This window comes from Periplaneta americana, chromosome 14 (genome assembly GCF_040183065.1).
Source record: "Periplaneta americana isolate PAMFEO1 chromosome 14, P.americana_PAMFEO1_priV1, whole genome shotgun sequence".
Classification (NCBI taxonomy): domain Eukaryota; kingdom Metazoa; phylum Arthropoda; class Insecta; order Blattodea; family Blattidae; genus Periplaneta; species Periplaneta americana.
Window position 1 is genome coordinate 133,014,904 of NC_091130.1, and position 72,089 is coordinate 133,086,992.

Here is a 72,089-nt window from a genome sequence, read left to right on the forward strand (position 1 = left end):
AAAATATCCCTTTGCCACTAAAATTTTAGATACTTTAGCTTACACTGGATGAACTTAACTCATGTTATTACAAATGTCACTAGCATTCCTTTGCTTCTAGCCACCTCAATTCAAAATAAGCTAATCTGAATTTTTAAACAAGTTGCTGAAAATGGTTGCCATTCATTACAATGCAGGCTTCAATTCTTTACGCATATTATTAAAAACATTTTGAAGCATATTCTCTGAAATTGAATTTATCGTTTCTTCAATATAATTTTTTAGTACGATGTTATTAATATAGGTTCTTTCTTCTGTAGAAAACGCAACCATATTTCTGAAACACACTATACACTGCAGTGTTTACTTCACTGCTTGAAGACTTCGAATGCAACAGCGGCCGTAAGTTTGTGTGTCTGACGGGAGCAAGGACATTAGTGAAGGGGTGAGAATGAAGTACATTCAGAAATGCAGGTACAATAAAAATGCAAGTAAAAATAAAATGATGTCCCTGTATAATAGGATATATGATATATCATGATCTGTAATATAGACTACTAAACTATGATATATCATAATACTTGTATAATTTAAAATTATATATTATTAAATGTATAATAACCTATAATGCAATGTAAATATCAAATAGATACTCTAATATAATGTACCTGAGAAACATTTTCTTTAAGTTGTATTAATTTATGGCGTTCATTACCAACATATTTGTCATATTCAGTAGCATGTTGTAAAGAATAATGTCGTTGGATATTGAACCTCTTAATCAGTTGGAGTGTTTTATGCCAAATTAAACACTTTGCTAATCCACTGCTCTCTACCAAAAAGAACTCCTCCTCCCATGATACATTAAACGCATTGGGAATAGCGGGACGGTTTAGTGTATGAGCGGAAGCTCCGTCTTCAAAGTTCGTATCATACTGCAGAGTCACCACTGCACCGATACTGAATGACGTACAATATGCATACGTCAGAGCGCTCGCAAGACTCGCTCTTTAAAGCACACAGCGCTCATTTCTCAAAATCACGTAATGTGCCCAGCCCTGGCTTAAACATGCTTACGTATCTAATTAACCTGACGGTCGGTTAATTAAACTAGTCCACATCTGTAAATAACATTGTTGTAATATCATCACACTTGATAAATTAGGAGACGGAAAAATCATTCTATTAAATTGTTTGTAGTAAAATCTGTGCCCGGAAATGTCCACCCTTCTTGTTACATGGTGTCGAAGTCTGTGCTGCAGTGCTCTCTAAATATTCAACCACTTCACATCGTAGGCTACTATGACGCTATCTATGGTTACAAACCACTTTACGAGTTTAACTGTGGAGTGCTGATGTACCAGAGTAGTGTTTCAAACGGATAGGCCGCTTGTGTTCGATTCAAGTGGTTGCAATGGTTCAAATCCCAGGAAGAGGTTAACCCATCATAACACCTGCGCGGGAATAGAGAGTCTGGATTTGGTGGCAAAGATTGTCGCTGTTGTAAATGTAGGGGTGTTTGAGCAAGTTCGCCAGTCCATGCTGCTTCGGTGTACAGCAAGCATTCAGACTGCTGCGTTCCAGTTTGAAGAATTTACTGAATTCTGGAATGTTTCGTGGGAAACTTTTTACGTTTTCATTATTTTTAAGTATGATTTTTATCGTTTTTCTTTTAAAGGTTTATTGCAAGCAACTAAAATCCTCCAATGCTTGATTCCTTGCTAAGAATACCTACCTAGCACTGTCATTACCAGACAGCGGATCTTCGGTCCCGATACTGAACGTTAGGTGTAAGCAGGGGCGGCTCGTCCGTAAGAGCTGCGGAGCTGCAGCACTCCCTGCTTTGACAGGAAAATAAAAATAATATTTACTTTAATCTGTAGAAGAATTGTTACAGCTTTTATTGGTAAATTGCTTTATATTTCATCTGGCCAGGAATATGTACTATTATCTTATGCATAATCTTTTTGCGCGTCCACTGTATTGGAATTGACACTGCATTCAAAGTCGTCCTGGGATCTGCAGGGTGGTCAGCTCATAGAGAGTGTGTCTTGCTAGGTCAGGGGGTAGAGAGGTGAAGGGAAGCAGAGGGAAACTGCCGCTGTTTAAAACCCGTATCTCGCTGCAGTGGCTTGCAGAGCTAGGCCACAAGGGATCTTTCCTCTCCTTCCACACCGCTCTTCTAATGCTGCGTCAAATGGATTCTCTATTCCCTTGAAACTTAATGACAAAATTTTTCTTTTCTTTTCACATACTTATTGTTGTAGAATCTTATCGAGTTAATAAAACGAAATTAATATTCCCTTTTGTCTTATTATTACATATATATCCAGCCTCCAGCAGAACCTAATATTTTCCTTAACTCAAAATGATTGCACGAGTAGAATCCTTTTGATATAGCACGTAAAATACGAAAGAGACTTCTTTTCCAGTTTTAGAAAATTGTTGACCATCAGTATATTTGAGTGTTGCTTTGGTGTGACGTCTTAATACCGTAACTTAACCATTGCAAATTTGCAAGCAGAGTGTGTGTGAATTACAGAATATTAATTTTATTTTTCTCAACTTTCCCTTGCGGAGAATATTGATGTAATGAAGTGAAATTAAAGGGTCGCCCGTTACCCGACTTAAATCTTACTTAAGCTTCATCCAGCCGAAATAGTGCATATATGTAAGGAAGTATAACAATGACATTTACGCTAAGCATTTGTGGTTACGTGGATGTGAACAAAAAAAAAAATCTGTATTTTGTTTTCCTTGCCTCCTCTTCGGTGGTGATGCTGCATGGACTAGGAGTGGTGTGACACATTTAGGACATTTGCCCCTAAAAAGCAAAATGCACGAAATTTCGCAGTCTCACCTGAAAAATATTGTTTCATTGGCTATGTTACGCAACTCATACTGCTATGCAATTAAGTGAAACGAACAGAACAAACATTCTCAAACACAATCAAGATGTGAAAAAAAAAATCGTGAAATTATTTTTAAAAAGATATTGATTGTATCAAATTTTGTGGCCAATATGAACTTCCCCTTAGGGGACATGATGAAAAAACGATTCGAAGAACCCTGATGTGTTTCGTGGGTTGCTACAGTTCGTGAGTAAGCTAAACGAGCCTCTCAAAAATCATTTGGAACATGCCACTGTTTAAGGTTATTCTAAAACATTTCAGAATGAACTGGTAGATTGTAAGTTGAGTGTCTGCCGATCTGAAATTCAGACTGAAATCGATGGTGTTAGTTTTTCTTAGGGATTAGCAAATGGTCCCACAGACATCTCCCAACTAAGTCAGGAAGTTTTGGTTTTTCGATATGTAGTGCATTTATTTTTGCCCTATACTTATTAGTAATGGTATCAAGAAGTGAAATTTGTATGTACCGAAATCTACTGCAGCTCTACCAATCCACAAGTTCACGAGCCGCCACTGGATGTAAGTCAGATGCAGGGAGGTTGCTGAACTCATTGCTACGCTCCTCAGTACTCCAAGGAACGACGCGACATGCACTTTATGTCTGTTTGAGACAAATCACATAGTGTTATGCAAACTATTACTGATGTATATTATTATTATGATGTACCGAAGTACATATAATATTTCAGTGCAGAAATTCTGCGTCATCATATGATGAAAGATGAGTGGAACAGAGAAAAATTCTTTCCGGCATCGGGATTTGAACCCAGTGCCGGAGAGAATTTTTCTCTGTTCCACTCGTTTTTTTATCATATTACTGATGTAGTTTGCGTAACACTAACTTATGTGATTTGTCTCAAATGGACATGCAGTACATATTTTCTATATTTTACATTTTATCTCACCAATTTTAACAATTTTAACAATTTCATTTATACAATAAGTGACATCTAACAAAAATGTAACACGAGTTATATGTATTAATATTCAAATTTCATAATTACATTTTCATTTTTCGGCAAATGTACAAATTAGACAAACTATTCAAAATTGAACTGTTTTCCATTATAGGTTTTCATTACATAAAACTCATGGTTAGTCATTCAACCTGCCATGCATATTACTGTGTACAACTTATTGGACTTATGTTTAAATTTCGTTAAATTTTGAATATCTGATGATGCCGTACAGGCGAAAACGTTCATGAATATCTTTTCCAATATGTATTAGCAACTAATAAAATTTTCAAATTGGTAAATCATATGATTGAGCATTTGAATAAATTTATTATCTTGAATAGATTTATCTGAAAATCAAAATCAATTGTAATAACCTGGAACAGTTTGGAATACCCTCATAGCAAGCTTATGGGGTTGAATATTTACAATTTTGTTCGATTCATATATGCAGATAAGTACATGTAACCCATTGAAGCATAAATCTCCTTTCTCTAGAAAGTCCGACGTAGAATAGTCCGGTTCTCAGCTATCGATGTGTGTGCGGTGACATTTCTTAAAAAAATCCTTACGCAACCTTATCACTCCGTTATAAAACAAAGTAAATGCCAAGCGAATATAATCCGAATATTATGTAAGCTTATTGGATGAGTCCGGGCTGAGGTCAAGTTTTGAATCGCTCTTATATTTAGAAAGTTCATACATCCAATTGTTCTTCTAATAATTGAGCCGTGAAGAGCAGAAATGGTAAGTCAAAATTGGGTAATGAGGTTTCAAGTAACAATTCTGTAAAATACAGCGCAAAGTAGCAATTAATATGTCCTTCGTGCTATTCCACTGACTACTAATAGTTTAAATTTACTGGAAAAATTATCAATGAACTAGATATCGGAAACAAATGTCTGGGTATTTTCTTGGATCTACGGAAAGCTTTTGACACTATCAATCATAATTTACTTTTGGACAAACTACATACTATTGGAGTTAGAGGTATAGTTTTAAAATTATTCCAATCATATTTTAGTAACAGAAGGCAAATGACCAAAATTGAAGATCAATTTAGTGAATACAAATATATTGATATAGGTGTACCGCAAGGAACAATTTTTGGACCTATTTTATTTCTAATATATGTTAATGATCTGCTAAATATAAATTTAGAAAAATTTAATGGATCTATATATTCATATGCGGATGATACAGTAGTTATTTTCAGTGGTTTTTCTTGGCAGGAAGCATATAGAAATGCTAATATAGGTGCTAACATTGTTAAAAAATGGCTTAATTCCAACTTCCTTTCTTTAAATATATCTAAATCAACTTTAGTTCCTTTTTCGTTAACAGCTGCCAGTGTTCAAAATTTAAAATTTAGCGATTAATATAGACTAATAATACACAGTGAAAATTGTTTAGATCCCAAAAGTTGTAAATGTCCACCTTTGAAAGAAGCCACGTATGTCAAATATCTGGGTATCATTATTGATCAGAATTTAAAATGGCCTCATCACATTACTTATCTTTGAAAGAGGCTTCGTAAAACAATTTATAAATTCGTTAATGTTCGATGCTACTTACCTATTAGAGTTCTACGAAATGTTTATTTGGCCATTATTCTGTCTATCATTCAATATGGTATAATTGTTTGGGGTGGAAGTACAAAAATTAATCTTAGTCCGTTAAATTTACTACAAAAACGAATAATTAAAATTTGTTTGAAGAAACGTTTCGATTATCCAACTAAATTAATTTATTCTGAATTTAATGTATTTAATATTGAACAAATGTATAAGTATACTCTGTTAAAATTTTATCATAAAAATCGTAATAAGTTTGTATTACAGACACACAATTATGACACAAGACGAAATATTAATTCAACATTAGTAGAACCTAAATGTCTCACATCTGCTGGTCTAAAGCATAGCATAAATTTTGGCCCTCGGTTGTACAATGCTTTAACTAAATTACACCCAGAACTTCTAATATGTAACCCACTAACATATAACAAGAAAATTAGAAACGTGTTAATATCTTCAATTTGATTAAATAAATTTATAGCCTATGTTATGAATTAATCAACCTATATTATATTTGTATTCTATAATTTTGAAATATATATTAGTCTTACTTTTCACGTGCGATATTATTCTTCTCTAGTGTTAATATTATATTATATAATTTCATTGCCGCTGTAATTATATTTTAGTTCCTATTTTATTTTACTTATTTATTTATATTATTATTTTTTTATTTTAATATTATATCTGAACTGCGACCGAGCACGAGGGCTGCTCATTCGGTCTCAAATTTTGTTAATACTACTGTATCTTCTTTTTATATTGCTTGTATTATTTTATTTGTATTTCTCTTTGTTTGTTTTGTAATTATATTTCTTTATTCTGTATATTTGAAATAAATAAAATAAAAAAAATAAATTGAATATTAATTGCTACTTTGCGCTGCATTTTACAGAATGTTTACTTTAACCCTCATTACCCATTTTTTAGTTACACCACCTCTGCTCTGAACGACTCAATTGTAACTGCCCTATTCTAAATGAATCTCCTCAAGTTAAATATCTCGAAATAATAATCGACCAACACTTAAGTTGCGGTAAACATGAACTTTCTCTTTACATTAGATTAAGAAAAAGTATTCACTATTTTGTTATCCTACGAAATTACATTTAACTATCCATACTTTGCGACTGATTTACTTTGCATTAGTACATGCTATAATATTACATTATGGTATTATAGAATGTTGTTGTGCTTTTATTACCTCCCTCATGCAAATAACACTGCTACAAAAATAATAATAAAAATGTCTTAATAAGCCTCTTGATTATCCCTCAGAACTGTTGTATTCTAAATTTAAAGTATTTTGATATCCATCAGATTTATAACAATGTCTTATCGAATTTCATACACAAAAACCGAAACGTATTTAACTTCTATTCACATAAATACAAAACAAAAAAATCAGACAACATATGCTTGACAGATCCTGAATGTACCATAACTGTAGCTAATAATCACAGTAGCAATTTCAGTCCAAGGCTGTATACGAGGAGGATCCAGGAAATAACGACCATTTTGTTGTAATAATTTTAAAAAATATTTATTTATTTGAAAAAACAAAGTCTGTTACATAAATGAAGCTTCCTTTACTTCTCTACATAATCACCACCTACATTTAAACATTTGTCGTATCTGTTCACTAGCTTTAGAAGTCCCGTGTTATACTCTTCCAACAAACTGTAAGCAGCATTCACATTTTAGAATTGTGAATATCGATTCGAGCCGGCTGGACTAAATCACTAATACCTTCCTGAGAACTAAATACACTAACTTCCACTTGTGAGTAATTAAATACTAGTACTGTAAATACATGAGAACCAAATATAAGCTGAAAATATACACTGATTCCTGAGTTTAATTCAACCTTCTATATTAAAACTATATATGGACTAGCTTTAGAAGTCCCGTATTATACTCCTATGCCGCCAGTTCATTAAGCCAGGTGTTCACTATCTTCTTCGACTCTTCACCGCTTCCAAAACGCGTACCACCCAGAAAGTCTTTCAGCTTAGTGAAAAGGTGAAAATCGCTAGGAGCAAGGTCTGGACTATAGGACGGATGATCAAAGATTTCCCAACCGAATTGATCCAGCAATTCTCGAGTTGAAGCAGCAGTGTGCGGGCTGGCGTTGTCGTGAAGAAGCACAACTCCTCTCGAAAGCATTCCTCGCCTCTTGTTTTGGATGGCTCGCCGTAGTTTTCGTAAAGTCTCACAATAACGATTTGCATTGATCGTAGTGCCTTTTGGCATGAAATCCAGCAAAAGAACACCTTTGCGATCCCAAAAGACAGTAGCCATGACTTTTTGTGTTGAGAGAGTCTGTTTGAATTTTCTCGGTTTCTTGGGTGATGAGGGATGATGCCACTGACGTGATTGGCGCTTGGTCTCTGGGGTGTTGTGAGACACCCAGGTCTCATCACCAGTCACAATTTGATCAAGAAAGGCGTCTCCATCTGTGTGATATCGCATCAAGAATGTCAATGCTGAGGCCATTCTCTGAGTTTTGTGTTGGTCACTCAGTTGCCGTGGAACCCAGATTTTGTGGTAGCCAAGATGTTGCGACACAATTTCACCAAGCAAAGAACGAGAAATGTCAGGAAAGGCAATATGCAATTCGTCGAGTGATGTGCGCCTGTCTTGCAAGATTCTGTCGTTCACTTTAGTCATCAGGTCTTCTGTGATGAGTGATGGGCGTCCGGGTGGACATTTGTTCGCCCATTGTTGAACATTTCGCACCATTTTCTCACATTTCTTTCATTCATTACAGTATCACCATACACTTCTTTCAATTGCCGGTAAATTTCTGCAGGTTTCAAATGTCGGGCATTCAAAAATCGAATCACACTCCTCACCTCACAGTCGGCGGGATTGTCATCACGTCGTTCATTTTGAAGTAACACAAAATGCACAATGGCGATTTGTTGCAACCAGTACTCACAACATTATGAGAACACATGTTAAGGAAGCCAGTTGACCTTCAAACAAGGAAGGAGAGTCAGCTGCGCGGCGGGTATGCGCGAACGGTCGTTATTTCCTGGATCTCCCTCGTAACAAGATAACAGCTAAATTTCCAAGCGTACAATTTGCTAATGCTCCTTATTTTAAAAAAATCTATTAAAATTATTGTTTAGAGAGAAAATAAAAAGTTCCAGTTATTGTGATATCTGAGTTTTTTCTTCTTTTTTCACGTTTTATTTTGCTGATTAATAAAATATTTGTCAAAATTTTATGGATTTCCCCCCCCCCTAAGCACGCGTATGTACTCTTTCTGGGGATGCTAGAGATATTTTTTTATAAAATAAAACAATATGTATTTTGTTCTTGCAATAAATACATTATTATTATTATTATTATTATTATTATTATTATTATTATTATTATTATTATTATTATTATTATTATTTGGAAGAGAATGCAAGTTGCGAGGTCTGTAAGACACGTAAATAACCCTGTCAAGTGAGAGGGCTCCAGGAAAATTTAGCCAATCATTTCTCGCCCACTTCAAAACTCATTTTTCAAGAAGTTTCATAGGTTCCCGCCGGTTTTTGCGTAACCTATCTGTAATTCATCTCTACATCCATCCATATATAGTTTTAATATAGAAGGTTGAATTAATCTCAGGAATCAGTGTATATTTTCAGCTTATATTTGGTTCTCATGTATTTACAGTACTAGTATTTAATTACTCACAAGTGGAAGTTAGTGTATTTAGTTCTCAGGAAAGTATTAGTGATTTAGTCCAGCCGGCTCGAATCGATATTCACAATTCTAAAATGTGAATGCTGCCTAGAGTTTGTTGGAAGATATCCATTGTTCCTTCAGTGTTCTGTAAGAGATAGATGTGTTTGTGTGCCTGGCTGTCATGTCTGTCCGTCCGTCTGTCGTTTGCGATGCTGAGTTTTCTGGCGACGAACGCTCCCGATTCCAATCCATCAAGACTCAAGATAATTATTTACCTTTCTCGTGCAGATGACTCCGGCTCAAGTACGGGAAGTTTGTCTGCGTCAATTCACGCCATATAACGCTATCATCGCGTGATCATTCATGTTCAGTTACATCCCAAGATTCGACAAATATCCTTCAGCTTCTGAGAGAAGCAGTTGAGTCTGGATTTAGAGGGTCCGTCGATCGATTCTTTATACGCCCTACTTCTTTCTTCCTTTCCCTTTGTGTTCGTGTAGAAACCAGTTGCATCCGGTGTAAAATACACCAATCTAGAAGTTCTGTTGACTTTCAGTTGCGATCGCGTATATGTGAATTAGACAAGCGGGGCCAGTTTTGAACTTCAGTTAAGAACATACCATTTGGGTTTAGTAGTTCATGAAATGAAAAGTCTTATACAAATGTAAACAAATGTAGGTCCCGAAACATGTATAGTTACCACACATTAAATTTAACCAGTTATAAGAATTTTGAGGCCCGATTGTATAAACCATTTAATCTTTTTTTTTAGTAGGTTATTTTACGACGCTTTATCAACAGCTTAGGTTATTTAGCGTCTGAATGAGATGAAGGTGATAATGCCGGTGAAATGAGTCCGGGGTCCAACACCGAAAGTTACCCAGCATTTGCTCATATGGGGTTGAGGGAAAACCCCGGAAAAAACCTCAACCAGGTAACTTGCCCCGACCGGTAATCGAACCCGGGCCACCTGGTTTCGCGGCTAGACGTGCTAACCGTTACTCCACAGGTGTGGACCCCATTTAATCTTAGATCAGAGGTTAAATTGATCCTTGTTTCAGCTGAACTTGGAATTTTGTGTTGTATAAAGTCTAATCTGAGATTAATTTGTCTCAAACTAAAGTCAACTTTGACTGAAGAAATTTCTCCGATTAAGTTAGATGATCCAAGTTCAGTTATTTCTTTTCTGTTTGAAATATACGAGTGACATATTGTGCAAATAAAATATCCATTATTATTATTAATATTAATATATGTGTTAGGTACATTTATATATATTTCTTTCAATTTCTTGCCTTAATACACAAATATTCTTATATTTTATAAGGCTCCATCGTGTTCAGCAGTATCAAATAACATAACCTATAATTATATTATGTTTATAACCATTAATTATTAATGGATATGATAGGTACATTCATAAATGTTCAATTAACTGTATTACTAAACGAAAATTGTCGTTTTATAAAGCTTTATTATGTTTAGAAGTATCAAACACCATAACGTGATAACAACTTGGAGAACAGTCAACCTTCTTCTTATTGTCCGCCATTATTTGCATTGCACAAAAAAACCAGTGTCTCCAACAGAGTGTAATACGGAAAGTCGCCAAAAAGTAGTTGTAAAGTCGCTAGATTTCTCATTATCAACAAAGAAAGATTAAATTTTGTCACTATAGGGTGCTAAAAAGGTCACTAAATCCCTATTTAAGCAATATAAAAGTTAAAAGAAATTGTTGTTGAAAAAGAGTTAAAGTTGCTATATTGGCAACACTGAACAAACCTGTGTAACATTTTCCGCGCATCACGTATTTCACCTGTTTATGCGATGTTGCCAAATCCTTTTCACGTGAACTTAGATTGCATTTGAACCAAGGTAATTTGATCGTAGAAAAGTTTTGTACAATAGAAGAAGTGTCTGAACTCGGTTCACTTTTCGATCTTCGATCAAAGTTGATCTTTAGTCAGGGAGTTTTATACAATTGGGCCTGAGAGTTTTAAAATTGTTTGATCATATTTATATAAATATTTTACATTTTATGTATGAAAACACTGCAGTATTGTACGACTTTATACCTTTCATCTGTTTCAATAATAAAATAATACAAAGAATAAATACTTTCACTTACCTTGGCTATACACTATCACCTTATGATGAAGTAGATATTGCTGAAAAAATATGTAAATATAATAAAACAATTGGGATCATTAATAAAATCATGAAGTCTTCACTAGTACAAAGACACACAAGAATAGGATTCTATAAAACCTTAGCACAGCCAGTATTAAGCTATGGTAGTGAAGCGTGGACTGTGAAGAATAAAGGTGTCAGTAGAATAACCGCTAGTGAGATGAGGTTCATGAGAACAACAGCTGGATATACTCGCTGGGATCATAAAAATTGAGGACATAATGCAAGAACTTCAAGTAAAACCCATTATGCAGTTCATCAGCAAGTATCAACTTCAGTGGAAGGGTCATCTCGAACGAATGGATCGATGCAGAATTCCGAAAGCACTGTTCCATTACCATCCGCATGGCAAAAGATCTCTAGGTCGTCCGAAGAAGAGATGGACTGAAAATTCTAGTTTGAGACCGTAACAGGCCACTCGGCCTAATACTTGTTAGGAAGACGACGACGACTTACCTACAAATGGCTTTTAGAAAATCCGGAGGTTCATTGCCGCCCTCATATAAGCCCGTCATCGGTCCCTATCATGAGCAAAATGAATTCAGTCCTTAGCATCATATCCCATCTTCCTCAAATCCATTTTTATATTATCTTCCCATCTACTTCTCGGCCTCTCAAAGATCTTTTACTTTTAGGTCTTCCAACTAACACTCTATATGCATTTTCGGATTCACTCGTATATTCTACATGCCTTGCCCACCTCTAATGTCTGGATTTAATGTTCCCAATTATGTCGGGTGAAGAATACAATGCGTGGATTTCTGAGTTGTGTAACTTTCTCCATTCACCTATAACTTCATCCGTCTTAGCCCCAAATATTTTCCTAAGTACTTTATTTTCGAACACCCCTAATCTCTGTTCCTCTCTCAAAGTGAGAGTCCAAGTTTCACAACGATACAGTATTTAATGAGTTTTTTTAATGATTGTGTTTCACTATTGTCGACGTCGCCCAGCAGAAACTCCACTAATGGATAGAGCTAATATCAAAACAGTAAACTGTAAATCCAACAATACAGCCTATATTGGAAAGCAAACGCTACATTGTAGTTGCGGAATCAGTGTTGTAATTACGGCTCCAATATAAATCTGTAAGATAGATCAGTATATCTCGGTCATTGAATAGCAACATGTAGCTATATATGTTATTGTTTATACTAAATTAAATAGTCTATATAAGACAAAAAATCTCGTGTTCGAGTGTAGTTCCATCTAATGCAAGAAACAGAAAAGTTAATACATATAAGTATCATAAAAACAAAAGAAAAAATCATCATCATCAACCTTCAAATGTTACATCCCAGTGGATCTGTTACGGTCTCTTGTCAGCGTTTACTATTTCTTCCTAAATTTTCCACCTGGCTTTTGTTTAGAGACTTGAATGTAATTGTGAAATTCCTGTGGACAAGTTACAAGCATGTCGCACAGTAGTGGTAGGGCTGCTACCTAAGCCTTCTGGACAGGCTTCATATGCATTTCCTCCATATGTGATGGAACAGTTATAGCGCTGTGACTCGGTGCTCAGAACCCCGTTAGTGTAATCAGATTGCACCGCGAGAGTAGGATAGGAGAGGTTATAGAGTGCACATCACTGTCCCTTGCAATCCCAAAAGAAAAAATAAGAACATAAAATACTTTATACATAAAGTCAATTTAAGTATAATTTATAAACAGATGTTTAAATTTTTTATTGAACTTATTAATAGATGTGCATATCAGCCGGAACCTCGATCAGAGGATATATATGATATGATATGATACATGATATATGATAGGATATATATGATATGATATATATGATATATGATATGATATATGATATGATATGATATGATATGATATGATATGATATGATATATGATATGATATATGATAGGATATATATATATATGATATATGATATATGTGATATATGATATGATATGATACATGATATATGATATGATATATGATAGGATATATATGATATGATATGTGATATATGATATATGTGATATATGATATGATACATGATATATATGATATATGATAGGATATATATGATATGATATGTGATATATAATATATGTGATATATTATATATGTGATATATGATATGATATATGATATGATATGATATATGATAGGATATATATGATATATGTGATATGATATGTGATATATGATATGTGATATATGTGATATGATATGTGATATATGATATGATATATGATATGATATGATATAATACATGGTATGATATGATATATGATAGGATATATAGGCCTATGATATGATATGTGATATGATATGATATATGATAGGATATATATGATATATGTTATATGATGATATATAATATGTGATACGATATGATATGATATATGATATGATATGATATATGATGTGATATGATATATGATATGATATATGAAATGATATGATATATGATATGAAATGATATGATATATGATATGTTATGATATGATATATGATATGTTATGATATGATATGTGATATGATATATGATATGATATGATATATGATATGTTATGATATGATATATGATATATGTGATATGATATATGATATGTGATATGATATGATATATGATATGTTATGATATGATATATGATATATGATGTGATATGATATGATATGATATGATATGATATAATATGATATGATATGTGATACGATATGATTTATGATATGATATGATACATGATATGTGATATAATACATGATATATGATATATGATATATGATAGGATATATAGGCCTATTATATGATATGTGATATGATATATATGATATATGATATGTTATGATATGATATATGATATGATATGTGATATGATATATGATATCATATGATATATGATATGTTATGATATGATATATGATATGATATATGATATGATATGTGATATGATATATGTTATGATATGATATATGATATGATATGATATGATATGATATGATATGATATGATATGATTTGATATGATATGATATGATATGATATGATATGATATGATATGATATGATATGATATGATATGATATGATATGATATGATATGATATGATATGATATGATATATAAACAAACATGGCGAGACTGCCTTGACGTGGGGTTAATGCATCTTCGGGTCGGTCTGCACGAAATCTACACATAGACTATTGATAATTGACAAACGTCGGCGTGTTAAATGGTACTGGAATCCACGATCGTGGTTTGAAATGCGAAGCATTCCGCATACTAAATAACTTTAACTAATGCGGCATTTTATGCTTCGCGCTGACGTTTATGTCGTCATGCTGTGGAGTCGGCTTTGGTCTGTTATGTTTTGTGGATTGCAGGATAGCTGCATGAGCTCCCCTACGATTTTTAAAAGTAAAAATGGTTTTACATCCTCCTATCTGGGGTCTTAGTTGAATTATTGAGGACTCAGCTACGGTCTCCAATTAAGTTATCCGATTATGTGGATTAGACGCTACCTGGTTGTAAAGACTTAAAATCAATGAGGGTAAAGTTACGGGGAAGTTGTCCCTACTCTGCACCACGCCCAGGCAAGGCGCAGGAGAGTAAAATACGGACGTTCTTTGTAGCTTGTGACCCCAACGTGGGGGATCGTCTGTAAACTACGTTTCTGACTACCAGAACAATGCTCTAATGGCTTTCATTCTTTTAATCTTCATACACCTCAGTGATGTATGATGTATTTGTATGCGTAGGCCTACGAAGAAATGGATGGAAGTCACTTTACATGTAGACCGGACGGGAGGGTCTATTATGCGTACAGCATCCAGAAGGTAGGGATGATTACGAATAAATAAGAAGCTCCTTTCCTGGAGATACCGCAGAGACTCTTGAGAAATTCCTTACGGTTACCAGGTAACACATAGGTCCTAATTCCCCCGAACAGCAACGAGACGCCACTAATACGGCCCCAACTGGCATGAAAATCCGTCGGATGCTTACGAGTGTCGCCTCAAGGCATCTGCTGTCACCGAGAATATAACCCCGACATATCGTTCATTCAGTGCCCCTGGGCAGTCCCAATGCACAATCGTTTAACATGGAAGCAATAAACTGGCTGGTCATATCCATTCGGCATCACTGAAACTCGTACACAGTACCCTGAAACTATATACTTTTGGTGTGAATTGATATGAAAAGTAGAGTAGAATCGTATCAGTATAAAATCGTCTGGCATAAATGCGCCCAATGCCGAAAAATGGGGGAAAAAGCGCTCAGTGTAGAGCCGGATCAAGACAAAATCGCCCATTTCCGTTGGTCCTTTATCATAATAGAGGTACAAATTTCTTTTTTATTTTCTACTCCAGGTTTTTGCATGTGACCTAGGTTCCTCAAGCATTTTCGAATGTCCTTATCCTGACGGTATGTGCCGATTAATTTGTTGATGGTTTTATCAACACGTATGGACATTCGCCTTCTTATGGTGCCATCCAATCCTAAAATCTCACGGTCGTATCTTAGTCAACTTTCTTCAGCCTCCTGTCCCAGGTGTTCAGGAACTTATAAAAGTTAGGATTCGCACGAACTGAAGAACTCAGCTTGTTGGTTCACCCCTCGACTGAGTTGTTGGTCCTGTAGTTCAGGCCGTAACAGTTCCAAAGTCTGATCGGGATACAGTAAAATCCCTCGTAACCGGCACCCAAATAACCGGCAATACCAAAACAACGGCACTTTTGGCTCGACCAAAAAAATGTTTAAATCTGCCACACTGCCACAGTCTGGGCCTTCAGTTTTGGCACATTAGGAGGTTCGCACGAACTTACATTTTCAGTGAATATTCTAACCTAAAATTAGTGTATTATTTGTGTTGTGTGAAGTGTTTTAATAAGGAAAATCCACACAATTTTTATGTTTATTCAGTTATGAGCAAGTGATAGAGAAATAAGCTTCACATGGCTGCAGTTGGCACCATGAAATACGAACTTTTTTTTGTATACACCGGTATTTAATCAATTATCAGGCAAAATCTCGTATCCGGAACTAGTCTGGTCCCTTTGGTGCCGGATAAGAGGGATTCTACTGTATTTGGATTCTGGAGCCATTGATCTACGGGTACAAACTAATTGCAGACATTAGTTAGTTTTTCTTCTGTAGGTATGGAACTTTGAATTTCCACGTCGACGTTACATGTTTCAGTTGTGAAAGTTATATTCCCATAACCACCATTTTAAAGGTCACATAATCCATGCTGGGTGCATTTTTCCTTCTGGTCAGTAGATAGGGGGGCATTTTTCCACGTTTTAACACTGTGAAACAAGGTGGGCGCTTTTTTCTCGGGCACTAATGTCCCAGATTCGATAGAATGGAGGAAAATTCAGGCAAAACCTTCATCCTTTCATTCCTACCACAAGTACATGTATCACTTCAAATTGTTTGTTATTTAACGGCTCTGTATCATCTATATGGTTATTTAGTGTCTATGGCAATGGTGAAAGTGACATGGTATTTGGCTAAATGAATTAATTTAAAATATTCATTTTCAACTCCAAATAAAATTAAAACAAAAAAATGAAGTAAAAACTTAAATCTAATGTTGACACTTTTAATTAAGCAGTAGTTCTACGTACAGAAGTCTAACATGTAACTACAGCTTCATTTTTTTTCTTTATTTTCCTTCTTCCTCCTCCAAGCTAAGATTACTGTGTATGACAGTCATGTCAATTGATGCCCCTAGGAGCAAGCGCGCTCTTTAGAGCTCAGGAGAGCCTGAGCGCTTTACAGCGGAAAGGAAAGAGACAGACGAAAGAGGTAGTATATGCTGCTTGGTCGAGCTTTGTTCAAGGATGGCCAGCACTGATTCAATAGATAAAGGGAAGAGAACTTATTAAAACTGTCTCCATGTTAATTTTTAGATTTGTCTGAGAAGTATAAGTGCATTATAAGAATGTAAGTTTTAATTTTAATGCTCATTTTTCACAAGTTTGATTTTTTTATTCAAAAGAAATATTTTCTCACCTTTTTTTTATAGAAACGTGAAATTTTCAGATATAGGGCTATTTATTTGGTAGCCTTACAGAATGTTTTCGTAAATCTAATATACCGTAAATACGTATTACTGAAGATAGTTTATTGAAAATTTAGAAAATATTCGCATGGAAATTGTTTGTAAGGAAATGAATTAACAAAATAAGTACTGCTACATCATAAGCAAAAGATACGTGCCCATGTGTTGGAAAAATGTCAGCTCTATAGCTTCAGCAGATTTCGAGAAAATAATTTAATATTCTGATGATAGGAAGTTGCTCACAAATATCACCTTAAAAGCATAATGCAATAAGAGTTTTGTTATGGAATATTAGTTACACTTAAAACATATACAGCACCTAGGTAACTTTGCTTTGTACTGTCATATTGTTTTGATTAGTTCATTGATTACTTTTATAAGGCTAAAGATATCAATATCAATTCCAACTTATCAAGTCATACGCAATCTCTCTCTTTCTCTCTCTCTTTTTTTTGGTATATCACTTTCTTTATGAATAATGTGTTTCATCCATTTGGTACAGTATAGTTGTACCACTATGGAATTTATGTGAATATTCCTTCTTAACTCTTTATTATGCTATTAATATTTAAAACACAACTGCAATATTAAGAAATTGGTATTAGTACTTTTGTTTTACAGACAATATAGATAATATGAAACAGAAAGAAGCCATATAAAAATAACGAAATCAAATTTCACGTTCCGTTTGAAGTTTGTGCACCACTGTTTTCTTAATCCAACAGGCTGCTTAATCATATACACAACTCTTCCTCTTTCCATACTTAACGCTTGATGCCAGCGCACGATGTCAAGATCAGAAAAAAGCGCTTGCTTTGACATCACTGGTGTACGATCTTCCTCCACATTTCCCCTACTCAGTTGTTTTCGCATCGAAGCTGGAAGCTAAAAAAATACACCTATAGTTATTTCATTTTTGCCCTTCCAGCCCAGTACTGTTCAGTCTGCATCCCGCGCAGGTTACAGAGCTCGAATGCGAACAGTACTTGCTATTTTGTCAAATACAGATAAGGTATATAAATGAGGATCGATCCATTTAGCGGGTATCCTCGTTCAGAAGCCAGCCTGAAAGTTCAGATCTGGACTGCTTGTTTTAATCTATCGACATTGTGTTAAATGTGAAATATAATTTGTGTCACAGGAAACTAGATATGTTTTCCATATTTCCATAATAAAATCAAGGCTCTCTAAGTTGGAAAATCTGTTACAGGCTTTATGTGCATAGCACAAACCCTACATTTCAATAGCCGTTACATATTGGAGTCAAATAAATATGATCGCAGTCATGACTGCATTTGTACGCGCAGCGACACATTTGATACTGATTAGCGTGCAATTCTGCCGATACTCTCGTAAAATTCCATCGTCTATATGCGGGAGGATAAACTGCATAAAATCCTGCAAATGAACAAAGAGCGTTTAAATAAACGAGGGTTTGTTATGAAAGCCATTCATATTAGAGTGTGAGAACGCTTTGCGTTGTAGTTGAATTAAAAAAAAAATGTTAATATGAAAGTCGAAATTAATTACTAATTATTAAATTTACTGATTTTTAACCTTATTAATTTGCTTTTTAATTTAATGACGGCATGCATATAAAACCGCAATTGGCACATGATTTTATATCTGAGTAAATAAAAGGTTGAAATGTTAGCATACCTTTAATTCCGCTCTGTTGGATATTATGCATTGACACATGTTTAGTGGGGATTATAAATACTCGGTCTTACTAATAAAAACTCTATATACAGACGTTTAACTGTCTTATACTTATACAATGAGTAGCTCGTTTATAAGTTGTGTGTAAATTCCTTACTAATAATCACTACATACGTCGTATATAACAGTATAACTGTTACACAGCTACGTCATAGTTTCGTCATTACTTCGTTACGAAAGGTAATAGAATATCAGAGGTTCTCTACTGGATCCGGTAGAGCGCTCTAGTGTGGCGTGTTGAAATATCGATAGTACAACTAGCTCTAATCGATTACCACACTACATTTTGGTCAAAGAGTACAAGCTACAGCAATATTATTCTAATAATTCTATAATATTTGGTTTGTTCTTCTGTGGTTACAAGGTAAACATCATCATAAAATGACAGTCGATACGAACAGCTGTTAAAGGGGCGGCCTTTTTTTCACTATATACAACGCTTAAACAAGGGGTTTCGTGTATATAACTACCGCAAAGCAATTCCCATTGTATAGTTACAGACTGTTTATACGTCCATAGCTTATTCACGGTTTATTAGTAACGTTTTCTGTCTCAACTCTGCATAAGTCTCGTATAAAAACTATACACGGTTTATTAGTAAGACTGACTATGTTTATCTGAGAAAGATTTCTACTTTGAAGATACTGATGCCATTATATATTCTAAATCTGTATAAATGTTTGTTAGATCTGTCCGTGTGTTCGTGTTTTTTTTTTTACGTCTTAAAGATGTTACTTTTCAAATTTTTTTTAGTATCGGAAGAATAATTATTTTAATTGCTTCATCTTACTTTCTTATGTACAATGTACGTACAGGGACATCATTTTATTTTTACTAACATTTTTAATATTAACTTGGCTATACTTCTGAATCAACGCCGTTTGCTACCCCCTTCTCCGACTGGAGTTCGATGATACTGGCGTAATATACAAACAAATCACTTTACTAAGTATAGGAGGGAAGAAAAGTAGTGTGTTATGTGTGTAATAGCACAGTCTACTATATACAGTCGTGAAGCTCAATACGTAGTAAATATGCAAACATTAGATAGTTGCTCACCACTAGGATCGCTAATATCGCCTCATTACAGGCAATACAAAATAGAACCGTCACAGTCTATTGTTTCTAGCACCCTCAAAACTCAAGCTTCGTGACTGTATATAGTAGACTGTGGTAATAGTATTAAACCGGTAGGTCTACTATGTAGAACACAGGCTGCAGAAGACACCGTAAAATTGTCATGTAAATTGATTCAGTAGTTTCAGAGAAAAATGCACTTAAGTTTGAAAATGTCAACTTATGGAAAACTGCATTAAAAAAAGAAGGATGCATGCACCGCCAAATTTAAAGAGGCCATTTAAAGGGCGTATTTGTAGAAATACCCTCACAATATTTATATTGTTTTAAAGCGCAAGTTCTGCACTTTTTTAAAACACAAAATAAAAAATGTAATTTTTGACCTATAATCACTACCTGGTTCCCTTAAATAATCGGCACCTTTCATTCCACAAGGGACTGTATGTTAGAGCGTTTACTGTTCAAACAAGCCCTTGTGGAATTTCTTCATTATGAACGGATTTCAATCGGAATTCACTTCCTCGCCGTTTGTTTTCCGTATAGAAGCAGTTACTCCCTCGAAGGATTTCCTTGTGATTACGGTGGGTGCGAGTTGCTCTGCAAGTTATAAACCATTTATCTGGCTGTAGGCTTAATCTCTATAATAATAATAACGCCAGCTGTAAGACGCTGATAAAGAAATTGGAACTTCGTGCTGTGTAGCAAAGGAGTGGTGTTAAGTGAAACATCTTTTTCAAACTAACTTCGTAGCTGTGAATTAGGCATGTCTGGATTTTATTGGAGTATCTGCTTTAACTCCGTTGAACATACAACTGGGGAATATTGTTTCCCATTGCCTTTACTATATTTTGAGAGACATACATACCCTCGTCCATTTTTGTTTGTTTTTTATTATTTTTAGTAATTGGAGTTGTGTATAAACAACATACAGGCTTTCGAAATGGGAGGTAAATGTACGGTCCGAGACTACACTCAGACGTACAGTAGGTTCGAATCCCGTGCTGGCCTTCTATGCCCAAGGTTGCGGGTTCGATTCCGGGCCAGGTCGATGGCATTTAAGTGTGCTTAAATGCGACAGGCTCATGTCAGTAGATTTACTGGCATGTAAAATAACTCCTGCGGGACAAAATTCCGGCACATCCGGCGACGCTGATATAACCTCTGCAGTTGCGAGCGTCGTTAAATAAAACATAACATCGAATCCCGTTTGGATTGATTATGATTACGTAGTTTGGTCTTTTCCGTTTTCCCCAAGTGCAAGGCGACTATCAAATGAACGGATTTACGCAATAATAGACCAAGCGCCAAAAACCAGTTTTTTTATAAAACATTTTATGCAAGAAGCATTATAACATTCATACTATTACAAAAACTAGCACAAATAATACCAAAAAAGACTAACCGATTTTTATTCAGAGACAAACAGTTGATTTAATATTTCGAAGCAAAATAAATTAATTAATTTTATGCAATAAACGAATTTTTGCTTATAAATAGCAACATAATTCAGATATCGCATTCTTGATTTTTTCCGAGTTAACAGATTTGTGTAAATATCTCATTTTTGTCAAATTGTCGGTTGGTCTATTATTGCGTAACTCCGTTCAAATAATCCCTGGCGAATTTTCTGACTCATTTTGCTATCACAAATCCCATTGGCCATAAATTACCGCTTATTTCATATAATGTATAATATCCGAAAAAGCACGTTGCTGACGAATTTCATTTTCTTCTCAAAAAGACAAGATTTTCTTTTATAACAAAAATAGATTGATAAACGAATTATGCAGACTATTTCGCGCATGTATCAATTGACCAGTGTAGTATAAGAATACATTGGCTTGTAACTAATAACTAAGCGAATCTATCACTGTAATACACTACTCCGCCGATTTAGTAGATTGCGTTTGAATCTGAAAAAAAGCAGCAAAACAGTACAACATAGTCTATTGTGACAAGAATCCAAGCTGCCGCATATCGGTAAGCCATCATGCCACAAACATGTTCACGTCTGAGTATTTCGGACAAAATAAATATTACTCAACGCTTTGAAAAGGGCACAAATATTAAGGACATTGTCGGAGATTTTAAGGTAACATTTATTTGTGTATTTAACCATTTATTTACTCATTTATTCATTTACTTTATATCCTTGTTTATTTGCATGTTTATTTATTTACATATTATTCTTTTATGGATGAAGGAAATAAAATTAATTTGTATTAACGTTGTATTTGATTCACTTTTTAATAATCAATTAACAACTCTTAAATACCCATTACGGTATGATCGATTTTTTTACTGTTCGTAATATTTCTTGACATTCATGCTGTACCTAAACATGATGCTTGCCGATTGCAGGAGACTAGCTCCGTGTGTTATACCTAAGTAGGTAAACGTGGCTTTTGTCTATATCGACGGAGCAATGTTCTATCTATCAGTATCGAAACATCTGGTATCACCATGTATTGAGAATGTCTCACAACAGGCTACCTCGCCATATTCTGGAATACCAACCAACTGGAAATAGGGACCAGGTCGACCTTGTAGTAGACGAAGATGGAGAGAACAAATTCAAGCTTGTTTATCTTGAAATGAAAACAGGCCAAATGGTCTAAATTGTATGTATGTATTTATTTACACTGCAAGTGGGCAAGCACCCGGTGGCAGTGGTATACACAATATAAGCAATACACAATAAAATCATAAACAATACACAATACAATTATACAATACACAGTACAATAAGAATACACAATACAATTTAACACAATAATTACAATTAATAATAAAATACCTAATTTTACAATACAACCTACATATGTATAGGCCCTACATAAGTTTCAGTAGTCTTTCACTTTACTCTCATCTCACTCACTGTAGTGGCACTATGACGCATTTCACTGACACTTTAGGACACATTTCACTGACACTCTATAACACATTTCACTGACACTCTATAACATATTTCACTGACACTATAGAACACATTTCATTGACGCTATAAATTATCACTGATCGGAACTATTCACTGCACTGTAAAACCATAACTCCACTGACTCACCTCGCTTCACTGATACAACAGTTCAAATAAGTCAAATAATTACACCCTTATGCATACTTATAAACAGAACTACATTTAAACTAAACATTTGTAGTCTAAGGCCCTCTTACACGCTATTTTTATATAATTTACAATTCAAGAAAGTAACTCGTCAGGCTAAATAAATACATGTCACCTTAAAAAACTGAATGTTAAATGTCACCTTAATTTTAATTTGCACTTTATACACAACTTTTTAAGTTATTCTTGAATCTCCTTAAGGAAGGACAGCCCTCAAAGACCGCTGCAGGTAAGTCATTTATAGTTCTATTTAAAAATGAGAATTTACCTACATCTGTTTTCTGTTTCCTACATTTGATTTTAAAATCATGATCGTTCCTACCATAGTACGTTGGCTTTTCTAACCGAGCTGTTATGTCTACCCATGCTTTCTGACCTAGATGTGCTCTATACAATGATGTTATTCTAGTTTTCCTACGTCTGAATAGACGCCAGCTATCCTGAGAGAAACTTCGGAGGGAACCAGCTACTAGATGGTTCGATTAGACTTTCGCCCCTATACCCAGCTCTGACGATTAAAATTGTGACGTGGTATCACCATATATTGAGAATGTCATAATACGTTATAGGTGATGATGATTATGATGATTGTGGTGGTGGTGATAAAGACATACATTTTGTGCGCAAACTAGGTGGAGTGAAATGTGAATAATTTCTCCACCATGAATTGTTCCATACTTCTTGTCGACTAATTCATTATTCTACAAATAAAAAAGAGTATGTGTCATAATTTTAACTACCTTACTTTGGCTATAGTAATGTACGTATGTAACTTCATATTAGGTTGTGTTAAAGGAACAGGGTAATGAATGAATGGATGAATGAATAAATGAATGAAATTCTACAAGGGTAACGGCCTCCTTCAGAAGTATATATTAAACTCAAAAGTTTACTTTACTTGGAGAGCCAGTCCAAGAGAGCTTAGTTAGTTACACTTTACACTTATAAACTAAACACATCCAGGGATATCAAGCGCCGGCATATTGTACCGTCTGACAAGGAAACTAGAGACTTCACGCTTTCAGAAACGCATGCAGGCGTACGTTTAAAAGAGATTCTATGTCACTGTTATACCTCGTTTAAAGGCTAGAAATGCTCGCGCTTCACATGTCTGAATATACTAAGTATAGACTATACAAACTAAACTCTACAATTCCTATACACTCTTAGACATACGCTAAACACAATGATACACAGTTCATGTAGATTATATAGTAAACTGTTTATAATGGTTCTTTCCAGATTGTTCCATGCTTGTGCCTGTCCGTTGCTGTCCTTGTCCATTGCGCTCCCGTCTCTCTCCGGAATACATCCGACCACCTCCTCCTTGGACGTCTTGTGCAGTGTGTCCAACTCCGGCAACATGAAATCCGCTACGAAGCTACCAAAATTCTGCTACATTCTGCTACGATAGTAGATAATGAAGAAATTTGGAGGACTCAGAAATATATTAAGGGATCACAGAAATACATTTTATTATGTTTTCTGACATAATTCAGATTGTTTGAAAATCTAAGCTGTCAATTATACTTACTTACTGGCTTTTAAGGAACCCGGAGGTTCATTGCCGCCCTCACATAAGCCCGCCATTGGTCCCTATCCTGAACAAGATTAATCCAGTCTCTATCATCATATCCCATCTCCCTCAAATCCATTTTAATATTATCTTCCCATCTACGTCTCGGCCTCCCTAAAGGTCTTTTTCCCTCCGGCCTCCCAACTAACACACTATATGCATTTCTGGATTCGCCCATACGTGCTACATGCCCTGCCCATCTCAAACGTCTGGATTTAATGTTCCTAATTATGTCAGGTGAAGAATACAATGCGTGCAGTTCTGTGTTGTGTAACTTTCTCCATTCTCCTGTAACTTCATCCCTCTTAGCCCCAAATATTTTCCTAAGCACCTTATTCTCAAACACCCTTAACCTATGTTACTCTCTCAAAGTGAGAGTCCAAGTTTCACAACCATACAGAAGAACCGGTAATATAACTGTTTTATAAATTCTAGCGTTCGCAGTTTTTGACAACAGACTGGATGATAAAAGCTTCTCAACCGAATAATAAGAGGCATTTCCCATATTTATTCTGTGTTTAATTTCCTCCCGAGTATCATTTATATTTGTTACTGTTGCTCCAAGATATTTGAACTTCTCCACCTCTTCAAAAGATAAATTTCCAATTTTTATATTTCCATTTCGTACAATATTATCGACACGAGACATAATCATATACTTTGTCTTTTCGGGATTTACTTTCAAACCTATCTCTTTACTTGCTTCCAGTAAAATTCCCGTGTTTTCCCTAATCGAAGTGAATTATATTCATTTTATTTTAAATTTATTCACAAATGTTTAAACTTTAATTAAGATGTATTTTGTAATACAGAAATATAAGTTTGCTGTTTGTCTATTCAACTGTACGAAAATCGTTGAAAAAACATACGAATTGAGAAAAAATACTTCCCAATAAGAAAATAACTTAAATAAAAATTACTGTTTCAGTATAAAATCAAATTATATGTTCATTTGCCGTAAAAGGTCAGCAGAAATTTAAGAATGCGCACGTCTAATTTTTATACTCTTAGGATTATGTGCAAAACATTTCCTGAAAATCCATACGGGGTTTGACGAGATACGGTTATTTAAGTTGCAAAAGCCAGTATAGCTATTGTTTACACTAACCAGTCCCTTTAAATTAATTTTGTATATGTTATATTCCATTGTCATACATGTAATACAATTAAAACGAGGAAAGGTAGATGCCTAGACGGCCCAGCAATGAGTAATACGTACGATATAGTGTAATATAATTAGCATCACCATAGTTTAAGTTAGTATTTACAAATGAGTCTAGAAACTCAACGTATATTTGCGCGAAGTAATCTGTTACACCACAGCGAGGGCCTCCTGGGGAGATGTGTGACGCACGTGCGTGAGTTGTGCTGCGTGTTGACTCTCCTAATTAAAACTCACATCCGCAAAATAGCCGCCAACTTCCATGTTCAAATAATTACACACGCACGGACCAGCCAGCGTTCTAAAGAAGGAACACGGCCGCTTCTGTTCCTCTGTGTTCTACCGCCCAGTAATACAGAAGCTACGGTTCACTGTTATATTATTCAGTAGCTGGGTATCGGGTAATAAGCACTCGGGTTGTATAGAAGAAGATCTGACACATGATTCGACACACTACCCTAATAGACTCGGTCACAGAAATAGTAAAGCCAAAGAGTTTTCAGTACAATCACAGTCTACTATATACAGTCGTGAAGCTCAATATGTAGTAAAAATGCAAACATGGATAGTTGCCCACCACTAGGATTGCTACTATCGCCTCATCATCGCAGAGCTCTTTCCTAGCAGACGACAAAATATGTTACACTTTCGTTGTGTTCTTTTGGAAAAATTAACACCTTCCTTCCATTATTGAAATATTAAATGCATAAAGTTAATTTATTATTTTAATGAAGTATATTAAATTCCACCATAAACTCGAAGATACCTGCAAGAAATAGGTTAATATTATTTTTGTTTGTGCAAAACGAACTGAAATTTAATATAATCGCTTCACTCATTCAAGATTATAGCGATAATTAACTATGAAACCAATAAATATTAATTTGCATTTCCCTTTACAACAATAATAATGGAAATATGAATTAATGGATTAACTTATGTACGTGTACCGGTACTTGTAGTATAGGGTTACGTAGTTGAGGTTAAGCAATAATAATCACACCAGAATTGGAAATAAAACGTGATTAATAAATTTTATTGTAACAAACTTTTTCTACGTGTCTAATAAAGTAACAAATAAAAATAACAACAAAATTAACAGCTGTAATTAAAAAAATATACTTTGAAAAAAAAGTTGGCCTAAGCAATAATAATCCCACCAGAATTGAAAATAAAACGTGATCAATAAATTTCATTAAAACAAACTTAATTTTTCTACGTCTCTAGTAAAATATTATTATTCCAATTATTGTATTTTAACCATTAACATTTTCTTTACAACCAATAACGAACATTTCACAAGCATCAATGTGAAATGCGCAACGAGCTAGCACTCGATGGAAATACGATTCAGTCCGAAGTCGACCGTGGTCAGTCTATTGTTTCTAGTTGCTAACCGCTTGGAGCGCTTTATCACGAGATTTGCAAAAAATCATCTCAAGCTTCGCGACTGTATATAGTAGACTGTGGTACAATGTTGACTCCATGTTTTGAATAAGTATACAGTGAGTGTAAAAAGTATTCGCACGGTGGGTAATAAAAATACATAACAATAATAAATGTGCTTCAAATCCTATACTCTCAACTTTTTAGACATGAATACAAGTTACGTACAAGTATACACATTCTCTGTTATTTGTTTACATATAAACACAAAATTAATTGCACAAATCTCAAAATAAACAATTATGTTTGATTAAAACACAATGATACCAAACAAAAATACGAACAAAAAGTATTCGCACACTGGTCACACTTTAGTCAGTTCCTTTTCAATTTCAATATTTTGTAAGGTAGTCCTTGCATTTTACAATAGCCTATAACCTTCTGGGGATAGAATTAACTAAATTTGAAGTAATAGGCCTACTTGCTGGAATGTTCCACTCTTGTATGATTGCATTCTTTAGAGACTCGTTGCTGGTAATATGCCTAGTTCTAAGTCTTATTTCTAAATAATCCCAAAGGTCTCGATTGGGTTGATGTCTGGTGACTGGGGAGGTCTCTGAAGATATGAAGGGATGCTATAGAGAATCCACAGTCGAGTATTGTGGGCCGTATGTGTGGGGTCGTTGTCTTGTATGAATATGAAATTGTTCCTGATGCTCAATTTTTGGGCACTAGGCACTACATGACCCTTCAGAATATCAATGTAACGTTGTTGATCCATACTGCCCTCTATTCTATACTGCCAACGACTCCACTCATGCTGAACTCATGGACCCCCATACTAGTACTCAAACTCCACATTGTTTCACTGTGGGACGAAGATTTTTCTTTTCCAGTTCAGCATTTTTTTTTCTCCACACGAAACTTCTCCCATCAGACTGAACTTACTTTCATCAGTGAAAAGCATTCTGTTCCAAAATTCTTGGGGCCGGTTAAGATTTGTTTCATCAAAGTCTAATCTTTTACTCTTATTAACTTTACTGATATAGTATTTCCTATGGGCGATTCTACCATAGCATTCGCTGCTCCTTAGCTAATTTCGGATTGTACTGTTACATACACTTATACCGAGTCATACTGACGCTCTGCCGCACTAATATGCGGATTCTTTTTAATTTTTCGTATGATTGCTCTGCCACTGTATTCGTTTATTTTTCTCTGCCGGCCACTTCTCCTTAAATTTTCGTTCGAATTTCTTTCCCCGTATCTGTCTATGATTCGCTTGATGGTTGACTTACCTCTATTCACAATCGTTGATATTTCACTCAGCGTTTTACATTGATTATGCAGACGAATGATAGTAGTCCTTTCTTTCTTAGAAATTTTTTTCCCTCTTAGTCCCATTTGACATGATAGCTATGTACTACTTGTGATTCTAGAATCAAACTGTCTTGGAACCCGCATTACGAGCGTTTTCTTAGTACCACGTGCCTACTGCGTTCCGCATGGGTGCTTTTATTCATCAACAGAGTTGAGTGTGCGAATACTTTTTACGCTGTAATTTTGTTAGGAATTCAATTTATTGAACTATGACAGAAGCTATACGCAAAATTATGACAATTTATTGTGTGTATTTGCTATGTAATTCATTATTATTATTATACGCTAATAGTTTATTTCATACCGAGAGTTAATAGTACTTCATTTAGGTCTCAATTTGTAGTAAAAACATCGTCGTGCGAATACTTTTTACATTCACTGTAGATGCATGATGTGCATGACCTGTAATGGCTATGTCTGTGTCTACCTCCCATGCCTACAGTGTCTATCATTCTTATTCGTACATATCTAATTTAAACCAATAATACAACCTTATGTACAAAATAAAGATATTCATATACTAATAGTAGTGTACCATGCTTTAAAATCCATTTCTTAGAACGTTAATTTACAACCAGTTTTCATCTTAAGCCCTAAATAACAAAAATATTAATAAAAACATTACTTTGAAAGTAAAACTCTATGTCATTTATATTCGTACACTTGAGTAATGTTGACATATTCGGGGGTGCCGTTCCTTAATGGAAACAGCGAGTGTGCATTTCCGCGTGCTCTTTGTTTTGCTTCTGCAATCAGTTCTGTTCAAAATGGGCAAGTCGAAGGAACTCAGTGCCTAGCTGAAGGAGGCGATAGTTAGACTGGCTCTTAAAGGTTATTCTTTAAGGAAAATAGGCGATATAGTAAATAAAAGCCATTCCACGATACAATACGTGGTTAATAAATTCAAATACCGTGGATCTACTGCAAATCAGAAGGGGAAACCAAAAGAAAAATACTAAATGAGAGGGAAGAACGTTTTATAATAAGACAGATAAAATCGAATCTACGGTTAAGTGTGTTGAAACTACGTCCTCTCGTGACGAAAACCACAAGGAAGACTGTTAGTGAATCAACGGTGCGACGTGTCTATAAATATGGATTTCATGGTAGAAGGATAAGAAAAAGGCCCTTCGTAAGTAGGAAAATTCGAGCTTTAAGAATTAAATTTGCTAAAGCTCATATAAATAAGGAACAAGAATTTTGGGACAGTGTTTTTTGGTCGGATGAGATCAAGATTAATCTTTTCGGATCCGATGGTGCCCATAGAGTGTGGAGAAAGAAGAATGAGGCCGACAAAGTAGATAACACTCTTCCCACTGTGAAACATAGAGGTGGCGTCATAATGATTTGGGGCTGTATGTCCTCGAAAGGCGTGGGTAAGATCGACTTCATTGATGGAATTTTGGACAAAGTGGTCTACAACAACATCTTGAAAAATAACGTCAAGGAAAGTGCAATAAAAATGGGTTTGCCGCCTGTCTATATTTTCCAACAAGACGACAGCAAATATACGGCCGAAATGAACAAACACTGGTTGACGTGGAACCTTCTGAAACAACTCCATACTCCTCCTCAATCACCCGATCTGAATCCTATCGAGCATTTGTGGTCCAGACTTAAGGAAAATGTATATAAAAATACAGTTTCTTCCAAAGAACACCTCAAAACTGTTGTGCTCGAAGAATGGCGACAGTTCACTCCGCAGCACTGTAAAACATTGGTAAATTCCATGCAGAGAAGGTGTCAGGCAGTGATCAAAGCCAGAGGATATGCAACCAGGTATTAGAACGTAATTGTTCATGTTATTTCTGTATAGTTATTTAATTTTGTTACTAAGTGTACGAATATAAATGACAGGTAGAGAAATTATATATTTTGTTAAATTTTGTTTATTTATATGTTTACGGTACATATAGAATTTATTTTTTTGTTTTATTTGTATTCATAATGCTACTGAACAGAATTTTCAAAGAGAAATATAATACTTTCATTTCATGTGTCTTTTATCATCAAAGTTGTTACATATTTTCACCTGTACGAATAAGACTGATGGACACTGTATATAAACCCTCACATTCTTTTATGTTGATTCATGTGAGCCATCATGTTTCTTTTTGCTTGTTAATCAATTTGCGTTTTTATACATTCTGTAAAATAAACAACTGCAAATTCGTATACAGTCCGCATTTCACGAGAAGATCCGAGCAAGGAATGTGCGTTTTTCCCCACTCTTATAACCTGTCCCCAACACGGAACCGGCTGGCCATTCACTGAGCTTTGTTTGTCCCAGCCGGCCAATGACACCATTCCCATTCACCTGCTGCTTCAAGAACGCTGAGTTACTGGCTTACTCTCTCCCCTTACCCCGCAAGTACCATACTCCCCTCGCAGGGATCCTCTCGTGAAATTTGGACAGTAAACAGAGTTCAATTCGTGGCAGAGAAACGTGTACCTTCCACAAAGATTAATAGAGCGACCAAGTCTTAGGGAGTTCGTACCAAAATATTGTTTTCCGGGTTGAGTGCAGTAGGCATATAGATCTATTGCACTAACATACTATACACGCAGTAGTAGGCCAAACAAATGGACAAACATTTTACTGGAAATTATGTAGTGTGGAAATTTCCAATCCTGGTTGGGACAAATTATCTGGTTCAGGTTTTTTTCGGGGTTTTCCCTCAACCTATTAAGGGGTTAGGTATAGCTTACAGCAAGTAAAATTTTGGAAATATTCAACATTTTTTCCCTCCATTACTGTATTCTGTACAATAATGAAAATTAGTATGTGTAAAACACTGTCCTTCTGCTATATGAGAAGAATGACTTTGGCGGGTGACGGATTTTCTGGCGGAAATTACTATTTACATCGTCTTTTGACTTTTTTAGCTGCTATCATTTATAATTTTTTAATTTTTGGGAGATTTTACTTTTTCTTTGAACAGCCCTGCACGTGTCGTATCATGTTAAGGAATCCCCTGTTTCAGATTTCCTCATAATGAAGTCAGAGGTCGACGAATTATTATTTAAATCAAAATTGGTAAGTTGTGTTAAAATTTGCTTTTTATTTGTATAGGGACATCATTTTATTTTTACTAACATTTTTAATATCAACCAGGCTATACCTTTGGATTAACGGTTGAAAACCGGAAACACCGGTTGCTACCCGCTTCCACGACTGGAGTTCGATGATACTGGCGTAAAATACAAACAAATCACTTTACTAGGTATAGGAGGGAAGAAAAGTAGTTCATCCATTTACGTAAACTAGGAAATATCGCAATTTTGAGTTTGATTATTTTCATTAGGTTTTTGTTTAATCAAAATACAGTACAGTATTAACACTATGTGTTTTTACTCACGAATTAGGCTATCCATTTGTACGTATTCATTATGCAGTGTATATTGTACTGTTACAGCACTTTAACGTACAATATAGAGAATGAAGTTAAATTAAAAAATAATCATAATATGGATATTTAAACACATTTTTTTTTTAGAATGGTGGCCGTTCATTTCGATACAGACTTCAGTTCTTTTGTGCATATTATCGCACTATAGACTATTGTACCTAATTCCAATTACCAGTTTCGTCCTTCGTACTAGTAATTCATCCTGAAATAATTCTGTACCTACTCTGTAAAAGAGTACCTAACATACTGCAAATTCAATCTTCACTTCTGCCCGATCCGAAAAAATAAAATTACTCAGACATGCTATCTACTGTCCGTCCAAGTGGTTTTTTCGCAGGGTCTTAGAAAGGGGGTAAATCACGTGACAGTTAATTGATTAACAAGGGCCTTGTACTTAAGTTATTTTAAACAATTGTATGGGTATAATATTACGTAGACGTCCAATTCCTAACAGAAATTAATGTTTTCAGAAAAGAGCTAAGACAGCCCAGTCACCACCTTTACAGAGGGGCGAAATCGGGATGCGACGTAGGCAAACGACGACAGTACCTGTGCGAAAATATGATTCAATATTGAAAGCTCTTTCGTCACTGGAAAACGCGAACATATTTCTGGAACGTACTATACTCACTCAGTACAGTTTACTATATGCGGTCTTAGATCTGTGTGGAGGACAGTTGGAACTTCATTAGTAGAAGGGGTGGGAGTGAAGTACATTCAAAAACTCAGGTACAATAAAAATTGAAGTAAAAATAAAATGATGTCCCTGTATATAGACATAATGAGTGGGTCTTATTCTTTTTTATTTTTAATTTTCACGGATTCTGACGGATTTCCAGGTGTTAGACTGATGGGGATATAATTTATGTGTTGGCAAGACTGGATCGGCGAGTTTAGTCTCACTGTACATCAGTTTCTGTGTAAGTTATGCGTCTCAAATTCTTTCCGAGCATTCATACTTTGGTCCGCCGTGTTATGGCAATGTAAACATAAATGCGTTTTATTACATAAAAACAACTTCATTATATCAGACTTTGGTATTTATTGTCATGAAGTCTCCATGTGAAAGCAAGTATTCTCATGAATTGAACTCAGAGGTCATGTTGTTGAAATGGTTTGCGGTTTATATACCCATGATTAGGATGGGATTTTGCTGTTTATACAATGAATTGTAGGAACGACACTGTTGCATTGAGCAGTGAAATGGGCCGAACCCCCGAGCAGCTAAACAGGATTTGCAAGTTTGGAAAACACACAACAGACTTGTGTATGTAGCCCACTTACGCAGTCGAATGCTTTTTTGTTTTTATACTGAGCATGTTTTCGGATCGATTCTGATGATGATGGCTGCCGTTAATGTCAATGTTCCTCCATTACAGGGCGTGACGTCATACATCCGTAAACTGCCGGCTATTTTATTCATTGCCGCTCTATGTTATCGAATTCCGCTGTAGTTAGTCTTGCTAATATATTTAGGTTGTTATTTTTTTCGATTATGGCCTCTATCTCGGTCCATATGTTCGTAATCGTTGAAAGCCGATTTTGTTCGATATATTTATAGATTCGTGTGTTTCGATTTTAACTGGTTTTATTTTTGCTATGGCATAACGCGTACGAATAAAGGTATATGGTTATGTAAACACGCGCAAAATCATGCGTGTGTGTCCATGAACATAGAATTGTAATGAAGGGAATCCGAATCAATTGTAACCGGGTGTGCAGGAAAGTAATTCACTTTAAATTTTCCAATTCTTAATCTTAATGGTGTGGGTTCAAATGCCGGCGAATCCAAATAGGATTTGTGAATGACAGACATTGCGTTGAGGGCAGTTTTCTTAAAGAGTTAGGTACAGCTTACAGCAGTAAAATTTTGGAAATGTTCAATTTTTTTCCCCTCCATTACTGTATCTTGTACAATAAAGAAAATTAGTATGTGTAAAACACTGTTCTTCTGCTATATGAAAAAAAAAATATATTTTTTTACGATTAAAAAAATATTTACATGTTTGTTTTCAAAATTCAGTTATCTGTGCAGTGATGAAGCGTTTCCCACATAACTCAAAAACTATCCAACAATTTGTGATGAAATTTGTAGTGTGTATTTATGCATGTCATATCTCCAATATGATGCAAGATCACTTCTCTACCTTTGATAGATTGTCTGATAAAAAATAAATTCATTTTTAAAAATAGTCAAATATCAGTACTTTCTTCTAACACAATATATATATATATATATATATATATTAAGGAATGTAGTTATATTTATTAAGGAATGTAGTTGAGAGAGCATGATATTGTAAACATGAGTTGCAGCAATAAAATAAAAGATAGAGAACATGAAAAAGTTAAAAAGTTTACGAGTTGTGAGGGAAACGCTTCGTCACTGCACAGTAAACTGCCACCACTTTGAATTTTGAAAAAAAAAAATATATATATATATAATATTTTTAATCGTAAAATATTTTTTAATATAACAGAAGGATAGTATTTTACACATACCAATTTTCATTATTCTACAAGATACAGTAGCCTAATGGAGGGAAAAAATGTTGAATATTTCCAAAACTTTTGCTGCTGTAAGCTGTACCTAACCCCTTAAGTCAGTCAGCCCAGTTTCTTCTTTCTTCATGCCATTGATTCAGCACCTCATCAACATCTCCTACGAGAAAATTTCGGCCTAACCAGCCAGCACTGTAACACATCTTTCCATCATGTATTACGTGCTTCAACTCTGACGAGACACTTGCACTGAAAACAAATAATTTCATTTACCTTTTATGCTAACTGTGACGTTAGAGATGTTACACCGTGGAAATTTAGTAACTCACATCAAATTGTTAAGATACTAATTGAAATAAAAGTATTTTCTTTTCGAATCTCGGTCAGTGCTGCAGACATTTTGGCTTCAAACAAAAATTACATTCCTCAGAGATGTTATTTACCTCCAGTAGCATATCCCTTAGTATCGTCTCCTCTTCTGATAACAACGCCATGTCATCAGCAATCTTATGTACTTTATTCGTCTTCCTCCTACTATCACCCTTCCCATGTTCTGAAAACAATTCTTCACTAAATTTTCCAACTTAGATGTTGAACAGGGTCGGTGATAAAGACCAGCATCCTTGTCGTACTCTACTCCCTATTTCACTTCCTTCTGACAATTCTTCTCCTATCCTGATTTACAAAATATGATGATTTACAAAATAATACAAAACAGTTTAATTAACAAACATTTATTTTGTGTTTGGAAACATAAATATAAACAATGTTGAATAAGAGAATAAAAAATTTTTCAGTAGTTACAAATTAAAAAAATAATGTAATAAATGTCTGTTTTTCAGTAAGCAACTTTTCAAATGTGAACTCCATATTCCATTTACACTGGTACCATTTTCAAATTCAAAGAAATTTCTAGGTTTTGTTTTGATGATCGTAGGCAGGAAATCGATTTTGCAGAAATACGAAGTTGCAGATATTACAAACAATTTAAGAACTATGAATTTTTTAAGCTGAAAGTATTCTTATATTCTTTTCATCCAAAATTGGTCTACGCTGTTCGAAAAAAAAATGTCTATTTTAAACTTTCCAATAGTAGGCACACATTTCAAAGAGTTTTTCCTTCATATTTCCTGGAAGAGTTGAAGGAAAATTTCTAAAAACGGATTCCCTATCCATTTGTCACTGTCTAATTGTTTTGAGCTTTTTTTTTATGAAAATACTCAAAAAGCTGTTTTTTTAATTCTGTAAACTTAATTGGTTATCTACAAAAGCAAATTCATTATTTGTCTATCATACATAGCTAAATTTTCCATACCGTAAAGTGGGGATATTTCGGACGCAGGGGTAACATCAGACGGTAATTCAATTTATCATATTTTATGTTGGTAACACCAGTTCACCAGTGGGTCTTTAAAAATGTGTAGAAACATACGAACATAGTAAAAAGAGCGGAAAAGATGCTAAGAACTGGTGTTACCAGCATAAAATATGATAAATTGAATTACCGTCTGATGTTACCCCTGCGTCCGAAATATCCCCACTTTACGGTACGTTCTTTAATACACTAGAATGGTTCAAATATATTTTCGACCAGAAATCAAGCTTCTTTATAAATCAGCTGAATTTATACCAGGCTGTTATTATATTAACATCTTGGCCTTGCAGACTACTATTCAAAATGTTGAAGCGTTCGAAAATATAAGTAAGGAACACCAATCTAAGAAACAAAAGAGAATTGGGAAATAGGTTTGCATATTCCGATTTCTCGTCTTGCATGCCAGTACAATAAAAGTTCTATTCTTAACTTAAAAACTTTTTCAATACATTAGTCCACGAAAGCCGTCTTACTTTCGTATGATAAAGAGTATGTTCTTATAACAAATCCATGTCTCCACAAATTTTTTCGAAAATACGAGTTTGCAAAGCTCTTCCTTTGATGAAATGTTACCTCTTACTGTAGCGCGATGGTGGTAATAGTTTGAAGTATTATAGTCCCGTCGCTCTAATTTCCGGCACCCAATCACGTTGCAGGTCGGCTACATTTAAACGTGTGCGTCTTGTGATTCGCTGATGACGACGTTATGCATTTCCTAAGGCTCGATAAATACTTAAGATAATGCCCGCCATTTTGGCTCTTCCGTTGGCGTTCGCAGAAAAAACACGAGGACGTTATTTGCCGCTCAAATATTTGCTCAATTACAGTGCGTTTGATTTATTATCATAGGAGCTACGACATGATAATGTTTAACGGTGTGGCAAATAGATTCCTCGTCTGGTAGCTCGGCAACGAAAGAACAAAAATGGCGAACGATACTACCTACCTAGATTTCATAGAGCCTTCACTTCCAAATACGTAAGCAAAGAGGAGGAGTCACGCCGGGAATAACAGCGTCGCGACTATAGAAATGATGTCTACTTAATATTTCGTGTCATTGTTGCACCATATATTTCTATTTTTGTCGTTCTTTGGGTGGTATCCAATGATTTTGAGTAAAATTAGCATTTTCGATTTTACAAGGATTTATATTTTTCGAATGGGGTTAAGTACCGGTACATTAGTGGGAGGGGAGGGAAAGCAAGTCTCACCCAAAAGTGGATGGCGCCTTCAAAATGTCTGGGGACAACTGTGTTAAAGGAACTGAATTGTTGCGAAGAGCGTGAAACGTATGACAAGAAAGCAGGCCTAGTCGTAGTCTTCGTGGCAATGGATTTTTATACAGGGACATCACTTTATTTTTACTTCAATTTTTATTGTACCTGTGTTTTTTAATGTACTTCTCTCCCACCCCTTCTACAAATGAAGTTCAACCTCCTCCACACAGATCCAAGACCGCATATAGGCCTACAGTCATAGTAGCCTTACGATCATAGTAAACAGTACGTTCCAAAAATATGTTCGCGTTTTCCAGTGACGAAAGAGCTTTTAATATTTAATCATTTTCACACAGGTACTGTCGTCCATATTTGCCTACGTCGTATCCCGGTTTCCCCCACCAGCTTTTATTCGCCAGCTAGTGGCTGGGCTGTCTTAGCTCTTTTCTGAGAACATTAATTTCTGTTAGGAATTGGACGTCTACGTAATATTATACAACTGATTAAAATAACTTAAATAAAAGGGCCTCGTTAAGTAATTAAATGTCACGTGATTTGCTCCCTTTCTACGACGCTACGACATAACCACTTTGACGGAGAATGGATAGCATGTCTGAGTAATTTTATCTTTTCGGATCGGGGAGGAGTTAAGATTGAATTTACAGTACGTAAGGTAATCTTTTATAGAGCATGTACAGAATTATTTTAGCATGAGTTACTAGTACGAAGGACAAAACTGTTAATTGGAATTACATACAATAGACTATAGTGCGATAATATGCAAAAAAGAACTGAAGCCTGTATCGAAATGAACGGCCATCATTTTAAAAAATGTGTTTAAATATCCATATTGTGATTATTTTTCAATTTAACTTCATTCTCTATATTGTACGCTAATGTGCAGTTGACAGTATAATATACACTGCATAATGAATACGTCCACATGGACAGCTCAGTTCGTGAGTAAAAACACTTGTTGTTAATACTTTACTGTATTTTGATTAAACAAAAATCTAATGAAAATTATCAAACTCAAAATCGCGATATTTCCTAGTTTACGTTAATGGGTGAACTACTTTTCTTCCCTCCTATACCTAGTAAAGTAATTTGTTTGTATATTACGCCATTATCACCGAATTCCAGTCGTGTAAGGAGGTAGCAAACGGCGTTGATCCCGAGGTATAGGCAAGTTAATATTAAAAATGTTAGTAAAAATAAAATGATGTCCCTGTACTATAAATCTCAAACCTGGAATCGAGACTCTGTCCTTTTAGTAGACATCATGATCTGACTGAGCTACGGCTGGACCGTGTTATGCAGAATTAGAGGCACCCGTATTACAGCATGCCTGGCGTGTGATACAATTAATCAGGCTTGAAGCTACTGAATTCAGAGTTCACGTACGTCTGTTGTAGTTTTTCGTTTACACAACGTGAATTACAATGATGATATATCATATGGGAGAAAGAATGTCGCATCATTATATGAGATGCATATTATCCTGATATTACGCCCGTACGTTATCGAATATTACTTCGAGTTATTATTGGTATAGACAAAGTAGACTATTGACTGTTCTATTCGTATGATAAATTCTGTGCGGTTACGAGTTCGAATCGCACCTGCAGCATGTTTACCTAAATGAATATGTAACAATTTATATTTGTTGACAAAGGAGAATGTAATTTGAACAGATTTCAAGCCGTTTCACCTCCAGTAGCATTTTAAAATCTGGCAGTGAAATGAGTTTTGCTTCCGCAAGCAAATATTCTTCATCCTTCTCTGTCTTACACGATTTTGTGTTATATCGAAGCATGCCGGGTTTTAGCATAAATTGAGGCAGTCAGAAACAAAGGGTGTACCTGTTCTCCAACCAGGACATTAACCGTGAATGTGCTTACTATTGCGTCATCTATTGCAGCGAAATAGATAATATTACCGTTATAACGTGCGTCCCCTGCATATGTTATTTCCTGTATGGAGGGATTAAAAGACCAGGAAATTAACTGTGATCTAATTTTGTAACTAGGGTAGTATAAACATGTGTGTATCAATGTTATCGTTTGTGCTTTGAGAGTTAGCCAATGGAAATGCGTATACCCACGTGTGTGACCTTATGACAGACGTCTCCAAAACAGTACTCGCGATTAAGCCCCTGATTAAGCGCGCTCCGCCTCTAAACACTTAATCCAACCTAACCTAACACATAATACTATACATCACTAGTAACAGTCCTCACATTTAGTATCATTTCGTTTGCATGTATTGCCGGCCCTAGTACTCGTGTTAGTAGCCATCTAGTGGAAATGGATCGTAATTCCAGGAAGAAAATATGGCGTCTTTCATAATACAGTAATTACATTTAGTTCGTTCAGTGTTTTTTGTGATATATTAAATGTGTTAATGTAGTGATAAGTATATATATATATATATATATATATAACACATTTCAATTCTTATTGTACTATATATATATATATATATATATATATATATATATATATATATACATATACACGAGGGGGATCCAGGAAATAACGACCGTTTTGTTGTAATAATTGTAATATTTGAAAAAACAAAGTCTTTTACATAACTGGAGCTTCCTTTACTTCTCTACATAATCACCACCTACATTTAAACATTTGTCGTATCTGTTCACTAGCTTTAGAATTCCCGTGTTATACTCCTCTGCCGCCAGTTCATTAAGCCAGGTGTTCATTGTCTTCTTCAACTCTTGATCTCTTCCAAAACGCGTACCACCCAGAAAGTCTTTCAGCTTAGTGAAAAGGTGAAAATCGCTAGGAGCAAGGTCTGGACTATAGAGCGCATGATCAAAGATTTCCCAACCGAATTGATCCAGCAATTCTCGAGTTGAAGCAGCAGTGTGCGGGCAGGCGTTGTCGTGAAGAAGCACAACTCCTCTCGAAAGCATTCCTCGCCTCTTGTTTTGGATGGCTCGCCGTAGTTTTCGTAAAGTCTTACAATAACGATTTTCATTGATCGTAGTGCCTTTTGGCATGAAATCCAGCAAAAGAACACCTTTGCGATCCCAAAAGACAGTAGCCATGACTTTTTGTGTTGAGAGAGTCTGTTTGAATTTTCTCGGTTTCTTGGGTGATGAGGGATGATGCCACTGACGTGATTGGCGCTTGGTCTCTGGGGTGTTGTGAGACATCCAGGTCTCATCACCAGTCACAATTTGATCAAGAAAGGCGTCTCCATCTGTGTGATATCACATCAAGAATGTCAATGCTGAGGCCATTCTCTGAGTTTTGTGTTGGTCACTCAGTTGCCGTGGAACCCATCGTGCACAGATTTTGTGGTAGCCAAGATGTTGCGACACAATTTCACCAAGCAAAGAACGAGAAATGTCAGGAAAGGCAATATGCAATTCGTCGAGTGATATGCGCCTGTCTTGCAAGATTCTGTCGTTCACTTTAGTCTTCAGGTCTTCTGTGATGAGTGATGGGCGTCCGGGTGGACATTTGTTCGCCCATTGTTGAACATTTCGCACCATTTTCTCACATTTATTTCATTCATTACAGTATCACCATACACTTCTTTCAATTGCCGGGAAATTTCTGCAGGTTTCAAATGTCGGGCATTCAAAAATCGAATCACACTCCTCACCTCACAGTCGGCGGGATTGTCATCACGTCGTTCATTTTGAAGTAACACAAAATGCACAATGGCGATTTGTTGCAACCAGTACTCACAACATTATGAGAACACATGTTAAGGAAGCCAGTAGACCTTCAAACTAGGAAGGGGAGTCAACTGCGCGGCGGGTATGCGCGAACGGTCGTTATTTCCTGGATCCCCCTCGTATATATATACAGTACAATAAGAATTGAAATGTGTTGTAGTTGTGATAAAGTATTGAAAATCGGTTTATAGTGCCACATTGACAGTGATAAAAGTGCGCAATATTCGTTCAGTGGCCGGTGGATACTCTACCTTGACCCTCAACATAATTCTGTTCATTATAAATTAGCATACTGAGGTTACAAAACGCTTCTTTGAGACATATTTGTTATTTTAATAGGTGCATGGTGACTTTTTACATTCACTGTATATATTATAGGCATAAAAGCAAAATGCGGAATACTGTAAAATAATATGGAAGCATGCCTTGCTGCTGCATATGGCTGTGCTGTACTCGACGCATTGCACTTACGTCAGCTCTGTTTACTTCCGACTTCGCAGAATGTAAACAGAGAAGATCAATATTCAGTCGCGTCCTTGCACAGTACTGCGGCGTTTCTTCATGTGTGTTATTTTCATTCGAAATGCTCGCATACACAGTCATGGACACAACAAATACGGCCATAGAAACTAATCATGTATACAACCGGTTTCATTTTTTATTGCATGATATGGCGTTCTCATCTCAGTCTCTGTCCCTATCTTCCTCTCTTTCCCCCGTGTACCGAGTTTCCCCATAAATCTCCTTTCTTCGTCTTATCTTTTCACGGACATTGCGTGTGCTTGTAATATTTTTAAGCTAACGTATTGATTTTTTTATTGGCGTGTGACTTACACTTTAGCTGAAAACTGGGGCACTCTTCGTAAGTTTTTAATTCTTATCTCTCGTGAAATGGAAGATTCATAAGTACCATATTAAGCGTGCTTTGATTTATGATGCATATTTTATCAGTGAACTGAAAAATACCATATATTTTCATTCTAAACACTCAGAGACGGTTTCGGAGCTCTTTCATCAACAAATATAGTACAAGGCTTGTACAAATTCACAGTTAAAAGGCGGCGCCCTTCTCTTGGTCTTTTTCATTCATCTCGTAGGAATATTTCTGTATTCTCCGTAGGTTTTTTTCAGTCAGAATGTTATTCCGAGAGTCTGACGCAACATATGGGCCATCTAATGTCTGTGTGATCAAGCTGTGGTCTGCTCTGGTGGAAAACACGAACAAGAGGGGAAATATGTCACCCGTGAGAGCTCTTGTTACCTTTTTGTATCGCCCTCGTAATTTGCAAGGAAACCACATTCTAGTATATACAGTCACGAAGCTTGAGTTGTGAGGGTGCTAGAAACAATAGACTGTGCCGGTACTATTTCGCATTGTCTGTAATGAGGCGTTAGTAGCGATCCTAGTGATTAGCAACTATCTATGGATGCATATTTGCTTCGTTACTGTATATACTAGACTGTGATTGAACTGTCTATTTTATTTGAAAACTTTAAAGGGATAAATCATTCCTTATTAGTTTCTCTAATGATGAGAGTAAAAATCAGGAAAGTACGTATACTACTTATCGAATAAAACAGTGTTAACATTTAAGAGGGTTCTTTTTTCTGAAGTATTCATTTGGGATTAATATAGTATAGTCCAACCATCGGATCTGTGCCCCCGTAATATATGCGAACTGAACCCTAATTCCTTTTCAGCCTCGGCAATTCATTTCTCTCCCTGTATTCCTATCTCTCTCTTTTTCTATCCCTCTCTCTTTCTCTCCCCCACTACTCACAATTTTGAGCCTTCTTGCGGGACAGTTTATTTGCACTTGCAGTCCAGTGTTGTCAACTCAACATGAATACTGTAGCACGGAGTTGCGAAAGAAATATTATTAAGCAAGTACGTAATAGCATTTTGCGATGAAGAGAAACAAACAGGTCAGTATCTGTTTCCTATAAATTAGGCAACGAAAAGAGCAGCTGCGATCACAGGTGAGGCTTATTGTATTTCAATTGATTACGTTTTAAAATTACTTGCTTAACTAATACTAATATAATACAACTTTTTTATGTAATTTATAAAGGTAGGTCAGAGCGCCTAATAAAGAAAATCGGGAGAGAGGAAGTCTGTGCAGGAGATGAAAAGCTAGAGTCACCAGGAAAGAACAGACCAAGGGAACCTTTAATTCTTGTAGATGATATGGACAGATGTATTTTAAGAAGAAACATACAAGAATTTTATACGATGCAGAAGAAGTTCCGACATTGGAGAAATTATTGAAGGTTGCGAGAGAAGCAATAAATTTCCAAGGAGGGAGAGAAACGCTACAGAAAGTGATTCGAGACATGGGATTTAGATTTAAAAAATGTAGAAATACAAGATGTATTTTGATTGAAAGACCTACTTAAATTAAATTATGAATAAGCAATAATTAACCTTACATTATTATAAGCAATATTCAAGAGACATGACACTGTTTGCCGGAAGTTTGGCAACACCCCTATTCGGGAAGGTTCGTGGCCTGCTGTTTGACGTAGTGGGAGAGAAACGGGTGGAATGGGGTGAGTAGAGGCGTTAACTTTTCCAAGAACGACGGCAGCGCTGAAGGGGCACAGATCCGATGGTGCGACAATATAAGAATTTTTTGTTGTACTCTATCCAAGGAAGAAGCTGTTAAAATCTGCAGTTATATTACTTTCACCCTGTAGGCCCATATTGAGTTATAATGTGGGAGCATGGGTGACACGTTTCCTCTATATTCAATTCGTAATAAATTTCATTTTCAGCTCTGCATCCGACTTGGTAACTGAGAGTTGCCTTCAACTATGCGCACTTACTCACCTTTGCTATTAATGTGTCCACTGTCCGGGCTGTAGTGTGGGGTAGAATTCCTTCAAGTTCTAAGTTGTGCTAATGCTTCAGTGGACATGGATGCCACTCTGATGTGGAATGTACAGCGCTCTCTTTGTTTCCAGTAATCGTTTCGAATTCTAATTTGTTAAAAGCACCCTTTTTTATTTAAAGCTATTAGAGTTAGAGAAAGGGCTACGATAGTTAAAATTAAAACCACTCCCCCTTCGCCCCTCCCTTTCCCCTAAGCGGTGGAATCTGTTTGCAGATTGTTAGTTTGGTTTCTGCTTGTTGTAACCCTTCCTCATCCCCCTCTTGATTGCTGTTGCATTCCACCCCTCTCCCCGTTCTGTTTCCACCTCACTTCGCCTGTATATGTACAGCTACACATATTCTCTCTCTCACACACCATGGTTATAGCTTTATCTGTGCTGTATTCTACTCTGGGCTAACTCTTTCGCATCCTTCTAGACCCGTTTTGTTTGACTTCAGCTTCTCCTCCCCTTTCTGTTACCCCCGCCTCATACCCTTTCCTTCCTACGATTCCTGTTGCAAATTCTATCGGCCTTTCAGTTCCCCATGCGCGTATATTTTCCTCTCGCTATCTCGCCCAATCATCCAACATTTCTCTTCGGTACAGCGTGCCCAAGGATTTTCAGAGCCTACTTGATTATCCGCCTATTCAGCCAGTGTATTGAGAGCGCTGGGCCTTTTGTTTCTTTCCTGATCATACTTGATTGACTAACTGTTCAGTCAACTTACTTTCCAATCACTTATACACATGCCTTTTGTTATGGTGGGTTCTTTTGTTACCTTTTCATTTATCCTAAGACTAAGCTTGAATGGTCACTCGCCTTTGGAATAAATTTTAACGATGGGCCATCCGATCTTTTTTCTTTTTCTTTTTTTCTAGCTTTCCTCCTGTAAACAAATAGTACTCTAGTTTGGAAACTCATGTTTGTGTTATCTAATATTTTCAGTGACTATTACACTCTTAGTACGTCATACTACTTTTGACCAATAAAACGGTACGAAAGGACGTATTTCAACCAATCATGGCTGCTTATTGCACAATTTTATCGCGTCCCTAGCATTTGTTTCTTTGTTTGCCAACATTTGAAACTGCGCTGGTCTGGACGTCAAAAAAAAAAAAAATATATATATATATATATATATATAATTGAATCGGTGAGTTGGAAAAGGGGTCAAGTCCATCATTTTTCAAAATGGCATTTATTGGCGATACCTGACTGCTATGTCTTTACGCATTGTTTTGTATAACAAGGAGTCATGTCCCGTCCACAGAAGTGTGCGTTAGATTAGTATTGAGTTGGAGAAGGGGTCATGTCCAGAGTTTTTTGTCTCTCCTGAACAATTTACTTTTCAGGACATGACCCCTTTTCCAACTCAACGATTCAATTACAAACCACTCCAGTCGATGCACAGCAGTTTCAAATATGACTCGCATTGGCATTCAAGAACAAGAATTAATAAAAATCACTTATCATACCTATGCATCTTCTGAAATCCGATTTACAAATAAATGAAGAGCACCATTCGGAAATCCTGAATAAGTTGAATACACCATGTAGGCTTAAATCAACGAGTTCCAATTCTATTACGCACACGTCCAATATAACATCAATTGAACCACCAACCACATTCAAATTTGAAAATTGTACATTCAATAATTATTCCTTTTAAAATTATTCATGTTTATTTTTTATGTCATCGTCGTTAATTAAAATTTTTCTAACACTTGTGTATATTAGTTAGGTTATGTTATAGCTTCTGCTATATGATATTATGGATAGTCACGTATCAGAGATTGTTTAATATTAAGATTTATTGAAAATCATCTGTCAAGTGACGTTGATTACTGGGATTCGGATAATTGAAGTTGAATGTTGTATTTTAATAAAAATGAAATTGAATCAACAAAGCCTTCTTGACTAGTAACATTACCATCGTTTATAATAGATCGAGAACTTCTCGACGAGAAGGCATTGCTCACTACTGCCATCTAGCATGCATCTAGCGTAATATTTGTAATGTTGAGATGGTACAATAATACATTTGAAGACAGTTGTATTTTCGTGTCAATTAATATTTTATTGTATTGGAGTACTTCGTTACTTCTAATCTTTATATACTTTCTTCTAATCGTGTAATAGTCAATTAAATCCCACTCGAGTTTTGATTTTCTTTAGATAAATCAAAACCTCTAGTGAGATTACTGTTGATAAATGGAGTTTATCTCTATCACTGTATTGAGTCCAATCTGAATATGGTAATATATTTTTTTTTATTTTATTGGGTTATTTTACGACGCTGTATCAGCATCTAGGTTATTTAGCGTCTGAATGAAATTAAGGTGATAATGCCGGTGTAATGAGTCCGGGGTCCAGCACCGAAAGTTACCCAGCATTTGCTCGTATTGGGTTGAGGGAAAACCAAGGAAAAAACCTCAAGCAGGTAACTTTCTCCGACCGGGATTCGAACCCGGGCCACCTGGTTTCGCAGCCAGACGCGCTGACCGTCACTCCACAGGTGTGGACCGATGGTAATATTAATACACTACCCCACCGATTTAGTAGAATGCGTTTGAGTCTAAAGAAAGCAGCAAAACAGTACAACGTGGTCTGTTGAGACGAGAATCCAGGCTCTCGCCTGGTAACAACGCCAAATGATCAGCAAATCTTATGCAATTTATTCTTCTTCCTCCTACTATCACTCCTCCCATGTTCTGAAAACAGTTCTTCACTTAATCTTCCAAGTAGACGTTGAACAGGATAGTTGATAAAGAGATATAGATATAAATAATCCGAAACAAGAAAACTTTGATCTGGATCTTCAGGCTGATTTTGAAGCTGTAACGTGACGTCATTAATTTTTCAATAGCACTACATACTTTAATCATGTGGTCCACACCTGTGGAGTAACGGTCAGCGCGTCTGGCCGCGAAACCAGGTGGCCCGGGTTCGAATCTCGGTCGGGGCAAGTTATCTGGTTGAGGTTTTTCCGGGATTTTCCCTCAACCCAATACGAGCAAATGCTTGGTAACTTTCGGTGTTGGACCCCGGACTCATTTCACCGGCATTATCATCTTCATATCATTCAGACGCTAAATAACCTAGATGTTGATACAGCGTCGTAAAATAACCCAATAAAAAATTAATCATGCTACATTGATTACACACGTTAAGACGAGTTCATAAATGTGTCACAATGTCACCTTCCTAATCAATAACAACAAAATGCAAATGCTATTTGGAAAATTGATGACGTCACGTGTATCTTGTACCATAATGTAGTTATATGCACGAAATCTCCACACTCATGTTAGCCCCTCGTTCTAACATAACGCTCAAAAACAAAAATTCCAATACCTATCCAAAGAAAAAGTTATAATAGGTGCACAAGATAAATTGGACATTCTGTATGTGTATGTTTTTTTTTTTGCAATTAATGTGTGATTTAATGATTATACTGCATTCTCTTTATCAGCCGATGAATTTATTATCATAGACTTTTTATTGTGAATTTTATTTAATATTCGTATTTCTTTTCTTTTTTATTATTATTTTATTACATTCCATTTTGTTATATTCTACCTTACGTTTTCCATATTAACCATTTGTACTAAATGAGTTGCTTTTACTATATTCCAATGTCTTTTACTTTATTTTTTCTATTATTGTATTATTTTCATATTGTTTAGTGTCGATTTTATTATGCTATTATTATTATTATTTTTTTGTATTCTGTTCTTTTTACTTTTTGTTACATATTAACTACTTGTATACGTCGTGACCTGGTAGAGTGTAAGAGAATGCCCTATGGCCTTAACTCTGCCAGAATAAATAATAATAATAATAATAATTATTATTATTATTATTATTATTATTATTATTATTATTATTATTATTATTATTATTATTATTATTATTATTATTATTATTATGTTTTTGTATAGTCTTCTGATTTAAAAAAAAACGTATTTATATTCCTCGACCCTCTCTATTTGTAATTCTGTTACTTCTAGTATAATAACGTTACAAGAACAACTATTTTTATAATAAAATCGACGGCCCAGTTTAAAAGTGAAACAGCTCAACACTTAAAATACTGAGAAAATTGCATTTTAAAGTTTTATGTTGTTGTGAAAAATCAAAGGATGGCTGAAATTACTTCAAATTATATTAATGATGTTTTATACATATTATAAGTTTCAAATTTGAATGTTATAATTGAATTTTTGACAGCAACATGAAGCTTAAAAATTCAGGTTTTTCTAAACTTTAAATTTTGAGTTGTTTCCCTTTTGAACTGGGCCGTCAAAATACTTTTAACTCGCTCAATTTATATTCTGACACTCAAACCAAGATGTATATCAAATCCTAACAAAAACCTACAAATTGTGGATTTCCCATTTCCTAGTTCTTGAAATTGTTGTCCAGATTGGACCTGGCCCTACATGCCGACCACTTAAACACGTGACGTTGCTTGTAATTGCATTGGTTTTTGTATTACAGACGTGTGATCTTGCATGTATAGGTTTCGTAGCCAAGTTTGAGATGCCTTTCCTCTTGACTTGATATTTCACTATCCCTTTCGATTGTAGTCGTGTTCTCTGCGGTTGTACGTTTATCTCTGGAATGCGTTGCTTCTCGTGAAGTCGAGAACTCTAGTTTCACCACCACTTAGCACTTTCTCGTATGTTTCTTGGCAAACAAAGCATTCAGCAATTTCCGTTTGTCTTTGTCGTTTCAGATTGCATGTAGCATCCTTGACCGCGAATGCGCTCTTTGTTTCAGTAACAAAACAGCAAAAATCTTGCAAGAACTGATACTTTCAACTTGCATACGTTTGTAATTTAACTTACAATTGTTAAATATGTTGTTACTTTCCATTAATTGAGCTATCCTGCAATGTTTTCACAATGAATATCCACTTTTAATATGGTGCTATTTCTTCCGTAATATGTCAAAAGCAGTGTCTGCGCTATGCGTTGAATACTTGATGTGCAAAACTGCATCATTAAAATATGACGTAAAACTTCATCGTATCTCCTTTATATGCTACTAGCGAAACTGACAGTTTCCTAAAAAAAAGTGACAAGAAATTCGTAGGATTCCTGTAATTCCATGAAAATTATGTGTTCTCACGGTTGGGTGTTATTGTGATTTTTAGATTTTTATGCTCCACCATGCCGAAATGTAGTAATTATACACCTGGTAGTAGCCCTTTAATGCACCTCATTAAAGTACACCTATTCATTGTAGTTCAGGTGTTCAGTCAATGACAAGTCACCTTTGTACTGTTATAAAACCGCAAGTTTCGATTATTCTCGGATATGCAATCGAAAGACAATTAGCGAAGTCATGGAGGCTGGAAATCCAATACTGTCGCAGAAGGTTATGTTCTGTTACTATAATAATTAGCGTTAGTTGTAAATAATATTCAAATAAATACAATTTGTCATCTCGTTTTTCAATTCTAAATCAATTTTCAGGTTATATCAGACTAATGTTCATCTTATTCTCTATCAAGGTCAATGACATTCGGCCTTGGAAAAAATCAATACTTTCGCGTCTGCGCACATCTCACAATTCAGGTCAGTTCGCACATAACCATAACATGACCTAATTTTGAATAATTTCAAGTTAGAAATATGGTCGAGCATAAAAGTCGTATGAAACTTGCCTATAATGGTAATTAAGACGCTCGTATGAAAATTATGAAATGAGCGCAAACATACTTGCGTCTTAATTACTACCATTATAGGGTCGTTGCCTAATGTACTATTAAAGAATTTTGTGGATTGTGAATATGATTGAGAGCTAAATACATTTAATGCGGTTTATGTATTGCATTATTCATGATTATTTTCCTTGTCATTTAATACACACTTACTTATTTACTTACTGGCTTTTAAGGAACCCGGATGTTCATTGCCGCCCTCACATAAGCCCGCCATCGGTCCCTATCCTGAGCAAGATTAATCCAGACTCTATCATCATATCCCACCTCCCTCAATTCCATTTTAATATTATCTTCCCATCTACGTCTCGGCCTCCACAAAGATCTTTTTCCCTCCGGCCTCCCAACTAACACTCTATATGCATTTCTGGATTCGCCCATACGTGCTACATGCCCTGCTCTTATCAAAGTCTGGATTTAATGTTCCTAATTATGTCAGATGAAGAATACAATGCGTGTAGTTCTGTGTTGTGTAACTTTCTCCATTCTCCTGTAACTTCATCCCTCTTAGCCCCAAATATTTTCCTAAGCACCTTATTCTCAAACACCGTTAACCTATGTTCCTCTCTCAAAATGAGAGTCCAAGTTTCATAACCATAAAGAACAACCGGTGATATAACTGTAGTTGCCATGTATGATCGTTCATCTCTACTTCGGCATGTGGACGTGAGGTCACCAGTCAGCTGGTCGGTCTTGGCCCTTCATGGGCTGTAGCGCCATGGATTCTTTACTTTTAGTTTCCATGTAGTCTATCACAAGGCCACTCTTATCCGGAATTATCAGGTATAGAGGAGTCTATATTGAAGGGATGGTTGGACTGATCCATTACGTGGGGTGTACTACGTTAAAATTGCAATATTTGTGTTGAAAAACGATTAAAATATTATACAAAATAATGGGTATTAATGGACAAAATATGTAAAGAAGATATCAAAGGAAATGAACATTATTATTCATTAATAAAGTGGATTTATGGCCAAAATTATATGAAAATGCCTAAAAAATGATCGAATAAAACAAAAGATGCTCTTATGAGTTGAAACTGGCAAAAAATGCAAAAAATGCCGTAACAAATATGTCTTAAAACTCTCAGTTTATCACATAACATATAAGTACTAGAGCAGCAATGTTTCTGGCTTACTATAAAAAGATGCAATTGCATCAAAATCCTAGCCCTACTTATAAACTAACAAAATCAACACGCACTAGGCTACAGCCGAGTCGCCTATGAGGCAAAGCCTAAGTACCTCTGAATCTTGACAAAATTTCTTCCACCATATAATACATCCAAATACAGAGTTTAACTATCATAATTATAATTTATTATACACTATCCCTGAAAAAAATGACATTAACAAAGTAAAGATATTTAAAAAATCCACATAAAATCTGTAATGTCTCAAAAGTCTTACGTGATACAGCAATTCGGAAGGCTGTTTCGGATTCTAATACAGGGACATCATTTTATTTTTACTAACATTTTTAATATTAACCTGGCTATACCTTTAGAGAACCAGAAACACCGTTTGCTATCCCCTTCAACGACTTTAGTTCGATGATACTGGAGTAAAACACAAACAAATCACTTTACTATGTATAGGAGGGTAGAAAAGTAGTTCATCCATTTACGTAAACTAGGAAATATCGCGATTTTGAGTTCGATAATTTTCATTAGGTTTTTCTTTAATCAAAGTACAGTACTGTATTAAGAATAAGTGTTTTTACTCGCGAACTGAGTTATCCATGCGAACGTATTCATTATGCAGTGTATATTATACTGTCTACAGCACATTAGCGTACAATATAGAGAATGAAGTTAAATTAAAAAATAATCATAATATGGATATTTAAACACAATTTTGAAAATGGTGGCCGTTCATTTCGATACAGGCTTCAGTTCTTTTGCGCATATTATCGCACTATAGACTATTGCATCTATTTTCAATTAGCAGTTTCGTCCTTCGTACTAGTAACTCATGTTGAAATAATTCTGTAACTACTCTATAAAAGAGTGCCTTACGTACTGTAAATTCCATCTTCACTTCTGCCCTATCCGCACAGATAAAATTACTCAGACATGCTATCTACTGTCCGTCCAAGTGGTTATGCCGCAGGATCGTAGAAAGGGGGGAAATCGCGTAATAGTTAATTACTTAACGAGGCCCTTTTATTTAAGTTATTTTAAACAGTTGTATAATATTACGTAAACGTCCATTTCCTAACAGAAATTAATGTTTTCAGAAAAGAGCTAAGACAGCCCAGCTCTTACAGAGGGGCGAGCAGAAGCAGGTGGGGGAAATCGGGATGTGACGTAGGCAAACGGACAGTACCTGTGCGAAAATATGATTCAATATTGAAAGGTCTTTCGTCACTGGAAAACGCGAACATATTTCTGAAACGTACTATACCCAGTAACTCAGTACTGCTTACTATCTGCGGTCTTGGTTCTGTGTGGAGTTGGAACTTCCTTAGTAGAAGGGGTGGGAGTGAAGTAAATTCAAAAACTCAGGTACAATAAAAATTGAAGTAAAAATAAAATGATGTCCCTGTACAACCAAAATATTGATATTTATTGATATATCACACATCAGATGCAAAATGGTGAAATTTTACATTGTGAGCAAAATTATTTTTATTTTATTTCCTGACCTGAATTTTTTAATACTTCACACTTTTTTTACCGCGCCAAATTAATTACTTAACGTCTACCTTTTTAATTAGAATTCGCATGTTGCGCAGTAAATATTCATAACATAATTACAGTAACTAGCGTTGAAAATACAGTGTCCGTGTTTCTTCCATGCAATCAGCAGTATAGAAAAACATAACATATTAATTCTCATATACGCGAGTATATAGCTACTGTACATAATGTATGCTAATTAAAATATTCTCACTTTCTATACCTGATTCAACAGAAGTGAACATTAGCTGCAGTTTTCCTTAATACGGTATATTTTCGGTTTACAATCAAAACACATTAAGTCAAAAATGTTACTTCTGAGAAAAAATTCTTACATAATGTAGGATACATCAGCGTTTCTCAAACTATGGTCCGCGGACCACCTGTGGTCCTCGAGGTCTGCCCTTGTGGTCCTTCAAAAAAGACAGAAGAAAAAATAAAATTCAAACTTAAAATCTCAAAGTTTGGAAATGACACATGTCAATCGAATTTCACCTTTTCTCCTAGTACTGCATTTTATGAAATTATTACCCTACCCGTCTATCGACTTCCCACTCTAGTCTCAACAACAGAAGAGGGATTTAAAGCACTATACACGTGGTGTTTCTCGACATCTTTTCCCTGCACATCTGGCGCCGCGCCTTTAACCCAGCCAGGGACCACCCGAATTCATAACAGAGGACCAAAGTACCGAACCTTAATTCAGTTTTATAATATGAATATACTGGTATTAAAATATGCTACGAAAATGATAAATTTGCTTTCGAAGGGAATAGGAGTAAGGTGGTCCGCGGAACTGTTCTAACTTTAAAAAGTGGTACCCACTTCAAAAAAGTTTGAGAAACGCTGGGCTACATAATGTACAGTACGGTATATGTTTAAATTTGGAATTGAAAAATTAAATACACATAAATAGAAACAACTAACTAAAATTAATATTCTGAGGATTCAGTTTTGTCAACAGCTTAATGTGGTTTGCTTTTAAGGCGACAATATGTCTCTCTCGGCCTCTGTCGCTTCAAACAGTTTATTATGCTGTATAATCTGATAAGAAGGAAACATTCAATTATGGTATCGGGCCATTCGCAACGCATTGCAATGTGCATGTTACAAAGCATTGTAGTAGAAACAGTAAATTAATTTACTACCGGACTTCACCGAAATTCACAGCAAGGATGAAATATCAATTCTATCAGGATTTTTAACCCTATCAGAGACCGGGAAATCCCAATTAGCCTTTGCCTCTCTTCATTGTGTTATTGTTATAAATTCTTAATAATGTATTTTATATTTGCATGTTTGTATAATGCAATTCAGAGAAGTGTCCTAGATATGCGAAAAAAATTTCTTCACCTAGTCGCACCAACGTAGTTTCTGCTATTTATGTAAACTTTTTTCATTATGTTACTATTACTATGATGTACCGAAGTACATATGATACTTCCGTGCAGGAATTCTGCATTACCATATGGCAGCCGTGGCGAAAATGTAAGTCACGAGCACATTGTGGCTCGCAATGATAGCTGTGCATGTCTCTTGCTCCCCCAACCCCCACCCTCTCACTCACTGGACTCATACTCCGTTCCATTTGTATTTGTCTCTGACCTGCGAGTGGCGTATCGTCGCAGTGTCTCTCTCGAAACCATGTACCTCTACAAAAACGAATGTTTCAAGTAGGATGGGAGGACGCATTTTTTTTTGCTGCCAATATGGTGAGAATATAAAATGTATGATTTGTTCACAAGTATTACGAGGAAAACGGTTGTATAACATAAAACAGCATTATACTACATGTTACTCATGAAACATTAAAAGGTTAAGCGTTATTATTATTATTATTATTATTATTATTATTGTTATTGTTATTATTATTATTATTATTATTATTATTATTATTATTATTATTATTATTATTTCGATCCATTTTCAGCAGATGTACGAATAATGCGGTTAGGTCTTCAATTTAAACTCACAGATTTACAATGTAATATTATAATGAAAGCTAGATGTAACGACTTGACAAAGTTGAACTTTTCAAATCTTTCCAAAAAATAAATATCCCAAGCTTCGTTCTTTCGCTTGCTCTGTTGAAGCCATGTTCGCTACATCTTACGTTTGTGAAAAATTATTTTCAACAATGAAAATAGTAAAAACCTAAGTTAGATCACGACTGACAGACAAATACCTTCGTGATCAACTATGACTGGCAGTAAGTGACATAATTCCTGATTTTGAAACTCTGTCGCAGAGACATCCTGAAGACAGTTAACTTTAGATTGTATAATGTGTCCTATGTTTTCTTGTTCATTTCTTTCTTCGTTACACGTACTAAACATTAGTTTGTAACCTTATACTCTATAAAATTATATTTAAGTGCTTGACGTAAGGAAAATCAAAACCCGTTAATAAGTCAGACAGTTGCTTCACTTCCCCTTCGGGTGTCCGCCTCCCTCCATAGGTGCTATGCACGTTGCAGGTTACACAGTGGCTCGGCGCACGATTACATTTTCGCCACGGCTGCCATATGGTGAAGAATAGGTAGAACGGAGAAAAATTCTCTCCGGCGCCGGAACCCGAACCCGGATTTTCAGATCTGCGAGCTGACGCTTTATCCACTAAGCCACACCAGATTCTAGTTCCGATGCCGGATTGAATCCTCCTCAGATTAAGTTCTACCTCTCTGTTCCCCTTCGGTGGCCTAACCTCATCATGTACTGTGTCATAGAATATGTGACGGCGGCACGATGTCCAACACACTATGTACAGAGGTGCACTCATGAGTGACTAAGTGACCGGGGTCCGACGGAACTAGGCGCCGCGCAATGGTCCAGAATCCATATATAGGAAGACAAAAGTAGAAAAACGACATGTAAAAAAATGAAATAAAACCCTTAAATTATTTTTCCTATATAACTGAGTAACACTGAATTGATAATCTTAATCAGCGGAGGTGGCTGCATAGCGAGATAAGAAGCCGGTAACATGCCGCATTTCGCCACCCAGCGTTCTTACTCAGCAAGCGCCGCGAGTCTGCCGTTTTCTTTGTGCTGTAACTCTGTTGTAAATGGTCGATTCCATTTATATTTGGTATCAACATATCAAGTAGTTCTTTAGGTATGTAACACTGTTTGTTTTTGTTACATTTAATGTTATTATAGCATGTCAAATTAGCATGAATGGACACGGGATGAAATATAAATATAACCATTGAGTGCAGACTTGGCTAAGGTAGAGAAAAAAAAACCCTTTGTTCCTTCCCAAAATGATTTTTTTTTCACTTCCTCGAGTATTTAACTCTATTTTAAATTCAGTCTTAAGGTGCGCAGATTTGCGGAAGTAATAAATTATGCGCACTCTTCTTTCCAGATGCAGGAGTGCAATTTTTCTCGATTACAGTTATTTAAATATCTGTGAACTGAATCTGCTTCCGAAGTAAAATTTAGGGAATTCAAGGTGGCAGCTTGTTAATTATGTATCAAATAAGCTTCCCGAGTGCCCAAAGGTGCAACAGTACCTAAAATGTTACATTTTCCCCCATAAGATAATTTATCGTTGGAGAGCAAGAGTATAAAAAATATGAGTTTTCTTTTTAATGAAATGAACATTGTCTTAGTGAACTACTTATTAAATTAGGTTCTCAACGTGATAGTAATGAAAATTTAGAGAAAACTTACCCTTGGAAAAAGTCGTGGCTGCCCAGGAAAGCTTTTCCATTATAGCAAGTACCGGTATGAGGTCGAAACAAAAACAATCCACAGAATTAGAGCTTGTATATAAAACAAGTTTACTACCTGTAACTACTGTATAAAGTTTCATGAAAATCTGTTATAAGGAAAGTTACTAATTTTGTCTAAATGCATCCCCCTATAAGGAGCAGTTCCTCTTATGCCAATGTAATCAGAGTTTGTACACAGAGCAAATGTACTGCCTGTAACTACTGTATAAAATTTCATAAAAATCTGTAAGATAGGAGAAAAGTTACTAATTTTGTCAAATTGCGCTCCCCTTTAAGGGGTAGTTCCACTTAGACCAACGTAATGAGAGCTTATATACAAAACATACATGCTACCTGAAACTACTGTGTAAAATTTCATAAAAATGTGTCAGATAGGAGGAAAGTTACTAATTTTGTCTAATTGCGCCCCCTATAAGGGATAGTTCCCCTTATACCAACGTAATGAGAGCTTGTGTACAAAACATATGTGCTACCCGTAAACTGCGTAAAATTTCATAAAAATGTGTCAGATAGGAGGAAAGTTACTAATTTTGTCTAATTGCACCCCCTGTAAGGGGTAGTTTCCCTTATACCAACGTAATTAGAGTTTGTATATAAAACATATATGCTACCTGTAAGTACTGTGTAAAATTTCATAAAAGACTGTTAGATAGGAGAAAAGTTACTAATTTTGTCTAATTGCGCCCCCATATAAGGGGTAGTTCCCTTTATGCCAACGTAATGAGAGCTTGTATGCAAGACATAATATGCTACCCGTAACTACTTTGTAAAATTTCATAAAAATCTGTCACGTATGAGAAAAGTTAGTAATTTTGTCTAATTGGGCCTCCTATAAGGGGTAGTTCCCCTTACACTAACGTAATCAGAGCTCGTATACAAAGCATATATGCTGTTTGTAACCACTGTGTAAAATTTCATTGAGGTAGGAGAAAAGTTACTAATTTTATCTAATTGCGCTCCCATGTAAGGGATAGTTCCCCTTATACCAACGTAACGAGAGTTGGTATACAAAACATATATGCTACCTGTAACTACTGTGTAAAATTTCATAACAATCTGTTAGGTAGCTGAAAAGTTATTAGTTTGTCCCGCTAAATCTGCATTCTGGACCACTGCCGTCTTGAATCACGAAATGATTATTTAAGCTAATCATGTTACTATGATGTGTTGAACTACATAATATGATATTTCCGTGTATGGATTCTGCATTACCATATGGTCAAGAATGGATAGAATGTGTTCATTTTGATTCCTGATGTTCCCATTGGTGGCTTTTAGTTGGATATTTTTCTTTCTCGTTGATTTGAAACTTCTTATCTCTCAATGCTCAATTTCATATCGCCCTTCTAGTATTCCCTGCACGTTTTTATGCTGCCGGTCGATGCCGTTCTGTGTATCTGTTCCTAGGTGTGCGATATTTATAGATAGTGTTGAACACGCTCTATTGTGAACATTCTCCTGGCGTCAAACGTTCGTATATGCAGTATCTGTTACATTAAAGCGGTATTCCGTACCTCTCTTTTATAATTTTGAATATAGAACTGTATATGGCCTCTGTGCGAGTAGATAAGTATTTGTTCAATATGTCTTCCTTTTCTGATCAGGGGGGAGGTGGCACGTATATACAGTTGGTGCTGGAATACCGAACTAGCTTTGTATGGATCCTGGTTTTCTGTATTCCCTTTGGCACAGTGTTTTCACTCCCCCCCTTCCCGCTCCACTTTCAACTGCCAGAGGAGCAAACACAACCGTCTGGCAGTAATCACGATAGCCATGTAAAACAATGGCTAAAAGTCGGCAATGGGCCAGGAAACAAGGTTGTCTGTATGTGTGTCTGTGCACAATTGAAATCTAGAAATGGTTACTCTAGTAGTGCTAGCCGGCAGTTGTGCCAACTGTTGAGTAAAGTGCATGGTTTCTAAAATAAGCCATTTCCTTCCTGAGGTGAGTTTCGGAATGCTTGAATATTCTCTGGATGTTTTCAAGAGTAATGTTTCTATGTGTGGATGGTTTTCAGAGGAAGACTCCACGTTACTCTTTTTTTAATTAAAATATGTGCTATTTAGATGCGAGAGACTGCAGTGTTTTAAATATTTTTATATACATTTCGTTGCTGGATTCCGGCCAACACGCTCCCCTTGCGTGTAGTAGCTAATTAGGAAATAATAATATTCAAGCGCTAAGAGAAATTAATAGCTCGCTATTTTTGAGTGATAAGACCAACGTATGGAAATAAGTTGCTTTGGAATTCGCTAACACACATTTATATTTATCCATGAAAATAAAGATAGACCTTTCTCAACAACTTTTCCAGATGTATTCCAGAATGCATCATTTGTATATCAGATAAATCAAATGTATTACAGAAAGTGTCAATTGTATTTCAGAAAGCGTCAATTGTATTTGAGTTAAGTCAGTTGTATTTGAGAGACCGGCAATTGTATTTCAGTTCAGTCAATTGTATTTCAGAAAGCGTCAATTGTATTTGAGTTCAGTCAGTTGTATTTGAGAGACCGGCAATTGTATTTAAGTTCAGTCAATTGTATTTCAGAAAGCGTCAAATGTATTTCAGAAAGCGTCAATTGTATTTGAGTTAAGTCAGTTGTATTTGAGAGACCGGCAATTGTATTTCAGTTCAGTCAATTGTATTTCAGAAAGCGTCAATTGTATTTGAGTTCAGTCAGTTGTATTTGAGAGACCGGCAATTGTATTTAAGTTCAGTCAATTGTATTTCAGAAAGCGTCAATTGTATTTGAGTTAAGTCAGTTGTATTTGAGAGACCGGCAATTGTATTTCAGTTCAGTCAATTGTATTTCAGAAAGCGTCTGCTATATTTGAGATCAGTCAATTGTATTTCAGAAAGTGTAAATTGTATTTCAGAAAGCGTCAATTGTATTTCAGAAAGCGTCTGCTATATTTGAGTTCAGTCAATTGTATTTCAGAAAGCGTCTCCTATATTTGAGTTCAGTTAATTGTATTTCAGAAAGCGTCAATTGTATTTCAGAAAGCGTCTGCTATATTTGAGTTCAGTCAATTGTATGTCAGAAAGCGTCTGCTATATTTGAGTTCAGTCAATTGTATTTCAGAAAGCGTCAATTGTATTTCAGAAAGCGTCTCCTATATTTGAGTTCAGTCAATTGTATTTCAGAAAGCGTCAATTGTATTTCAGAAAGCGTCTGCTATATTTGAGTTCAGTCAATTATATTTCAGAAAGTGTAAATTGTATTTCAGTTCAGTCAGTTGTATTTCAGAAAGTGTAAATTGTATTTCAGTTCAGTAAATTGTATTTCAGAAAGTGTAAATTGTATTTCAGAAAGCGTCAATTGTATTTCAGAAAGCGTCAATTGTATTTCGGAAAGCGTCTGCTATAGTTGAATTCAGTCAATTGTATTTCAGAAAGTGTAAATTGTATTTCAGAAAGCGTCAATTGTATTTCAGAAAGCGTCTCCTATATTTGAGTTCAGTCAATTGTATTTCAGAAAGCGTCAATTGTATTTCAGAAAGCGTCTGCTATATTTGAGTTCAGTCAATTGTATTTCAGAAAGCGTCTGCTATAGTTGAATTCAGTCAATTGTATTTCAGAAAGTGTAAATTGTATTTCAGAAAGCGTCAATTGTATTTCAGAAAGCGTCTCCTATATTTGAGTTCAGTCAATTGTATTTCAGAAAGCGTCAATTGTATTTCAGAAAGCGTCTGCTATAGTTGAATTCAGTCAATTGTATTTCAGAAAGTGTAAATTGTATTTCAGTTCAGTCTATTGTATTTCAGAAAGTGTAAATTGTATTTCAGTTCAGTCAATTGTATTTCATTTCAGTCAATTGTATTTCAGAAAGCGTCTGCTATAGTTGAATTCAGTCAATTGTATTTCAGACAGTGTAAATTGTATTTCAGTTCAGTCAATTGTATTTCAGAAATTATCATTTATTTTTCACATAATTACGTGATGGAATAACTTTTTAAGGAGTTAGGTACAGCTTACAGGTAAAATTTTGGAAATACTCAAAATTTTTTCCTCCATTACTGTATCTTGTACAATAATGAAAATTAATATGTGTAAAACACTGTCCTTCTGCTAACTTATATGAAACAAATATTTTTACGATTAAAAAAAAATATTTACTTTTTTTTCCCCCAAAATTCAGTTCACTGTGCAGAGATGAAGCGTTTCCCACGTAACTCAAAAACTATCCAACATTCTGTGATGAAATTTTTTTGTGTGTATTTATGCATGTCATATCTACAATATGATGCAAGATCACTTCTCTACCTTTGATAGATTGTCTGATAAAAATGAATTGATTTAAAAAATGGTCATATTACTATTTTCTTACTTACTTACAAATGGCTTTTAAGGAACCTGGAGGTTCATTGCCGCCCTCACATAAGCCCGCCATCGGTCCCTATCCTATGCAAGATTAATCCAGTCTCTATCATCTTATCCCACCTCCCTAAAATCCATTTTAATGTTATCCTCCCATCTATGTCTCGGCCTCCCCAAAGGATTATGAACAAAGAATCCTGTTCCTAATTGGTGATTTATGTTTCCTTCCCCGTAATACAACAAGTAATCTCCTATTTGTGATATGCCATTCCCATCCAACCTAACCTCTTGTACTCCCACGAAGTCTATTCTATATCTAGCTAGTTCTTTTGCTACTAATGTTACACCTCCTGTTTTATAAAGACTAGTTAAGTTCCACGTACCAAATCTTATAACCTTATTCCTTTGCTGTGGTCGTGCCAGAGAATCAGTCCCATTCCGTGGCTTATTGTATGGATTCGTAACAAGCTATTTTTTACGGTGATGGGTTGTTAGCCCTTCGCCCAACCTCCAAGCTGGAGGACCACACCTTATCGGCTGTCCACGACTGCTTATTCAATATATTCGCAACTACCCTCCATATCTACCCTCCATAATTATAACCAATTGTATTCAATTAGAATTAGTCTGGCTGGGCGGAAGTGAAGCCCTACTGGCCTTAGCTCTGCCAGATTAAATAAATAAATAATAATAATAATAATAATAATAATAATAATAATAATAATAATTATTATTATTATTATTATTATTATTATTATTATTATTATTATAGCTGGAGGCCGTCTCCTCTATCCGCAACCTGAGGACGCGCCATGCCGTGGCGATAGGGACCCACCATAAATACATGGATTAGTATTTTCTTCTAACATAAAATAAAATAAAAATATTATTTATTAAGGAATGTAGTTGAAAGAGCATGATATTGTAAACATGAGTTTCAGCAACAAAATAAAAGAGAGAGAACATGAAAAAAGTTAACAAGTGTATGAGTTATGAGAAAAACGCTTCATCACTGCACAGTGAAATGCCAACATTTTGAATTTTGAAAAAAAAAAAGTATATATAAATATTTTTTTCATATAGCAGAAGGACAGTATTTTACACATACTAATTTTCATTATTGTACAAGATACAGTAATGGAGGAAAAAATTTTGAATATTTCCAAAAATTTTACTGCTGTAAGCTGTACCTAACCCCTTAATACAGGCACTGATTTCTTAACACACTGATGTTTATTGTAAAATTTATCCAGCTGATACTTCCAAATGCCTTTTTAAGAACATCACCCCATCCAAGGAAAAAAAAAAAAAAAAACTTCAGACTTTATAAAATGACAGTATTGAAATACCTGATACTTTGTAACTCAATGAAGCGTCACACTGATTTTTTTCTTTGAAAAGCTGATCTTGGCCACCCGGTTTGAAGTTGCGCTCGGGCGTGGCTTCGATTCCCGCTTTGGCTGATTACCTGGTTCGATTTTTTTCCGAGATTTTCCCCAACCGTAAGGTGAATGTCAGGTAATCTATGGCGAATCCTCGGCCTCATCTCGCCAAATACGAGCTAACATTATTATGCATTGGAATTACTTTGCATTTTGTGTGTGTTCTTCATCACTCCCTTAGAAATTTGTCACTACTTAAACTGAAATTCCGTGTTATTCCAAAGTATTCGCGCTCTCAACTTTACTTGGAATTTTGATCTCTGGCGACCACCAATTCACCTTTAATATGACAATAGAGATGCTATTCATGACCCTGTTTTCTACTGACCACAATATAACTCATCAGGAATTATCATCGAGCCTGAACAAAGGGAGAGTAAGGCTTTATCTGTCCCTTACACACACCCCAACCAACAATTTCACATATTTGTGTAACAGGACCCTTATTTGCATTGAAGATAAGTAACGACGTATTCAGACTAATATATTTTATCATTGTTTTGTAACATCCCCCGACCAACGGCGGTTCAGAACAATGTAATTAATTTCAAGTATTTTTCTGAAAACGGGGACGTTACACGGCAGAAGGGAGGGAAGTAGCTTAGCGATAAGTTGGCATTACTGGTAATGATGGTCCGTATATAGGTAAGAGCTGAGTAGTATAGTGAACGTTAGCTGGATGGGGCAGCTGGGAAGGGGGGGTTACTCCAAGTGAAATATTGGCTGCGATGTACAGTCTCTAATTCCCTTTACCACCATCTATACTAAAGCGAGGGGTGGGGAGCACACTGGGTTACCGACCCTCTGGTTCTCACACACACACATTGTACCTGGATCTGTTTTGGTTTTGTTCAGTAGAATTACTTTGTGTGTATGTGTACGTGTGTGTTATTTGGATGTTAGGTTTTTGGAAGGGGGGAGTGGTGGATCGTCCCGGGCGTGCTATAGACATTGCCTACTAGGCTACATTGTGGTGTTCAGTTATACTGTACAGTCTGCGTCAGAAATGTGTGTACTTCCGACACCATAAGCCGTTACGTCATGCAGAATCGTGATTTAAATCTTTGCCATTATCGCTGCGGCCCATTATTAGTTAGTTTATCACTTATTTTACGTCGGTGTAACGAAGTGTTCAGCAGATGCGGTGTATTCAGCGGTCATGGAATGCGGCTTAAACAATGCGTGGTCGTGGTTAGAATCCCAGTTAGGGCACGTCCGTTTTCAGTATATGGACTTTGCAGTCTAAGCTGAGAACTACTGTTGTCCTGACTCTACGCCAGGCATGTCAATTGATGCCCACAGGAGCAAGCGCGCGCTTTAGAGCCCAGGAGAGCCTGAGCGCTTTACAGCGGAAAGGAAAGAGACAGACGAAAGTGGTGGTATATGCCGCTTGGTCGAGCTATATTCAGGGAACGCCAGCACTGATTCAATAGATAAAGGGAAGAGAATTTAATAAAACTGCATCCATGTTAATTTTTAGATTTGCCTGAGAAGTATAAGTGCATTATAAGAAAGTAAGTTTTAATTTTAATGCTCATTTTTCACAGGTTTGATTTTTTATTCAAAAGAAATATTTTCTCAACTTTCCGTATAGAAAAGTGAAATTTTCAGGTATAGGCCTACTTATTTAGTAGCCTTACAGAATATTTTCGTAAATCTAATATACCGTATATACGTATTACTGAAGATAGTGTATTGAACATTTTGAAAATATTCGCATGGAAATTGATTGTATGGAAATGAATTAACAAAGCAACTACTGTTACATCATAAGCAAAAGATACGTGGCCATGTGTTGTAAAAATGTCAGCTCTATAGCTTCAGCAGATTTCGAGAAAATAATTTAATATTCTGATGATAGGAAGTTGCTCACAAATATCACCTTAAAAGCATAATGCAATAAGAGTTTTGTTATGGAATATTACACTTAAAATATATACAATACCTAGGTAACTTTGCTTTGTACTGTAATATTGTTCTGATTAGTTTATTGATTACTTTTATAAGGCTAAAGATACCATAAAGGTCAATTCCAACTTATTATGACATACTCAACCTTTTTCTTTTGGGGTATCACTTTCTTTATGAATGATGTTTTTCATCCACTTAGTACAGTATAGTTTCACCACTATGGAATTTATGTGAATATTCCTTCTTAATTTTTTATTATATCATTAACGTTTAGAACACAACTGCAATATTAAGAAATTGGTGTTAGTACTTTTGTTTTACAGACAATATAGATAATATCCAACAGAAAGAAGCCATATAAAAATAAAGACATAAAATTTCACGTTCCGTTTGAAGTTTGTGCACCACTGTTTTCTTAATCCAACAGGCTGCTTATTCCTCCTTCCATACTTAGCGAGTGATGCCCGCGCACGACGTCAAGGTCAGAAAAATGCGCTTGTTTGACATCACTGCTCTACACATTTGTCTAACGGTGCGCCCTCATATGGGGAATATTGATTTTGATATTGTAGTAACTTACATGCAAAATAGTTTTCTTGACTTCTGAGTGGCATTTGCGTTTATTTTTTATTACTGACAACCTTTGCAAAGGATTTCCTCAGATTTTACATATCTTTTACGTACAATATTCGGTCTTATCCTGGAACCTTGTGCTTAATAGTAGTTTGACTTTTGTAGCTGTACCTCTCTCGGGATTCCATACAGAGGAATAAACTTTACGTCCCGAAAAATAGAAAGAGTAAAGGAATAATAAAAGTGCCTCCCAGTGCTTTCACATTTTCAGTTCTGGACTCGCTATAATTCCTCCCTTCTAATAAATTCTCTCCTCTCGTTCTACTTGTTTATACTACTTCATCATTGTTTTATCTTTTCCGCATCCGTCTCTTTCGCCTGGCTTCCTTCTTCCTTTAATACTTTTTCTGCCATTTCCCCCATTTCTGCATATACAGTACATACTAAAATGTTTTTTGTTATATGCCTATCTGCGCTACCCATCTACCCCATCACGACTTACTGAATATTCAAAGATTTCTCCCTCTCACCGCGTCTTGTGTAAAGGGATGTTTTTACTCTTGTATCATTCATTTCATCAATAAGGTTCACTTTTCTGTTTATTTTCGTAGTATGTATGAACCTTGTATATTCGAAGGTTCAGAAATAATTCACACTGGGAGGATATGAAAATTAAATTATAAAGCTCAATAAAATAAAAAGCTGCGATCTGTGTTGTTGCGTCATTTTTATTACTTTTTGGGTTGAAGAGCGGGTTTAAATGAGATGTGGGTTAATTTAAGGTTTTATTAACCCTGGGCTCCTGAGTACGGTTACGATCATAATAAACAGATTTTTGAAGTGAAATATTTAGTTAATGACACAGAATTTTCTTCATTTAATTTTCTGCTCTGTACTGCATATAATTTTTATTACTACGGAATATTTTTCTTTTTCTTTTTTCTAGGTAAGCCCCGTTCCATGCTAGCAGTTCAGAAGTGTCGCATGCCACATCACAGGTATGTAAGTGTCGGAACAAACGACGAGCGTGACTTTATACTGTATGAACAGTAGGCCTACACGTAATGCGACTTGACGAAGTTCATCGTTTACTTTCCAGGGAGATCTTAGAAAATCCCATTATTTGACAAATATTGCGTGTCTGTTAAAGCAATAGCGTCTACCATATTTTTGTTCTGAATCTCAATTAGTCGTGATAAAAATGTAGTTGATACAGCATCGTTAAATAACCAACTGAAGAAATTTCTGGTACCTCGCGTTCGAGTTCGAATATAGGAAACAATACAAAATAGGGATACCTTATGCGAAGTTTTACCGTTAGATGGCGGGAGCGTTCCATGCGGCACAGGGCTATATTATGTCATATGTTTGTTGTTTTTCTGTGTCAAAATTATATTTATATTACTAGCCGTACCCGTGCGCTCCGCTGCACCCGTTAGAAATAAATATAAAGTAATTACATAATTAAAATAGGACGTTTGATCCAGGGAACAACTTTTACAACAGCGCAACATAATCTGCTTCGCTCATTACCCATTTTTTTTGCACTGCATTTATTGTGTATATATTTTATGTATTTTAACACGATTCAATTGAGCATAGTTAAAATCTGAATTATAAAATAATGGATTGCTAAGCTAACGTACTATTACTGCATACTAAATCAATACACTCTCGTTGTTCGTTAATTCTCTGAGATTAAAATGAGTGTACATAAATATTATTTTAAGAAATACAGAAAACTAATGTACAAAATAGCCTATCAGATTTTCTGTGCATAAGAAGCTATTTTAATCTTACCTGTCCTCGATTTACTCAGACGTTACTGTAATAACATTATAGCATTATGTCCATCTAGAGGAACTACACTTTCCAATGGTGAAATAATAATTAATTATACAAATCGGTTAATTTAGCTTCTGATATTACTTCATGCAAACACAGAGACATTCTCTGTAGGCTATGTTTAATAGCTTTCGATTGTTGATGTCCAAGGCCCCTTATAGACGAAGTCATTTGTTCTTAATTCATTACACCCTCCTAGATGGCGTTATTTTAATTATAAAACTCATTTATCTCATTAATATCAGTCCTATCAAAATTTTGTACAGAATAAAACTTATCGGAAAACATTTTTAAAGAAACTTTTGTTATGTAACATTTTTCACAAAAATCCATAATAAGCGAGATATTTCGATTTATTTAATTCAGGCCCCCTTATAACCCCCTTTTAAATAAAGTATTTTGAATGCCATATAGCCTAAAATCTAAGTTACAACGAACGTAATTTATATTCCAATTTTCATATAAATCGGTTCAGCCATTATCGCGTGAAAAGGTAACAAACTTACAGACAGACATACAAACAAAAATTTCAAAAATGCGATTTTCGGTTTCAGGGTGGTTAATTATATATGTTAGGACCAGTTATTTTTGGAAAATCGAAAATTACCAGAAAAATGTCGGCTACAGATTTATTATTAGTATAGATTTTGTATAACCTAGTATAATTTAATATAATTTAGTATTTTCTTATCTCATAATCTAATTTAATTTACAATAAATAATAGCATAAACTTCCATAATACTCAGCTATTTCCATTAAGAGATGGATAGGGAAATCTGCAGTACGCAGAATATAGATACGAGTAAAGGCTAGTTCACAATAAACCGGGAAACGAAAACGACAACGAGAACAAGAACGGAAATAATGTTAAAATAAATGTATTTAAATGTGAGCATTCACAATAATTAATTGTGTATGTGTTTAAATGTGAGCATTCACAATTAATTATTGTGAATGCTCACATTTAAATACATTTATTTTAACATTATTTCCGTTCTCGTTGTCGTTTTCGTTTTCGTTCCCGGTTTATTGAGAACCATCCTTAAATTGAATGTTCAGGAACCTAAACGAGAACTTTGAGAACGAGACGCACGAATAAAAAAAAAGGAAGGATCTTTGTTGAAGGTGAATATTGCCTCTTTAACCATAAATATTGTAACTAGGTACCGTACGCTATAAACAGGATATGCAGCCACAATTCTCTTTTTTTTTTTATAGGGAAAGGACTTTCGGGCTTCAATTGTCTTACTTTTTTCTCTAATTGCATAAAGATAAAATGCAATTTTTAATAGGATGGTACAATATGATCGCAGTAGTATCACGATTATTCGTTCGTTTTGTAAGTTAAGGACATGCAGTTTTGAATACTATGTATGATGATTTTGAAAATTTGAAGTTAGAACATGGTTTCAATAGTTACATAGACTGTATTATTTATAGGCTTATATATTTTTTTCCACTGCGGATCGTCCTATTTAATAAACATTCCAGTTCATCGAGATTTTACTGTAGACCAAGTATCGTTCCATTGTAAAATGCAGTCGTAAACTTCGGGATCTCCAAGTACTGCAGACAGTCTAAAGTAACATAGCTTGCTGTCGAGGTTGTATATGTTTTTATTAACATTTTCTTCTTTGCACTCTTCCAAAATGAAACTATAGCCAGCAATTCCTTACGTGAAGTAGGCTAGTTCTTTTTCTTTAATAGGCGCAATTTAATTAGTTATATTTTTTAAAGATTGAAAGCATAAATAGTAGAACCTTTCGGGGACCTGATTGAAGGCAAAAAGCTTTCCCTGGTTTTTACATATAGGAACACAACAAAAATTTGGCATTTTGAGTTGTTTTTAAGAGTATTTATATACTAATACACTACGTAAATCCTCAGTATTTATGTATTGGAAAACAAATGCACACGCAAAGCGCATCCCTCAAAGTACACGCGCGCTATCTGTTGGTGCTAGTTCAGGTTATCCCTATTGGCATTATTTCATACCATTTCTTGTTATGGACAATAGTCTTCGTCATCACCAAGAACGGATCTTTAGGTGCTAAAATAATTTAAAAATATGTATTTTTATGTGCTGAAAATATAAAATGATTTATAAAAGATTTAAAAAATATTTTGATTCAGTATTACATAATCAAACTAATTTTGTATGTAAAGTAAAAACTGTTAGGCCTACCCTCTATTCATGACGAGACAACCTTGGGTGAAAATATTTCGTTGTTGTAGTGGATAGTGTATACTTTCTCCAAGATTTTCATCACATTTCGGTTACCACGAATCAATGCACGATATCTCTAAAATAGCCCTCTAGTTAGTTTTGTTCTTTAAATGTGCAGAAAATGTATTCTAAAAAATGTAACTTACCGTTCTACAAAGGAATTTTAAAATGTTACATTTGATCGGATCAAATTTCTGCACATTTGTAGGAGAAAACTAAAATTCTCTCAAATATTTTATTATCATCAGGTAGAGCATTTTCATTCCCAAACAAGTTAGGAAAGCTATTGGTTAGTATATCCTGGAGTTTTAGAGTTGAAATTCTGACCCTAAATGCTTACGTCAGGACGCTACGAAAGGTATAACCTAGTTCGGTACATAATAATAATAATGGAGCATGACAACTGTAAGTGGGATTGCTACTAAATTGAAATGGTCTGTCCACCTAAACGCACTAACATTGCGAAACTATCTCTGTACAAAATATGAGTGCTACATATGACAGAAAATATAATTAGATTGATAATAATACGGAACTAGTATATACAATATATATTATATGATACATATTAACTGTAAATATTCTATACATAATATACACAATTAATTCATTTAACGAAATCAACTCCGTTACGGTGAACAAAAACACATATTCTGAGATCATGAAATTCATATCTTTTACTATAACTGCCAATAAAAATTAGTTTAAGGTAAGAAAATGTTCTTCCTACGTCACATGACGTTACAGGGACAAAATAATAATAACAAAAATCAATATACTAATTAGTAATATTTAAATTTTACAAAATATACACAAATAATTCATTTATCAAAAACTACCCTGTTGCAGTGAAAGAAAACATATTCTGAGGTTATGAAATGCAAATCTTTTACGAATATCACATAAAATTAGTTTAAACTAAGCAAATGTTCTTCCTACGTCACATGACGTTACAGGGACACAATAATAACAAAAATCAATATACTAATTAGTAATATTTAAATTTTGCAAAATATACACAAATAATTGATTTATCAAAACCTACCCTGTTGCAGTGAAAGAAAACATATTCTGAGGTTATGAAATGCAAATCTTTTACGAACATCACATAAAATTAGTTTAAACTAAGCAAATGTTCTTTCTACGTCATATGACGTTACAGAGGCATATTTATAATACATTACATAATTATTATTTCGTGACCCCATGCATACCTGCTTGAATTTTACCCTGCATATGCATCCACGTGACGTAATATATGTACCAGAAGAAACTACTCGATCCGCTGTACGTTTGTGAAGAGAAATGCGCTGTCTGATTATTATCATCAAACATTGATCTCTTTTATTGACTGAGCATATTGGGAATTAAATCAATGGCCTTTCCGAAACATCCTTTGAAATGTTTGACATAAAAGAACGTGTTTTCTCGAAAACAAAGCAAAAACGAGTAATAGTACATTATGCAACGAGCCTATAATGGTAGTAATTAAGACGCGAGTATGTTTATGAAACGAGCGCAAGCGAAGTTCATAATTTTCATACGAGCGTCTTAATTACCATTATAGGCAAGATTCATACGACTTTTTCTGCTTGACCATATTTCTAACTTGGAATTACTCTTAAGTATTCATGTTATTCTTATCTGACTGGGGAGCGGAACTGACCTTGTACAATATCTCGTAAATTGTGAGATGTGCGCAGACGCGAAAGTATTGATTTTTTCCGAGAAACAAATGTCATTGACCTTGATATAATCTAAAGAGTAAAATAAACATTAATCTTGATATAACCTTGAAATTGATTTAGACATTGAAAAACGAGATGACAAATTAAATTTATTTGAATATTATTTACAATTAACGCTAATTATTATAGTAACAGAACATAACCTTCTGCGACAGTATTGGATTTCCAGCCTCCGTGACGTTTCGCTAGTTGTCTTTCGATTGCATATCCGAGAATAATCGATATTGTCCACACCTGTGGAGTAACGGTCAGCGCGTCTGGCCGCGAAACCAGGTAGCCCGGCTTCGAATCCCGGTCGGGGCAAGTTACCTGGTTGAGGTTTTTTCCGGGGTTTTCCCCCAACCTAATATGAGCAAATGCTGGGTAACTTTCGGTGCTGGACCCCGAACTCATTTCACCGGCATTATCTCCTTCATATCATTCAGACGCTAAATAACCTAGATGTTGATACAGCGTCGTAAAATAACACAAAAAATAATCGATATTAGCGCTTTCATATTGCCACAATGATGTTTTCCGATTGGTGGAACACCTGAACTTTAATGAATAGGTGTACTTTAATGAGGTACATTAAAGGGCTGCTACCAGGTGTATAATTACTACATTTCGGCATGGTCGAGCATAAAATTATATTAAACATTTTTGTTTGAAATACCTAAAAGGATAAGCCCTTGAAATTAATAACATTATTTACGTCGAATGTGCATAAACTTATTCGTTATTGTTCCGAATTTTAATCTTAGTTGAAGTCATTATTTACAAGCAGAAAAAAGATCTTTATTTGTCTAAAAATCCGTTTCCTGGTCATGACAGTGTTCCTTGTTAATCTGCGCGTTATACGTATATAATATTGAATAGCACATTAAATTTAAATTAATCGCCCTCGTTGCCAGTAATTCAGATGACCCTATTACAGTGAATGTCTGCTCACTGTATATTTTACGAAAAGGACTGTGTTAATATGTATGTTACCGCTGCATACGAAATTATTCCAAGCGTTTGTCTTTATGAATGAACGAACGAACGTTCATTAATAATTTCGTGTATATACTGCGTTCTATTCTAACGACTTTTTACATTGAAGACTCGGTTTCAAATTCCGACGATCCCAAATGGGATTTATATGCATAAAGAGGGTGCACAGTTTTTACTGGTTGTACTCTGTCTCTGCTGCATTCATTGTCATTTCTTCTTTCATTATATCCCATAAAACGCAGTAGATATACGAAGCCGTACTACTCTGTGATATGCCCAAGTACCTAATAAAAAAGCAGACACAACAATTATTACCCATCTCTGAGAAGTATTTATAGACTACGTTCATTGAACGCAAGGGTAAATTAAACACTTGTATAGAGCGTCACAAAATCCTAAGAATGATGCTGTATGTCTGATAAAAAAATATATTTAAAATTGTAGTTGTACTTGATGAACTGTATTAAAACAAAGTTTTTCATTGCCTTAAATAGTCCTATTTTTTCTTTTTTAATTACGTAATATTAAGGGGAGAGGATGGTATTTTTGGTGAAAAATGAGTAAATTAAAAAAAAATTATTTAAAAAAACTGTGATATGTGTGGAATGCATAGCATAACATTTTGTGGGTATTTGTGTCGTTATCGGATGTTGAGTCGCCATTTTTAAACTTCCTGCGTTATGGATTTTTAAATCACTCGCCAACTTTTATTGTTGTTTCCGGTAAATTAAATTTTCAATTTTTTTTTTTTAACTCTTTGATATGTGTGGAATGCATTGCATAACACTTTGTGGGTATTTGCGCCCTTATCGGATGTTGAGACGTCATTTTTAAACTTCCTGCGCTATGGATTTTTAAATCGCATGCCCACATTTATCGGTTTCCAGTAACTTCATTTTTTTGCTACATTGCCAGACAAAAATGGATATAATTTCTGAACTATTAAAGATATATGCATGAAATTTAGAACACATTCTTTAGACTATTAGGAAAATTTTCTCTGTAACAGAATTTTGTTAACTGATTTCATTTTAAAAATACGTCCGTTTGTTTGCAAGAAAGGAAATCAG